General features: G+C 41.8%; 1 protein-coding gene, 1 non-coding gene and 2 pseudogenes across 4 annotated transcripts; 3 read left to right on the top strand and 1 right to left on the bottom strand.

Annotated features, from left to right (window-relative positions):
• Nucleotides 1–8,420: 8,420 nt before the first annotated feature.
• LOC134371918 (eukaryotic translation initiation factor 4E type 2-like) lies at nt 8,421–10,871 on the bottom strand (annotated as a pseudogene).
• Nucleotides 10,872–18,351: 7,480 nt separating this feature from the next.
• On the top strand, nt 18,352–57,949 carry NLRP12 (NLR family pyrin domain containing 12). 3 transcript variants are annotated; one of them, XM_063091876.1, is made up of 11 exons: nt 18,352–18,640; nt 26,515–26,595; nt 31,800–33,501; nt 35,984–35,986; nt 37,247–37,417; nt 42,873–43,043; nt 44,133–44,303; nt 47,234–47,404; nt 53,737–53,907; nt 56,953–57,123; nt 57,862–57,949. In XM_063091876.1, exons 1-11 carry the CDS (start codon nt 18,352–18,354, stop codon nt 57,947–57,949), a joined length of 3,189 nt encoding a protein of 1,062 aa, XP_062947946.1. The 3 variants fall into 3 exon arrangements, with proteins under 3 accessions (XP_062947946.1, XP_062947945.1, XP_062947947.1); XM_063091875.1 differs by lacking the exon at nt 35,984–35,986; XM_063091877.1 differs by lacking the exons at nt 35,984–35,986; nt 53,737–53,907.
• A 1,057-nt stretch (nt 57,950–59,006) lies between these two features.
• LOC134374358 (small nucleolar RNA SNORA70) lies at nt 59,007–59,138 on the top strand. The gene has a single exon (XR_010023213.1). It is a non-coding gene; the product is annotated as a small nucleolar RNA SNORA70 (small nucleolar RNA).
• A 4,803-nt stretch (nt 59,139–63,941) lies between these two features.
• LOC134374119 (U2 spliceosomal RNA) lies at nt 63,942–64,119 on the top strand (annotated as a pseudogene).
• Nucleotides 64,120–72,089: the final 7,970 nt, after the last annotated feature.

Below are 72,089 nucleotides of genomic sequence, written 5' to 3'. Positions count from 1 at the left end.
AGGAAAGCCTCTTTTTCCACCCCAGGTGTTTCTGAAATAACTAGAATGGGGCTAAGTCTCCCACAACCCAATGTAGTTGGAGACCCAAGTAAAAAAATTTTTTAACTATTAAAGCTAAGGAGCATTTGGGGACAAATAAATTACACTATTAAAGAACAAATGCATGTTTCAAAGAGGGAGTGATGTTTAGGCTGGCTCTGCAAGGGCAATTAGTTTTCTAGGCGAGGAAGAAGAAAAATATAGAATTAAATAAGCCTATAAGAATCACAGTATTTTTCATTTTTGTTTTTGTTTTCTTGGTGGGTTTTGTTGGTGGCTGGCTGGTACGGGGATCCAAACTCTTGACCTTGATGTTATCAGCATGAGTGAGCTAAATGGCCAGCCCCAAGAATCATAATCTTTATGCATATAATAAGTAGTTGATATTTGCTCACTTTCAATCAGGTGTGGAATGTAGAGTTTTCAAATGTTCTGTGATTGTTGTCTTGTAGATTGTCATGTAACCAAACCTCTCTAGAAGTGTCATTATAAAATAATATTCTGTTTTCTACTCTAAAAACTTGTAAAGTATTGAAAGCCAAAAGAAAGGAAATAAGTCACCTCTAGTTGGACAACTTAAAAGCTGCTTTTACATTCTGCTGTGTTTCCTTACAGTATCCTAAGCATAAGAATTTGCATTTTTTTTACACAATTGTGCTTACATATTATATATAATTACTTATATACTTTCACTTGACATCACATCATAAACAATTTTCATATGAGTGTTTCATCTGTAACTAAAACTTTAAGTGTGTTACCTTCTGCCAAGTGAATATGCAGTAATTTAGTTAATCAGTTCCCTCTTTGGGACTTTTTTCTATTAGAAATAATACTATTTTGAATAGCTTGATTTAGCCACTCCACAGTGTAAACATATATCAAAACATCATGTTGGACACTGTTGTGGATTGAATTGTTCCCCACAAAGGCCATATATTAGAAACTTAATCCCCACTGTGACAGCATTAAGGTGGGAAATCCTATTATGGAAATTGAAAGGTGGAACCTTGAAGAGGTGAATAGATCGTGAGGACCATGCCCAAGGAAATGGATTAATCCATGGATAGTTTAATGGTGGTCATGGGCATGGTTCTGAGGGCTTTAGAAGGAGAAGGGGTGAGGAGTTAGCTCTCTCTGCTTCCAGCTTCCACCACGCGACACCTTGTTTTGCTGTGAAGAGTCACTATCCACCGACAAGGCTCTCATCAGATATGTTACCTGGACTTTGGACTTCCCAGCCTCTGAAACTGCAAGCAATAAATTTTGTTTTCTTACAAATTTCCCAGTTTCAGGTATTTTGTTATAAGCGACAGAAACGGACTAATACAGAAAGTTGTTACCAGAGAAGAAGGGTGTTGCTTATAACAAATACTTGAAAAGGTGGAAGTGGCTTTGGAACTCGGTATTGGGCAGAGGTTGGAAGAATCTAGAGGAATAGGCCAGGAAAAGCCTAGATGTTGGTGAGGAGAGTTTGGAAAGTTTTAGACTGGTTAAATCATGATGACCAAGTACTTACAGAGATGTGGACTATAAAGACCATTCTAAGGAGGTCTCAGATAGAAATGAGAAGAACTTATTGGAAACTGGGGCATAGATCACCTTTGCTATGAACTTGCAAGGAACCTGGCTGCATTCTGTTCATGGCCAAAAGGTTTTTGTTTTGTTTTGTATTGTTTTGTTTTGTTTTAAAAGATGACCGGTAAAGGGATCTCAACCCTTGGCTTGGTGTTGTCAGCAACACGCTCAGCCAGTGAGTGAACCGGCCATCCCTATATAGGATCCTAACCCATGGCCTTGGTGTTATCAGCACCGCACTCTCCCTAATGAGCCATGGACAGGCCCTATGGCCAAAAGTTTTATGGAATATGAAACTTCAATGTACTGACCCCAGGGTATTCGGTGGAAGAAATTTCTAAGAAGCAAAGCATTAAGGAAGCTGTGTGGATATGTGTAACAGTTATGTTCAGTTATGGCAGAAAAGGCATGAAGTAAAGGTAGAATCTATAATTAAAAAGAAAGCAGAAGACGAAAAATTGGAAAATTCTCAGCCTGGCCACATAAAGAGTGAGAAAGTCAGTTCAAAACAGGAAAATGGAGTAGCTCAGCAACCTTTTGCTAAGGAGATTAGTAGAGAAGAAAGGCATTATCAAGAGAAGGGAAAAAAGACCTTGAAGGCATTTCAGAGATCTTCAAGGCCACGCCTTCCATCGCAGGCCCAGAGGCCGAGGGAGACAGAATGGTCTTGGGAAACAGGGCCAATGCACCTTCCATGGTCTCTCTGCTCATGGCCACCTCAGGATGCTACTCCCCACACCAGCACCCCGGCTGCTTTGTCTACTCTAGCTATGGCTAAGCTGGACCCAGGTGTGGCTGGATCCACAGCTTCAGAAGACACAAGCCAGAAGTCTTGGCAGCATCCACATGGTATTAAGTCTGCAGGCTGGCAGAATGTCAGAGCCATGAAGGCCTGGGAGCCTCCACCCCAATTACAAAAAATATATAGAAAAGCCTGGGGGCCTAGGAAGAGATTTGTCATAGTGTTAGGGTGATCAGGACTGAAGTCATATTGGGACTCCAAAATGCATAGGCTCTAAAAGATTTTAAAAAGACACAGTTTTTTTTTTTTTTTTTGGCATGCATTTCCCTTAGTTCCATCGTTTCCCATGGTTATTTAATATTTTGAACCTTGGTTGGTTATGGAGCAAGATGACATTATGTACATGAATGCGAAGCTGTTTTCTAGCCAGCATGAAGCTGCAGACTTGCCAGGAGGCTCGTACTATCCAGACCCTGAAATAACGTCGAAGATGAGAACAAACACCAGACAGAAGCTTGGGGAGACCTTGCACCTGGCTCCTTGCACAGAGCTCCCACAGCTCACGTCGACTTCTCCTGCTTTTCACTTCCCATGCTTCATTCCTCAAAAACCCCTCAGTAAATCTGACTCTTGGAGATGGCTTTAGTCTGGCCTGTGCTCTGTAACAGCAGGGACAGAGTCACTGCGTAGATCCTCCACTAAAGCCATGATAAGTGGAAATGTGGGGCTGGCATTGCAGCAGCAAAACCCCACCAGGGCCATGCCTAGTGGAGCCATAAAAGTGGGACCATCATGCAGACTCCAGAACTGTAGAGCTACCAGTGTGCAATGCCACCTAAGGCATGGGCTGAGACCAGGAGAGCCATAGGAGTGGAGCTGCCCAAAGACTTGGGGACCCAACCCCCACAGCAGGGTGTGGACAATGCCCAGTGAAGAGTCAAGGTATATGATTGGCCAGCTTTGAGATTTGATGCCTGCCCTACTAGGTTTCAGACTTGTTTAGGACTTGTCACCCCTTTCTTTTGGCCTATTTCTCCTTTTTGAATGGGAATATGTACCCTATACTTGTATCCATTGTATCTTGGAAGTAGATAACTTGTTTTGATTTTACAGATGGGACTTTGGACTTTTGAGTTAAACAAGTTAAGACTTTGGGGATGGAAAGAATGTATTTACCTGTGAGAAGGACATGAACTTTGGAGGCCAGGAATGGAAAGCTCTGCATAGAGTTATGTCCCCCAAAGTCTATGTATTAGAAATTTAACTCCCACTGTGACAGTGTTAAGAGGGTGGGAAATCCTATTATAATAATTGAAAGGTGGGGCCTCAAAGAGGTGATTAGATTGTGAGGACCATGCCCAAGGAAATGGATTAATCCATGGATGGTTTAATGGTGGTCATGGAGTGGTTCTGAGGGCTTTAGAAGGAGGAGTGAGAAGTTAGCTCTCTCTCTCTGCTTCTGCCATCCACCATGTGACACTTTGCTTTGCTATGAAGAGTCACTATCCACCTAAAAGGCTCTTACCAGATATGTTCCCTAAACTTTGGACTTCCCAGCCTCTGAAAATGTAAGCAATAGATATTGTTTCTTTATAAATTACCCAGTTTCAGGTATTTTGTTATAAGCAACAGAAACAGACTGATATATATGCCATAAATATATATCATTTTTACTTGTCAATTAAAGGTAATTAATTTTAAAAAGAAATAATATTATTTTATATATTATTGTAAATAGAAACTTTTCCCCATTTAAGATCATTCCCTCATGACTTATTGCTTGAAATGGAATTATTAAGTAAAAAGTTTCAATGTTTTCAAGTCATGATTTACACTGACAATTGTTTTCTCAAAGAGTTTTTATCATTTTGTGTTTTGACCAGCAGTAGTTGAGAAAGTTTTTTCTTTTTACATTGGTTAAACTTTTTCTGGTAGTAAATGAAAAAGAGAAGAAAAGGAGACGGGAGTAAAAGAAGTATGTAATAAGAAGACAAATGGTTAAACACCCATGACTACATTTTTTGTAAAATCTTTTTCCGTGTCTATTGAAATGATCATCTGTGTTTTTTCCGCTATATTTTGTTAATATGGTGCATTACATTAATTAATTTTTGTATGTTGCAAGTATGTATCTTAGAAGTAGATAACTTGTTTTGATTTCACAGATGGGACTTTGGACTTTTGCATTCCCAGGATAAATCATAATTGGTCATGGTATATAATCTTTTTTTTATATGCTTTTGGATTTGGCTTCTTAGTATTTTGTTGAGGGTTTTTATGTGTGTATGGATAAAGGATATTGGTCTGTATTTTTCTTGTGATGTCTTTGTATCAATGTTATACTGGCTTCAGAAAATGAGTGTTCTACTTTAAATAAATAAATAAATTTAAAAAAATATATATATATATATATTAGTTTGTTTCATCTGCTGGATGTAACTTCCCTACAGGCAAAAACTGAAGCTGTCCTTCACTCTTCTTTCTCTTTTACCCCCACACCTAATTGGTCACTTAATCCTTCTATTTCTACTTTATAAATCCCTTTCAATTTAATCTCTTCCTTTCCATACCCAGAGCCCTTGCCCCAACTCAGGCCTCATCTTCTTTCTCCTGGAATAAACCTAACTTTGTCAGCTTATAAGTTCGTTCCTGGTCACAGGCTAATTGAAAAAAAGACGATACGTAACTCCAGATCATAACAACTTTGGGATTCTAGAAGAGCCTGTAATGGTGCGGGGTGGGGGGGGGGGAGCGGTGATAGTTAATTTTATGAGTCAACTTGACTGGGGTAAGAAATGCCCAGATAGCTGGTAAAACATTATTTCTGAATGCTGTGTGAGGGTGCTTCTGGAAGAGATCAGCATTTGAATCGGCAGAGTGAGCAAAAAAGATCTGTCCTCATGATGCCCAGTGTGAGTGGGCATCATGCCACTTATTGAAGGCCTGAAGAGAATAAAAAGGCAGAGAAGAGCAAATTTTTTTTTTTTTTTTTTTTTCTTTTTGGTAGCTGGCTGGTACAGGGATCCAAACCCTTGACCTTGGTGTTATGACCTTGGTGTTATAACAACTGGCTCTAACCAACTGAGCTAACCGGCCAGCTCTTGCTCTCTCTTTTCTTGAGCTGGGACATCCATCTTCTCCCACCCTTGAACATCAGAATGCTGGTCCCCAGTCTTTTGGACTTTGGACTTGAACTGAATTATACCACAGACGTTCCTGGTTCTACAGTTTGCAGGTGATGTATGGCGGGACTTCTACGCCTCCATAATCGTATGAGCCAACTCACATAATAAATCTCTCTCTCTCTCTCTCTCTCTCTCTCTCTCTAACTCCGTGTGTGTGTGTGTGTGTGTGTGTGTGTGTGTGTAAATCTCCTAATGGTTCTATGTCTCTGAAGAACCCCAACTAATTCAGGAGACTATTACTGGTCTGAGAAGTTAGTTACATAAAAAATTTTCTTTAACTATCTCCCACTTTTCCCTGAAGTTAAGTTTTTTTGTTGTTGTTTTTGTTTTTAAAGATGACCGGTAAGGGGATCTTAACCCTTGACTTGGTGTTGTCAGCACCACGCTCTCCCAAGTGAGCCACGGGCCGGCCCTCCTGATGTTAAGTTTTAATGTCATTGGCAAGTGGCCAAATCTTCCTGATTGATCAGGGCAGGGGTGGTGAACCTTGGGGGCTGGACTTTGTTTTACTGTCCCTAAAACCCATGGGGGAGGGAAAGCCAGGCCAGGAGCTTCCTGTCAGGGTCTGTGGTCAGAGAGTGAGGACACAGCCCACAGGAGAGGAAGTTTCACAATCCCTGCGATCAGGCCCTGGTGAAGGTCTGATTGTGACCATGACAGAGTGGAGCCTTGGTCGGTGGGGGCAGCATGGGCTGCAGCCGACAGCTCTGGGTGCTGTAGGGTAGTCTGCAGGAGACTTTACTTCTTTGGGCCTCAGCCTACTCCTCTTCTGAACTGGAGGAGTGCGCTAGTGGGTGTTTAAGTGTTCTTCTAGCTGAAAGGGTTTAAGAGTTTGAACTTTGAAGCCAGACAGACTTTAGTTTGAATTTCAGCTCACACTATCTAGGTCACATTCTCTGGGCCTCTTTCCGGGCCTCGGTTTCCAAATCTGTAAGTTAGGAATAATGATTTCCATTTTCTGGTGAGTTGGCTATACACTGGTGATACTGGTGGTGGTGATGGTGATGGTGTCTTTGAAAGGGGATAGCACTCAGTATTCTCTCTGGGTGACAGTAAAAGGGTGTTTGGAAACCTTAGAATCTCCCATAGGGCAGTCTTTGGTCTCACCCGACACCACCTAAGGATTCAGCATTTTATCACATCCCCTGTAAAACCAAGTCCATGTTCACAATATGGTAGTGAGTAGTGTAGATTTTACTGATGATGGATTTGGTTTGAGAAGGAAAGAGCTTTCATCATACACTGTGTAGTAAAGCTATTTAAATTCCTATTACAATTTTATCTTTATAAACCCACCAAAGGTTCTCTCCAGGCACCTGACACATCCTATTTTTTTTTCCTTCTGCTTTCTTCCACGTGGCTTCTAAAATTCTTTCTTATGCTGAATGACTTAGCTCTACCTGCAGACAAGAGCGCCTCACCCTGCTAAATCCCTTAAGTTAACCAAGGTCTCATCCTCAAATTGACTTTTCAAAGTATTTTCTCAACAGAAATAGGTGTCTTCTGGAATGGGAAAAGGGGAATTCTGCTGCTAAAATAGTAATAATTTCTCTGTTATTCCTCTATTATATTAACATAGAGAAGTATTTCTCAGCAGAACCATTTGGGGAGCTTTATGAAAATATGTATTTGAAGGTCTCACATCCACAGTCCTTGTTCCACCAGGCATCTGATTCAGGAGGTCTAGGGAGAAACCAATCTCATATACATATTACATGTATGTATTTATAAATTATAGTTATAATGTTTACACATTAATAAATTAGAGTTATAATTTATACATATAAGTATAAAATATTTCATCTCTTTATAATTTGTTCTTATTTTCCTGATGATGATCATTTTCACCCCTAGCTGAAAAGCAAGGAGGTGACTAATAGCACCAGCTTTGGAGCGGTTTAGACTTGTATCCGCCTCTTACTATATCTGTCATGTGACATCGAGCAAATGACTTCTTTTTTTTTTTTTTTTTTTTTTTAAAAAGATGACCGGTAAGGGGATCTCAACCCTTGGCTTGGTGTTGTCAGCACCACACTCAGCCAGTGAGCAAACCAGCCATCCCTATATAGGATCCAAACCCATGGCCTTGGTGTTATCAGCACCGCACTCTACCCAGTGAGCCACGGGCTGGCCTCATTTTTTTTTAATTGACATAATAATCGTACATATAGATGGGGTACAAGATGATCTTTCAATACCTGTGTACATTGTGTAATCATCAAATCAGAGTACTTAGCATATCCATCATCTCAAACATTTTGTGGTGAGAACATTCAAAATTCTCTCTACTAACTACTTTGAAATATACATTATTAACTATAGCCACCCTACCGCACAATAGAAGACCAGAACTTACTCCTCCTATCTAATCGTAACTTTTTATCTGTTGACCGACTCCTCCTTATCCTCCCGCTGTCCCCTGCAGTCTCTGATAAGCACTGCTCTACTCTCTACTTCTATGAGACCAACCTTTTTAGGTTCCAGATATGAGTGAGATAATATGGTATTTGTCTTTCTGCATTTGTCTTACTTCACTTAACACAATATTCTCCAGGTTCATCCATGTTGTCACAAATGATAGGTTTTATTCTTTTTTTATGGCTAAATAGCATTCCATTGTGTATATATACCACATTTTCTTTATTTATCTGTTGTTGGAATAGGTTGATTCCTTTTTTTTTTTTTCAGTTTAGCACCATTTATTAAGTGATCTCAGCTGTTGTTGTAGCTGATGTGTGTCAGACTGTTCTTAAACATAAAATGCTCTTCCAATTGCTCCTGTCCAGACAGAAGGATCTTCCAGGTAGCATGCCAACAGAACAAGAGACTCCAATGATGCCAGCTTCAATGATGGTGCTATCTAGAGAGGGAGACGGTCATGGCACATTCAACTGTGGCTTCCAGAGGTTTTGAAAAAGGAGCCTTTGGGGGCCCAACCTGCCTGGCATTTTGATGCTGTGGATGTGAGTTTTGTATTCCATAATGGTATTGGGAGGTAGGTTAAGAGCTCGCCAAAATATATCCTGGATTTGGGCTGCGGTTGCACATGTGACTAAACTGGCAGTCTTATTCCATATTGAAATAATGTCCTCCTGAAAGCAGACAGAGACCACAGATCTCCTCTCCAACCATGAACTGTTCCCCCAACATGGCCAGGATGAGGTTCTCCCGGCACCAGGAGGCCAAGCCCTTCCACAGCTGAATAATCCACCTGCCACCATTTTTATTTGCATCATCCTCTCACATGGGTTTAATTTCTTCTATGAAGAGATGGAAGTTACTGTAGTTTGTCAGGCCCTTGAGATGTGCCATACGGCTATAAAATCTCCAGAACTGCTCCACAGAGGCAAAGGTGCAAATCTTGTTTGCTATTCTGTTCATAGCTCTGTGAGCTGGTGGGACGGCCAGGAGTTCTCCTGGAATACCAGAAAGTGTAGTTGTACTGCATGGGGTGCTCTGCTGGCCCAGGGACAACAGCCTTCCTCTTGTTGCTGTTCTGACTCATCTCTTTCTGGTTTTCACTTCTCACCATCTTTCCGTGTGCTATTTTCTTCATTCTGATCATGGTCCCCACTGCCATCATCTTTTAAGGCATCAAACTTCTTGTTTATCCTCTCACTGCCACTGTCACCACTGCCTCATGGAGTGACTTCCACTCAGCCCTGTCTTTTTGATGATAGCCATTCTAACAGGAATGAGGTAATATCTCATTGTGTTTTGATTTGCATTTCCTTGATAATTAGTAATGTTAAGCATTTTTCATATACATGTTGGCCATTTGTATGTCTTCTTTTGAGAAATGTCTATTGAGGTCTTTTGCCCATTTTTTAATCAAATTTTTTTGTGTGTGATTGAATTGTTTGAGTTTCTTATGTATTCTGTATATTAATTACTTGTCCGATGTATAGTTTGCAAATATTTCCTCCTAGTCTGTAGGTTGTCTTTTCACTCTGTTGATTGTTTCCTTTGCTTTGCAGAACATTTTTAGTTTGATGTAATTCGATTTGTCTATTTTTGCTTTTGTTGCCTGTGCTTTTGAGGTCTTATCCAAAAAAATCCTTGCCAAGCCAGTATCATAAAGTGTTTACCCTATGTTTTCTTCTGGTAGTTTTTTTTTTCTTCTAGTAGTTTTATAGTGTCAGGTCTTACATTTAGGTCTTGAATTCATTTTGAGTTGACTTTTGTGTATGTGAGAAAGTGATTTCCATGAATCCATTTTCTCACGTGCACAATGAGTACATGACTGTTCTTTCCTTAAGGTTTTCAGTGAAGATTCAGTATAATAAAGTACCCCATGCATGAATTCATACACTCGTTCATTTATTCACCCACTCATCTATTTATTAACTCATTTATTCAAACATTGATTGAGCATCTTTTATGTGCCAGGTACGGGGAACACACTGGTAAAACAGGCACCACTCTGCTCTCGTCTCATACTGATAATGGTAAGTCTGTGTCACATCTGAGCCTACAGCCAGCCAGCACCCTCTGTCCATTGGCTCCCACTAGGACTCAGCCACAGCAAAAAATAACACCTGCCAATTCTTGAGGATCGATTGCATTAGTTCATTCAATCCTCACATCTAACCTGAGAATCAAACAATGGAGAGAGCCTGGGCCTCTGAGAGCATTGTGGAACAGCTGAACAGCTTCAGATTTGTTTGTGAGAGAGAGAAAACCAGGCTGGCCCGTTAGCTCAGTGTTTAGAGTGCGGTGCTACTAACACCAAGGTCAAGAGTTCAGATCCCCTTACTTGGCCAGTCATCAAAAAAAAAAAAGAGGAAATAAAACTTATTTACTCAAACCAGAACTGAATTGATGCATGAACGCTGTAAACTTAGTTGCAGAAGTCATCAAAGTTTCTTTGGGACCCAATCAAATCAGTCATGAAATAAATTATTTTTGTCATAGTTGATGTAGTCCTACCTGCATGGTGGGTAATCTCAGGTAATTTTCTTAATCTCGTTTTTAGTCAGGAGCTTCCTTGAGACTGAAGAGCTAAGAAAATTCTCTTGAATCTCTGCCAATTATATTGCCCCCATCAAGATTTCTACAAATTTCTCAGGAATTCTAAATACCTATTCTCAGAACTTCTTTACCTACTAAGATTCCAAACCCACATGTGCTTGCTCTGTGTTGCCAAAAATGAAAATCAGCAGCTCTTTGAATTCCTCAAGGGAAATCCACTCACACAAAACATTCCTGAGAACAGTGGACTTTACTGAAGATTTCACGGGACAGTCAGAGGAGAGATTATATCATAGAAATGACAAAGTGTTTGCAGAATATGCATCACTGTTAAAAATGTTTGGGAGATACCCCATCGCTGGACTCCTACGGTTACCTTAACTTGCTCCAACCTCTTTTTCTCTTCTCATTCCCTTTTCTCCCTCTCATATCACCTTTTGCTGTTTATGTCTTCTCACCTTCTATATCCCACTTTTTTGGTTACAAAAATGCCTTCTTCTTGGGGAACCAACCCTCTCTCTTTTATAAATCCTGTGCTTTGCGTGAAGTAGAGTGTTTGGCTCTAGACTTTAGCTGACCAATCAGAGGCATAGAAATGGGCACATGACTGAATCTGGCCAATAATAGCTCAAGGAGAGTGGCGCGCTCTTCCCTGAACTGTTTTGCATATAGAGTTTAAGCCTAGAGATGCTAATGGCCGTTACTACCATCACGTGGGGACAGCCTGTAGGAAATAAAACAAATGCAGAAGATGAGCAACGAGATTCTGGATGGCCCAGGTTATTTACCTAGTCAGCTGTACCCGTACTAAGGACAACATCCAGACTTTTCTTTCTCCCATATAATTTTTTTTTTATTGAGATAGAACTCGTGTACCAGAAGTTTACCCTTTTAAGGTGTATGACTTAACGTGTGGGGGGGGGGTTGTATGTTTGCAAAGTTGTGCCTCTATCACTCCTATTTAATTCCAGAAGATTTTCATTTCCCTAAAAGAGATCCCATACTCATTAGCATTTACCTCCCATCCCCTCCTACCCCCAGGCCCTGGCAAACACTGATCTGCTTTCTGTCTCTGTGCTCCCTGTCTCTTCTGGATCTTTTACACCAATGAAATAATACAATATGCGGCCTTCTGTGTCTGGTTCCTTTAACTAAGCATAATGTTTTTAAGGTTCACCCATGTTATGTCATGTATCTCATTCCTTTTTACGGCTGAATAAAATTCCCTGTGTGAGTAGACTACATTTTGTTTAACTATTCAACAGTTGATGGACATTTGGTTTGTTTTCACTTATTAACTATTATGAATATTGCTGCTATGGCTTCTGGCCAAAATGGTGGAATAGACAGTCCCCAGTGTCACTCTCTCCCTCAAATCAACCAATTTACAACTATTAAAAAGCAACGACAGCCAAGCTGGGGCTGCTAGAGCTCCAGGGCATAGGAGGAGAGACCTATGGAGTTCATGAAGGCAGGAGAAGCCATGATGAGAGAAAGGAAAGACCTCTCCCACCATGTCAAGCCCCAGCCACTTAAAGGCTGGAGCTGGTGAGCACATGGAGCAAGAGCTGACAAAAGCCACAGCTGTGCCCTTTGGATGGAGTGCTTGGAGGCAGCGGGGGAGAAGAGGGCCTTGGTGGCCCCCAGGCCAGCGAGACCACTAACAGGGTTCCTGTGTACCCACATAGGAGTGAGGAGCCACAGACAACTGAAAAAAGGAGCCACTCAGAGGCTGGTGAGTCACTGCAAGGGACGGACACACAGCCCGTCCTATAGTAAGTGTTTGGAGTACAGGCAGTGGGGGAGACAGGACCACTGGGGGACCACTGGAGCACAGCATGGACAGCTGACCTGCACCCCAATCAGTGCAGACTCCAATCACTCAGTGGAGACTGGTCAGGAGTATAGAACTGCAGGGGCTGCAGTTTGATGCAAAGACTCAGGCCCAGACCAGAGTTTCCACACAACCCAGGTGCACCAGACCTCACGAGAGCTGGAAGTACGTACAAGGTCAACCATTAAAACTTGAGCTGCACAAAAACCTTTCCCTAGGGAATCAGCAGCAAAGCAGCAGTTTAGCTCAACCACAGAGTTCAAGTGCTGGTCCCCACAGGAAGTTCCTCTATTTTAGAAGTAAGCAAAGGACAACAAATTAGTTCCAGTGCAGAGTTTAAACTGTGGGAACAGGGAATAATACAACACAGAATGGAAAGAAAAAACAAAATACCCACAGATCAGAGACAAAGTTTGATATTAACTAGTAAAGGTCTAACCCCACCAAAGAACACCCATAACACCTAGAAGGACACAAAGCCCCCTGGGTTCCCAAGCCAGGGAGAGGGGAGGACCGGGGGCCTCAGCCACAACCCCCCAACGTCGGCAACTAGCCCAGCAATGACCCAGCTGATGCCGGAAGCCCCCTGGTCTCCCTTACTGGAATGAGGGGGGCCGCAAGCCTCAATCCCTACGCCCCTCCTTCCCCCTCTTCCTACCCTATTTCCCCTCCCTCTTCCCTTCTTCCTCCCAACTGCTCCACAACAACATCTTAGAACGAGGCATGGAGCCAGAGGAAGCTGAACCCAGCCACAACCAGGTAAAGAGCACACCAAAAACACCATTTCCATGTGGATAGCCCACCCTAGCCACCACCATTGCCATGGCTGCCACAAAAGTGGCTAGTCTGTATAGCAGCAGCCACAGCCACTGTGCAGATGGCACGCCAGACTCTCAACTGCATTGACACAAGGAGAGGCATCAGCGGAGACCAAAAAAAAAGAAAAGAAAAGAAAAGTTCTGATGGAGTTTGGATGTGTTGTCCCCTCCAAAACTCATGTGGAAATTTGATCCCCAATGTGGCAGAGCTGGAAACTGATTGAGTCATGGGTGCAGATCCCTCATGAATGGATTCATGCTCTCCCTAGGTGGGGGGAGTAATGAGTGAGTTCTCGCTCTATTAGTTCCTGCAAGAGCTGGTTGTTCACAGGACCCTGGCACCTCCTCTCTCTCTCTTGCTTCCTCTCTTTTGCTTCCTCTGGCCATGTGATCTGCTCATACCCACTGTCCTCGCTTTCTGCCCTGAGTAGGAGCAGGCTGAGGCCCTGCCAGATGCAGCTGTCCCAGAGTTGTAAGCCAAATAAACCTCTGTTCTTCACAAATCACCCAGTTGCAGGTATTTTGTTATAAGCAATAAAAATGGACTAATACAAGATCCTCTCTCTTCACAAAGCACTCTACAGAGTAATAGAAAAAGCATCTGACTTACAGTGATGGGGAGGACTTGACTACACCTGTCTCAGCACTGGACAGATCAACTGGCAGCAAACCAAGAGAGGAGCAGTTAATCTATCAGATGGAGAGAATGAATCTATGGTTATTATGGGGGGGAGGGAGAGGGGAAGGGAATAAGGGGCATAAAGAATAAGTATGACTTGAAACAATGAATATACTAATAAAAAATTTAAGAAAGAGGGCCGGCCCATGACTCACTTGGGAGAGTGTGGTGCTGATAACACCAAGGCCACGGGTTCGGATCCCATATAGAGATGGCCGGTTCACTCATTGGGTGAGCGTGTTGCTGACAACACCAAGTCAAGGGTTAAGATCCCCTTACTGGTCATCTTAAAAAAAAAAAAAAATATATATATATATATATATATATATATATATTAAAAAAGAAAAAAGATGCTGTTATGAACATACAAGTTTTCGTGTGGTCATATGTTTTAAGTTCTTTTGTGTATATACCTAGGAGTGGAATTGTTGGGTCATATGCTAACTGTATGCTTAACTTTTTGAGAAACTGCCAAACCGTTCTCCTAAAGGCTGCACTATTTCACATTAATCCCTAGATTCTTTGGATCGAGTTGAGTTTTATGTTCCTTTCAACAGTAAGAACTTGCAGGAGCAAAATGATATGTTCTTTTTTTTTTTTTTTTCTTACCCTTATCAGCTTTTTCTCTTTTTTGAACTCTTAATGCTCGCCTTCTTCTAACCTACTCAGCAAGATTCTTTTCCAAACACACGCAGCCCTGATTAACATAAATCCCAGTGCCAGTCATCCCAATAATAAAAATTCTTCTATCTACTTAGGTTTCTTTCCACATTTTTTTTGGGGGGGGGGTGGCTTACTGGTATGGGAATCTGAACCCTTGACCTTAGTGTTATCAACCCATGCTCCAACCATCTTTACACATATTAACACAGTGGAATACTGTACAATAATCATGTGGACTTTTTACAATCAGAAAATTACATTTTATTGGTGAGAAAAAGATTTTTCAAAACCTTTTGGGAAAAGCATTTTCAGTTTTTCCTGAATTGGTCCTCATAAAAAAATTGTTGTTCCTTGTCTTTAGACCTTGAGCACCTTGAAGGCAGAGACTGGAATGGTTTCATTTTTGTGTTTCCAGAAATGACATTTAGCCCAGAAATGGCTCCAGAAGTGACCGATTCTCTTTCTTCCCTGGAGAAAGAAAGGCTTTTTTGAAAGAGGATGTATGAAATACATAGATGCTGATTCAACTTCCCTCCACCTTTCCTTCTGAATTGCTAGAAATTTGTTTTTCCGCCCCCTGTGACAGTGATGTAAAAGGAGCTTGGGCAATGAGTCATTTCAGGAAGCTCAGATCAAACCTATAGAGGATCCAGGTTAGCAGCGTCTCCTTCCTCTCCCTCTGCCTTGTAACTTTTGCTGCTCATCCCTATGTCCCTCAAATATACTCACGACCCCCAGTTGGGCTTCATCCTCTATCTCCTGTGCCGTGGTTCCAGCCTTCTTGTTCTGCTGGTCTCCAGGCATCCTCCTGTTGCTCTTTCTTCCACAACGGCCTCAAAGGATCTTTCTTAACCCAGAGCTGACTCCATCCCTCCCCTGCTCAAAACCAGTCCATGACATACAGTAAAATATTATCCAGTAATAAATTCAGTAATAAAGCACTGATGCATGCTACAACGTGAATAAAACTTGAAGAAGCCAGACATGATGTTGCACTTATTATGTGATTCCATTTATATGAAATATTCAGAATAGGTAAATCCATAGATCGGTGGTTGCCAGGGACTGGAGCAGGAGAAAATGGGGAGGGATTGCTTAGTGGGTTTGGGGTGATCACCCACTTGGGGTGATGAAAATGTTCTAGAGATGGATAGTGGTGATGGTTGTACAACATGGTCAGTGTATTTAATGTCACTGAATTGTACACTGTGAAATAGTTAAAATGGTGAATTTTATGTCCTGTGTATTCTCCCTCATTTAAAAGAAAAAAACCCACTCCTTGGCTCCCCATCTTGCTCAGAATAAAGTGCAAGCTTCATTCAAAGTGTTTCTGATCAGTTTTTTGATACCTCTCCTACTTCATCTCCTGATATTTTCCTGCTCTCCCTGTGTACTCCAGACCCATCTGACCACCCAGCAATTTCCCACCCTCCTGCCATGTCAATCCACTGCCTTGACTTGCAAAGACTGTTTCCCTCCTCTGTCAAAACACTCTCATACTTTAAGACTCACTTTACAGGTCCTCTGGAAATCTTCCTCAATTCTTCAACCCCTTATTTTTTTCCTCCATAGTATTTTTCGTGATCTGAATTTATCTTGTTTTTGTGCTTATTTATTTGTGCTCTGTCATCTCTACTAGATAGTAAATCCTATAAAGACAGAGGTCTTGTTCATCTTTCATGGTCTCCAGCACCTCCAACAGCAGCATGCAGTGGGTGCTTAATTAAAAAAATCAGTGAATGTCACCTAGACAGCAGCTGGGGCATTTTTTCCATCTAAATCACTCAACTCCACGGCTTTGGGAAACCCAGTGATTCAACATTTTAAAAATTTATCGCCTTTTATTCATTTATTCACATTTGATCTACACTAAGACCTTCTGAAGATATTTTCCAGAGATTTGCCCTTTAGCAAAGTCCGGCTCCTTACAAATGTGAACTTGAACCAGCGGCATCAGCACCAACTGGGAGCTCCTTAGAAATGCATCATCTACAGCAAGGTTAAGGGTTCAAATGCCCTTACTGGCCAGCAGCCCCCCAGCCCCCCAAAAGAAACACAGAGTCTCAGATCCCACCCAGACCAACCATATCAAAATATTTATTTTAATAAGATCCCCAGTGACTCATATGCACATTAAAGTTTGAGAAACATTAGGGACATGATTTTGCAATTTACCCAGAAATAGTCACCAACCCCAATTCCATTCCTTAAATAACCCCTACAGTGCTATTCTTTAAATGTTCTGAATCAGCCGTATTCTGAGTTCAGAAAACGCGATCGGCCCTCAAAAATCCCTATCCTTTCTCAATATTTTCCCTGAAGTGCATCTGCCCCATCCCTGCTTCCAGGAGCAATGGCATTTGAATAGGCAGGTAACAGTAGTTCCACTGGTAACAGTAGTTGAAGAAAAAGTAGAAAAATTAAAATACATCCCATTTGAGGGTCAGAGACAAATGCCTCACCGCTGAAACTTCCATCTTCATAGGCTGTGTGTATCCGGTGTCCTGTTTCTTCATCCCTGTGCCAGGCCTTTAGAGGTTTAGAGTGAAGGTGAGTTTGCTTGTCCAGATTCACACAGCTAGTAGAGAGGCAAGGCATGAGGTAGGGAGTCGGAGAAACATGTAAAGCCCAGACAACCTCCATGTTGCACCACTGTCCCTGGAAAGACAGTAGAAACTCAATCATCTCCCAAGAGTAAAAGATGCCTTCTTCTTGTTGCTGCCTTGAGCAAAAAACATTCATGGACTCTTTACAACCTATGGTATTCAATTGTTTTTGGGAATTCTGATGGAAAAACCAGTTCATGATTCTCTTCTTCTTCACGCCAACTCTGTTTTATCACCCTAATCAATTCAAACAAACCTTCACAACATTCCATGAGTTTCCAACCCCTACATCAAGTATCTCATGATTTTCATATGGATGTGAGAAGTCTGGTCGAGAGACAACATTACCACAGGGTCTCTGGGCCTGTGTCAGCAGGCTACATTGCTTTTGGAGGCTGTAGGCAAGAATTAATTTCCTTGACTTTTCCAGATTCTAGAAGCTTCCTTCATTCCCTGAATTGTGGCTCCAGCCAGCAATTATATCACTCCAACCTCTGCTTCCACCATCACATCTCCCTCTCTTACAAAAAACCTCCTGCTTCCCTCTCATAGGACTCTTGTGTGACAACATTGGCCCACCCAGATAATTGAGGATAACCTTCCCATCTCAAGAGCTTTCATTTAATGACAATTGAAAAGTCCCTTTTTCTAGGTAGAGTCACATTTAACAGGTTCTGGGGATTAGGATGTGAACATCTTTGCAGACCATTATTCTGCCTACCGCAGAGTCCCTACCTGGGATATGGCATCTTACAGCCTAGAGAAAAGAGAAAATAACAGATCCATGCAAGGTTTTTCTAATGCTTCTCCCTGGAAAAGGTACAGTAACTGTTTTGATAGTATAATCTATCACAGACACTAGCAAAACAAGGAAAACAGGAGGAAGGATCCAAAAAAATGACTTTTTTGTCAAGGGATCCAGGAAGAGAGAGCAGAAGTGAAAGACTTTCTCATGAGTCAAATGGCTCCTGAGATTTCCTAACTTCCCCCAACTTCCTTTTCTTCACAGTGGACACCCATTGGTGACTGAGGGCAGGAGGGAACCGAAGAGTGAGAAAGCACTATTTTGGCAAAAGATCTCTCCTTTGTCTCATTCCCACAACCGCTGGCGGCAGCCTCTCCTTTCTGCCTGCACGTGATCCAATGGTGGGCATGTTGGAATTGCCGCTTGTCCTGTATAGAGAAAGGGCCTAGTCTCTTGCTCCTCTCTGCTCCTTCCGGACTCACAGTGCCTCAATGCTACGAACCACAGCCAGCAATGGCCTCTGCCGCCTGTCCACCTACTTGGAAGAACTCGAGGCTGTGGAACTGAAGAAGTTCAAGTTATACCTAAGAACAGCGGCAGAGCTGGGGGAAGACAGGATCCCCTGGGGACGTATGGAAAAGGCTGGTCCCCTAGAAATGGCCCAGCTGCTGGTGGCCCATTGCGGAACAGGAGAGGCCTGGCTGCTGACTCTAAGCATCTTTGAGAGGATCAACAGGAAGGACCTGTGGCAAAGAGGACAGAGAGAGGACCTGGAGAGGGGTAAGGAGGTGGTGGGAGAGTCGAGGCTGGAATCCATCAATTCCCTTTTGTTCCATGACAATCCCTGAGCCTGGAGGACCTGGGATTCTAATTTCCTTCCTTTGGTCTTTGTCAAATGCTGTCTTCTGCTTGGAACACCCTCCTTCTATCTTCTTTGCCTAGAAAATTCTTATTTATCTATCAGAACCTTCAAGGTGCAACCTTCTCTGTGAATTCTTTACTCCCCTTCCTCCCTCCTTGTGTTCCTGACCTCCAACCACCTGGCTGGCTAGAACCCCCCTTCTGCTACTTTAGCACTCTTAGGTTTCTTTTCATACATCTTCTACCTAATGAAATAATCACAATGGTACTAACATTTACCCAACTGCAGGCTTATGTAACTGTTCTGAGCACACTTAAGGTAAGCTAGGCTAAGCTATGATGTTTGGTAGGTTAGGCTACTAAATGCACTTTTTTTTTTTTTAATATGACTGGTAAGGGAATCTTAACCCTTGACTTGGTGTTGTCAGCACCACGCTCACCCAGTGAGCTAACCGGCCATGCCTATATGGGATCCGAACCTGTGGCCTTGGTGTTATCAGCACCGCACTCTCCCGAGTGAGCCACGGGCCGGCCCTAAATGCACTTTTGAATTACAATATTTTCAACTTACAATGTGTTTATCTGGACATAACCCTATCGTAAATAGAGGAGCAACTGTAAGTATATTTAATTATACAAGTTTTACATAGTTATTGTAAGAAATTGAAATAATGTACAAGTATAGAATAAAGAATAAAGCCCTTCTCTTCTCCCTCTTCTGCCTAAATCTCTCTCAGCATTAAGAACTGATAACCTTTGTTGAGCACCTGTATTAGTCCATTTCCTGTCGTTTATAACAGAATATCTGAAGTTGGGTAATTTATAAGAAAATTAAATTTATTTCTTACACTTTTGGAGGCTGGAAAGTCCAAAGTTGAGAAGGCCCATCTGGTGAGGGTTTTCTTCTTGGTGGGGACTGTCTACAGAGTCCTGTACCAGAACAGGGTATCACATGGCAAGGCTGAGCAAGAGTGTACTAATGTGCTTCTTCCTCTCCTTATAAAGCCCCTAGTGCCACTCCCATAATAACCCATTCATTCGTTATCCCAAAAACCCATAAATGGATTAATCCATTCATAAGTGTATAACTGTCATGGTCCAATTGCCTCTTAAATGCCTCACCTTTCAAATACAATATTGAGGATTAAGCTCCAACATGTACTTGGGGACATATTCAAACCATAGCAGGATCCTTCTCCTGACTGTATACTTTTAATTCGTCAGGAGGCAGCCCAGTGTTCTGAAGGAGACCAGATGTGTAGCTTTGCTCTTTTGCAGCTGTGTGATGCTAAAGATTCTTTGTATTTCTCTGAGCTTCTGTCTCCTCGTCTGTAAAACAGGGGGTTTCGGACTGGATCAGCAGTTCTCACGCATTAATGTGAATAAGAATTACCTGGGCACCTTGTTGGAAATGTGGAATCCAAGACCCCACACTAGAGGTTCTGATTCTGCAGGTCTGGGGCACCAGGAATCTGCATTTGATGTGAGTGGTTCTCATGGCATGTTTTGGGAAACACGGAGGTAGAACATCTCTGAGGTCTTTTTCAGCTGTAACATTCAATGACTACCTTTAAAAAAAAAAAACAACTGAGGTAAAGTACACATAACATGAAATTTACCATCTTAACCATTTTAAGTGTGCAGTTCAGCAATGTTAACTACATTCACATTGTTCTACACCCAATCTCCAGAACTCTTTATCTTGCAAAACTGCAACTCTATACCCATTGAACAACTTGCCATTTCCTATTCTTCCTCAGTGATGATCATTTTTAGTTAAATTTTTTGTATCGTCCTTGTGTGCTGAGCAATGCTAGAGACATGCAGATGCGTCGGACCTTACCTCTCTCCTTTGGGGAGGTGATTCTTGACTCAGATCTTTATAGTCTAGGGTGTGAGGCAGGCACAGAGAAAGGGAGGAGGACTATGGACCTCCCTAAGGATAGTTTTGGAAAAGTATTTCTAAGCAGTGAGTTATTTCTTTCATCTCATTAGAACTCAGGGAGCTGCAAGAACTTGCCTAAAGCCACACAGCAGGGATAGGCACAAGGGCATGTAAACCCTCAGGTAAGTCAGTGATGTGGCCGCACAGTCCACAGACCTACTAGAATGCGAGCTGCTGCTGTAGTCCCAGTACCTAGAATAGTATTTGGCACATAGTAAGTACTCAATAACTATTTGTGGAATAAAGAAATGGATGTGGACCCATTGATTGACAAACACACAAACTCCCAGATATAACCCAATATGTATACATGATTCACAAACACATTGATTTATACACCTTGCATTAGTTTCCCAGAACCACAAACATGGCGGCTTAAAACAATGAAAACATATTCTCTCATAGTTCTGGAGGCTAGAAGCCCAAAATCAAAGTGTCAGCAGGGCCACGCTATCTTTGAAGGATCTAGGAAGGATCCTTCCTTGCCTCTTCTTGGTTTCTGGGGTTGCTGGCAATCCTTGGTTTTCCTTGGCTTGTAGGTATAGTGCTCCAATCTCTGCCTCTCCTTTTTCAAGAGTTTTTCTTTGTTTTTAGTCTTCAGAAGTTTCATTATAATGTGTCTTTGCATGAGTTTCTTTGGGTCTATACTTTTGAAGGTTTACAAATGCCTTTCACCAAATCTGGAAAATTTTCAGCCATTCACATATTCCCTCTGTGTATGTTTCTCTGTGTCTGTTTTCTCTTCTTATAAGAACACCAGCCATTGGATTGGGGTCCACTCAAATTCAGTGAGAACCTCATCTGTGAAGGCCCTATTTCAAAATAAGATCATGTTCGGATGTTCTGGGTAGATATGAATTTTTGGAGGACATTATTTGCTGTAGATTGATGGAGCTGTGTCCACCAAAGTCCATATATTAGAAGCTTAATTCCCACTGTAACTGTTGAGGGTGGGAAATCCTATTATGACAATTGAAAGATGCGGCCTTGAAGAAGTGATTAAGTTGATGGTTTAATGATGGTTGAGAGTGTGGTTTTGAAGGCTTTAAAAGGAGAGCATATGAGAGTCTCTCTCTCTCTGCTCTGCCATTTTCTGCCATGTGAGACCCCTGCATTGCTATAAAGCCACCACCAAAGAAGGCCCACACCAGATGTGTTCCCTGGACTTTGGACTTCCCAGCCTCTCAAACTGTCAGCAATAAATTGTGTTTTCTTACAAATTACCCTGATGGAGTTTGGATGTGTTGTCTCTTCCAAAACTCATGTGGAAATTTGATGTCCAATGTGGCAGTATTGGAAACTGATCCCTCATGAATGGATTAATGCTCTCCCTGGGGGAGGAGGGGTAGTGAGTGAGTTCTCACTCTGTTAGTTCCCATGAGAGCTGATTGTTTAAATGACCCTGGCACCTCCTCTCTCTCTCTCTCTCTTGCTTCCTCTCGGCATGTGATTTGCTTATACCCACCAGCTGCCTGACACTTTCTGCCATGAGTAGAAGCAGCCTGAGGCCTGTGCCAGATGCAGCTGTCCCAGAATTGTAAGCCAAATAAACCTCTGTTCTTTATATATTACCCAGTTTCAGGTAATTCTGTTGTAACAACACAAAATGGACTAATACATACCCAGTTCCAGATATTTTGTTATAAGCAACAAAAGTGAACTAATGCACTATTTGAACCAGTACAGACCTCCATCAACATGCAGATCAAAGGAATCTCTGTCATAGACACATCAAATAACAGATGCAAGGATCCATTTACAGACTCAGAGACCCACTACATCCATTTATTTAGCTGGTTTATTCATCATATCATCTGAGGCTTCTGGTGGGATAAGATTATTGTGGGTAATGCTGGGCTCTTGTTCTTGTAGACTTTCCAGTCAGGAGAAGATATGCCCATGAATTGAGAGTACAATCTGCTGTGATAAGATCCTTGACAGAGGGAGGTGTTGGAGGATGTGAAGGTCCAGGAGCAACTCTGTGCCAATGAGCGATTGAGGGTTGCTTCAAGCAGGATATAACTATGGGCTTCATCCTGGAGGAATCACTAGGACTCTGATAGGAATGAGGAAGGGAATCCCAAGTAGAAGAAACAGTGTAAGCAAAGGCCCAGAGGCCATGAGGAATGTTTAGCAGATTCTGAGTTCTCCTTAGGAGCTGGACCTTTGGATTGTTCTTCAGGGAGGGACAAGAAATGTGGCAGAGAAATAGACAAAGACAGGCTCATTCGATTGGTTATCTTCTCTTGTCCACGGGAAACAATCACAAGGTCTCAAGCGAGCCTGTAAATAACATGGTCACTGAAAGAAAGTGAGCCGAGATGCCGGGTACCATTCAAGCTTTATTAAAGAAAGAAATCTGCTGGGCTGTACTCAAAATAGAGGACAGCCCGGGGCTGCCCTGAAAATGGTGGACAGCACCGGGTGTGGGGGTGGTAGAGCTTATATCCGTATGTTGGCACCAAGAGCTGGGTGATGTAATTCCAGGGTGGGGATTGAGTTAGGTCATGGGGATGGAGAGTTCTGCACATGCGACATTTTCTCCGAAACCATGAGGCTTCTTGTAAAAAAGAACGGGGGAGGGGAAGGGAGGAGGTGGACGGTGCCATTTTGTACTTGGGCTTGTCTAAAATGGTGCTGGTTGTGTTGCAGATTTATTAGTCACATCCCTGTATAAGAAGAAATCCTCTGGAGAGGGTGAGATAGAGGCAGGCAGGCCAGTGAGGAGGCTGCTTGACAATCCGGGAAGAAAATAGACCCTTTCTCTTTCTTGTGTGTCTGACAGACTCGAACTCCATCATCGCGCGTTGGTTCTGAGATCATATCCTTACAGAAGATCTAGGTCTGGGCTGAGTGCTCCTCATCTGCTCTTTCACAGCATCTGGGCCTACCTCCCTCGCAAGAGCAAAGTTGAAAGAATTTTACAGTGAACACCCAGTGGTCCACCACCTAGATTCTTTTTCTTTTTTTTTTTTTTCCACCACCTAGATTCCACCATGAATATTTTACTTTACTCCACCTGGTTTATCACAAGTTTATCCATCTATTCATCCCTGTATTCATAAATCAATCTCATTATTTTTATTTATTTATTTATTTTTTTAAAAGATGACCAGTAAGGGGATCTCAACCCTTGACTTGGTGTTGTCAGCACCACGCTCAGCCAGTGAGCAAACCGGCCATCCCTATATAGGATCCGAACCCGTGGCCTTGGTGTTATCAGCACCGCACTCTACCGAGTGAGCCACGGGCTGGCCTGAATCTCATTATTTTTGATGCTTTTGAAAGTTCATTGCATGGAGAAACCTTGAAAATTTTATGCCAAGTGAAATAAGCCAGACACAAAAGGACAAATATTGTATGATTCCACATATCTGAGGTACCTAGAATAGACAAATTCATAGAGACAGAAAGTAAAATCGTGTTTATCAGGGGCCTGGCAGAGGGGAGAAAAGGAAGTTATTGTTTAACGGGTATAGAGTTTCTGTTTGGGATAATGAAAAAGTTCTGGAAGTGCATAGTGGTGATTATGGTATGACAGTACGAATGAACTTAATGCCACTGAACTGTACACTTAAAATGTTTAAAATGGCAAATAAAATTGTTCAGAAATTACATTGCAAATATCTTTATTCTTCCACCTGAATAGTTCAGCATGCAAATCATTACCTAGAGTTCAATGTTTGCTTAGGTTTTCTTTCTTTTGAAATAAAATTTACATGCCATTAAATGAATAAATCTTAAAGTATACATTTTCTGAATTTTGAGAAATACATACACCTGTGTTTCCCAAACCCCCAACAATATATAAAACATTACCACCATGCCAGAAAGTCCCTTCATGCGTCTTCCCAGCCAATTCTCCCACCAGGCAATCAGAGTTTCTTCCATCATAGATTAGATTTGCTTGTTCTAGAACTTCATATAAATGAAATCATACAATATAGTATCCTGCATTTTAATTGTCTGTTTACCTGTCTATCTCTCTCACAATTCTGTGGGGCTCTTCATAACAAGCATGCTTTCGTTGTGTTATCTCTGTTTTATTTATCATGAAATTTTCAATGAGCAGAAAAGCTTGACCAATGAAGGAATTAAGATGTGAGGTCCTGAACCAAGATGTGAGGACGGAGAAGGAGGGTTTAATTTAAGAGGAGGTAAAGTATAATTAACAGGATTATTGATCGATGTAGAGTATAAACCATCTTCTTTTCCCTATTTATATATCCTCTTTCTAGGTGAGGTTTCCTGATATTGAGGGTTTAACTGCAATCTCTAGGCTAATGACACCTGCATGTACATTTCTGACCTTGAACTCAAGAGGTGTCTTTCTATCTGCCTACTCATTTGCTTGTATGTCTCAGAGTCATCTCAAACATGGCAAAAATTTAACTCCCTGTTTTCTTTCTGTAGCTTCACCAAGTAAGCAGAGTAATCTTTAAAATTATTAGTTAAATCATTTCTCTCCCTAGTTACAAATCCTCCAATGGCTTCCTACTATGAATAGAATGTAATACAAACTCTTTGACATGTCTTACATGATCTAGCTGTGCCTGTCTCTCAAAACTCAACCCCTAACACTGAACCCTGAAGTTCACTCCACTCCAACTTTATTTCTTCCATTATGTCAAGATTGTTTCTTCCCCAGGACCTTTGCACTTGCTGTTTTCTCTGCTTAGCATGCCTCTGCTCACATACCTGGCCCTTTGCCATTTAGGTCTCAGATGAAATGTGTCATCCACTGTTCTGATCACCTCCTATTTACCCCACTGGTGAAGGAGGGATCTCTTGTCCTAAGTATGAGATGACCAAACAAATGACACCCAATACTGTACAGTTGAGACCGACAAATTTCTTAGTCACATATACTCGCAGCCTGGGGGAGGGGTTTCTATACACCATGAAGGATCACACAAGGATTGCACATGGACACAGAGTGAACAACAGGGGTTATGGGAGGCAGGCTTTGTAGTAACAAGGAGGTGGGTTGCTTCCTGGTTCCTGCAAGAGAATGTGATTAGTTTGTGTGAATAATTTTGTGGGCCTGCAGGGAGGTGAAACTTGTCTTTAATCCAGCCGATAGGAGAACTAGCCAGCCTGGGGCGTCATATCTGATTACAACACAGAAATTCACACTTAAGCCTTTGAGGCCCCTTGAAACTCAAAGGTGTCAAGAAGCACTTAAAATTGTAGGTCTTACAGTACATCTATAGAAAAGCCTTTTTGTCAGGGATTTGGATCCCCATATTGGCCAGCCACCAAAAAAGAAAAAAGAAAAGAAAAGCCTTTTCTAGCCACTCAGAAGAAAATATTACTTCCAGACACTGTCTGTCATTTCATCTTGTTTTTAGACACGACTTCCAACATTATCTGAAATTTTATTGGGTGTTTATTTTTTATGTGATGAGCTCCTCACAGCATTAGAATATAAGGTCCATGGAGTAAGAACCTCATGTCTTGTTTATTGCTATGTATTCAGTGCCTAGAAAAATGCCTGGGTAGCATTGGTGCACAGTGTATGTATATTTGTTGAATGGATGAACAGTGGATGGAATATGGCCGAGGGCTAAAGGAGAGGGAATAATCCAAGTTGACTCAGAGTTTCCTAGCTGAGGGGACTAGTTGGATGGTTGGAGGTATCAAGCATTATGATGGGGACCCAGGAAGGAGAGCAGGTGATGAGGAACAAGTGATGAATTTAGTTTTCAACATATTGCATGTGAGGTGACTACCGAACATTCTGGGGTGTGATGGGTAGAGAGTTATGTAGATGTTTTGATGTAATAGTAGCTAATATTGAGTGCTAGCCAGATATGTGCTAGCTGATCTCCCAAAATCTCTCTTCCAGATACTCCAGCTAGTGGTCCATCCTCGCTTAGCAGCCAGTCAGCGTCCCTTCTGGAAGTCTCTCCTGGCACTCCAAGAAAAGGTGAGCCAGAAGGCACATACCCATTAGAATGTATTAAACTGCATGTAACAGACTAACCAAATGAGGGTAGGTCAAGCAAAATGATTATTTATTTAATGTTTGCATATAACAAGAATTCTTAGGGTGGGTGGTTGCAGAATTCATTTGGTTGATTAATGATACTTTCAAAGTCCCAACTTCTTCCTATGTTTCTGTTAAATCAACCTCCATAAGTCAGCATTTTGTCCTGGGACTTGTTACCTCATGGTTGAAAGATGACTACCAAACCATCTCCCATAAGTGAATCACAAGCAAGAACAGAAAGGGAAGCAAAAGGCTTTCTTCCTCAAGAGATTCAGGAGTCTCTGTCATTTTATCCAGGAATAAAATCCTTCCAATAAGCTTTCTAGCCCTTAATGATTGTACCTGTGTAACTCGGGACCGGGGCACATTGCTTGTTCACAGACCAGACACTGGTAAAGGGGAATGAGATTGCTTATGACTGGTTTAACAAAACCATAATTCATCCCCCCGGGACTTGTGAAGAGGTAACATTGACTGGAATCATGGATCAACACCCATTACCTGAACAGAATCAGGATTGTTGGCAGGGAAGAAACAGGGTATGGGCTTTTGGGTACACAGCAACACTGTCAACAATAACACAAATATTTATGGCCACTCTCTCAAGGATAGCATAAAATGCACTGAATCTGTACTCCAATCCCATGGATTCTAATGTCTACCCTGCCATTAGTTTCATTACGTGTTCTTAGACAAGTCATTGAACCTAGGTCTGGGTCTCAGTTTCCCCATCTATAAAATGTACCTCTTCCTGCCTCCTTCCCTGAGGAGTTTGGAAACATCCAATCAAATGATGTAGAACCAGCCTTCTGTACTCTTGGGTTCCACATCCATGGATTCAACCAACAACCACAGATCAAAAATATTGGGGGAAAAAATTGCATCTGTCCTGAACATGCATGGACTTCTCTTTTTCCTTGTTATTATTCCCTAAACAATAATGTAACTATTTTACATAGCATTTATATTGTATAAAGTATTATAAGAGAACTTTGTGATGGGAAGCAGTCCTAGGGTAGGCAGATTTAGCAAATTAAAATACAGGACATGTAGACATGTTTGAATTTCAGATAAACAGTTGACAACTTACAATGGTTTGACTTAATGACTTTTTTTTTTTTTTAAGATGACCGGTAAGGGGATCTTAACCCTTGACTTGGTGTTGTCAGCACCACACTCTTCCAAGTGAGCGAACCGGTCATCCCTATATAGGGATCTGAACCCGTGGCCTTGGTGTTATCATCACCACACTCTCCCAAGTGAGCCACGGGCCAGCCCTGTGATTTTCTGACTTTATGATGGTGCAAAAGTGATATGCATTCAGTAGAAGCTGTACTTCTAGTACCCATATGTATTAGTCCATTTTTGTTGCTTATACCAAAGTACACTGAACTGGGTGATTTATAAAGAAAATGAAATTTATTGCTTACAGTTTTCTGAGGCTGGGAAGTCCAAAGTCCATCTGATGGTGGCAACAGTGACCCAGCAGTCTCACATTGCAAGATGGTGGAAGCAGAGAGAGCAGAGAGAGAGCAAGACAGACTGTCTTCTTCTTTTAAAGCCCTCAGAAAAACACCCTTGACTACCATTTTTAATCCATTCACTACTGCATGGTTCCTACAATCCAATCACCTCCTCAAGGCTCCACCTTTCAATTACCATAGTAGGATTTCCCACCCTCTGAACAGTCACAGTGGGGGCTAAGTTTCTAATACATAAAATGTGAGGGATCCAATTCAAGCTTCAATGAGTTTTGCTGGGACATAATTCAATCTTCTACACCATACAACCATTCTGTGTTCCACTTTCAGTACAGTATCAATAAATTACATAAGATATCCAACACCTTATTATAAAATAAGCTTTGAGCTGGTTTCGCCCAACTGTAGGCTAATGTGTATTATGAGCATTTTTGAGGTGGGCCAGACTATATGATGTTCAATAGATTAGGTATATTAAAATGCATTTTTGACTTACGATATTTTCACCTTATGATGGGTTTATCAGGACATAACCCCATTGTAAGTCAAAGAACATCTCTATATATGTATATATATGCAATATTTGAGTTGTACTTATACCAAAAATTTATTCATTGTTTATATTTTCAACTTTTCTGCTCCTTGAGGTAGGACAGTATGAATTTCTCTCTGAATCTCCAGGGCTCACACTTGACCTGGCGTAATTATCTTTCAGGGCCTGCCTTTGCCAGAATCTACTTTGATTCTTTTCACGGTAGGCAGATGGAAATTTCAGAACATCAAGAAATAGCTGGTCAGAGGATTTCATTATTCCTCTTTGTTCTCTATCAAATAGAGTATCAAGACCACCCAGATATTATCATCCCTCCTTCACTCCTCTGTCAAAAGTGGGTTTCTTCGATGGTGGGAGCAACCTGGCCCCCTAGCTAACAGGGCTTTACATGGTTGTGGGATGAACATATGGGTTTTGTTCACAGTGCACAGTGTCTACAACTGGACAATTGCTTCAGCAAAGTCAGAGAGGGAGGTTCAGATCCTTTTATTTATATTTTTACTTTCTTAAAAAATCAATTTTATTTCACTAAAAAAAAAAAAAAATTGATATTATAGAGGCAGGGAGTAGAACAGTGGTTACCAGACTGGGGAAGGCAGGAAAACGGAGAGATTGGCCAATGGGTTCAAAATTACAATTAGATAAGAGAGATAGGTTCTGGTGTTGCATGGTAGGGTGACTATGGTTAACAGTTAAGTTTTGTAAATTACATAATAGCTAGAAAAGAGGCTTTTGAATGTTTCACCACAAAGAAATGATAAGTGCATGAGATAATAGATACAGTAACTACCCTGACCCGATCATTATACAACACATATATATGGACCAAAACAACAGATAGTACCCCATAAATATGTATAATTACAATGTGTCAATTAAATCATTTTTTTAAATGAATTTTATTTCATGACACTCTCCATTGTCATTAAATATTCACCAGAATTTTGGTGGCTATACATAATTTCATTCCTTCATCTTTAGTTCTTAATTTGGAAAGAAATCACAGATCTCTTTGACTATCTAATGAAAGGAATGAACTCTCTTTCTAGAAAAATGCAAAGACACCTTAATGGAATAACATTTTGGGGATGTTCAAATGCCCCCTGAAGATCACGGACATCAGGTTAAAAAGCTCTGGTTTGAAAGAGACTGCTCCATGTTAACTTTCCGATTTATAGTTAGTGCAACATGGAATCACATTTGCTTCTAAGTTCTACTAAGGTAGATTAAGAGTGAGTTCAGGAAATTCGCTCTGTTTCCCTTGTGCATGGCACATGGTCAATACATGGTAGCTCTTTGTTTTTGTTCTCATCATTATTTAAAACTTTTCTATTTTCCTAGTATTACTTATGTCTCAAAATAAAAACCCTTTATCTAAAAAAAAAAGAAAAGAAAAAAGACTACAAGACCTTTACAAAATTTAAACATTTCTGTCACAATTATCTTTGTTTAATTCAAAAATACTTTCTACAGGAAACAGTATCATCATTACCAGAAAAAAAGTACAATTGGTGAACTTTATAAACCTAGAAGTTTTAATAATGCTTAGGAATAGACATTAAGGGAGCTAATAAAATAACTTTATTCATTAACAGATGAGTGGATAAGCAAAATGTGGTTATAGATATAGTGGAATACTGTTTATCTTTAAGAAAGAAATTCTAACACATGATAAAGCATGAATGTGCTAAGTGAAATAAACCAAAAGGACAAATATTGTATAATTCCACTTATATAGATACCTAGAGTAGTCAATTCATAGAAACAGAAAATAGAACAGTGTTTGCCAGGGGAGAAATTATGAGTTAGTGTTTAATGGGTATGGAGTTCCTGTTTAGGGCAATGAAAAAGTTCTGAAAATTGATGGTTGTGTAACATTGAGAATTTACTTAATACCACAGAGTTCTGAAGTTAAAAATGGTTAAAATGGGGCTAAACAATTAGCTTGCTTGGTTAGAGCGTGGTTCTGATAACACCAAGGTTATGGATTTGGAACCCTGTACTAGCTAGCTGCCAAAAAGGTTAAAATGGTAAATGTTATGTTATATATATTTTATCACAATTAAAAATAAAAGAGAAGGCCGGCCCGTGGCTCGCTTGGGAGAGTGTGGTGCTGATAACACCAAGGCCACGGGTTCAGATCCCTATATAGGGAAGGCCGGTTAGCTCACTTGGGAGAGTGTGGTGCTGACAACACCAAGCCAAGGGTTAAGATCCCCTTACTGGTCATCTTATTAAATAAATAAATAAATAAATAAAATAAAAGAGTACATGCATTAGTTTTGAAAAGATCCTGGTATCAAACTCAAATCCCCTTTTTATAAACCTTCTCTTGGTCAGATATTATGAGTGTCTGGTGACATCCAAATACAAAAGAATACTTTTTTGTCTAGATCTAGGATTTCTCTACATTGGCTTATTGGTATTTGGGGGTCAGAGCATTCTTTTTTATGGGGAACTGTCCTGGGCATTGTGGGATGTTTAGCAGCATCTCTGGCAGTAGCAATCACCCATTTGTAACAAATATCCCCATACAGTTGCCAAATGTCCCCTGGGGGACACAATCACCCCTGTTGAGAACCATTGTTCTAGATTATTCATAGGCATCTATACCAAGCAGGCTTTTGTAAAGAGCTTAAGCAAAGGAGTTATAGAACTGATAAATTTTCCTCCACCAGCGCAGATATGCATCTGCCTTTTTTTCAAAGGGGCATAGATAGCTTGGAAGCACTTCTCAAACTTTAAGGTGCATACAAATCATGCAATAATCTTGTTAGGAATGCAGTCTCTAATTTAGTATGTGAGGAGCGGGGCCCAAGATCCGGCATTTCTAACCAGCTCCATGGTAGTGGCGCTGGTCCATGGACCACCATTTGAGTAGAGGGCATAGAGTGCTGTACACAAGAACACTTCAGCATTAATGCCTTAGCTTCCCATGAGAAGGAAAGCTCTTCATGAGAAGCACCAGTGTTCTTAAACGCCACCTAGGAAACTGTTCCAAGAATATTGCAGAACAAGTAGGCAGTAGACCGTGGTTTGCTTTAACTCGTGAATTCATTAAAGGTTACTGATGAACCTTCCACGCACCCTTCATTCCTCTCCCTTAGATCCCCAGGACACCTACCGGGACTATGTCCGCAGGAAATTCCGGCTCATGGAAGACCGCAACGCGCGCCTAGGGGAATGCGTCAACCTCAGCCACAGGTACACCCGGCCCCTCCTAGTGAAAGAACACTCAAATCCCATGAGGGCCCAGCAGAAGCTTTTGGACACAAGCTGGGGACATGCGAGAACCGTGGGACACCAAGCCAGCCCCATCCAGATAGAGACCCTCTTTGAGCCCGATGAGGAGCGCCCTGAGCCGCCGCGCACCGTGGTCTTGCAGGGAGCAGCAGGGATCGGGAAGTCCATGTTGGCCCACAAGGTGATGCTGGACTGGGCCGACGGGAGGCTCTTCCAAGGCAGGTTTGATTATCTTTTCTACATCAACTGCAGGGAGATGAACCAGAGCGCCACCGAGCGGAGTGCACAGGACCTTCTCTCCAGCTGCTGGCCTGAGCCCAGCGCACCCCTGCAGGAGCTCGTCCGGGTTCCTGAGCGCCTCCTTTTCATCATTGACGGCTTTGATGAGCTCAAACCATCTTTCCACGATCCTCAGGGTCCCTGGTGCCTCTGCTGGGAGGAGAAACGGCCCACGGAGCTTCTCCTGAGCAGCCTGATTCGGAAGAAATTGCTTCCTGAACTGTCTTTGCTCATCACCACCCGGCCCACGGCTTTGGACAAGCTCCACCGCTTGCTCGAGCACCCCAGGCACGTCGAGATCCTGGGTTTCTCTGAGGCAGAAAGGAAGGAGTACTTCTACAAGTATTTCCACAACGCAGAGCAGGCGGGCCAAGTCTTCGACTTCGTGAGGGAGAACGAGGCCCTCTTTACTATGTGCTTTGTCCCCCTGGTGTGCTGGATAGTTTGCACCTGCCTCCAGCAGCAACTGGAAGGTGGGGGCCTTTTAAGACAGACCTCCAGGACCACCACAGCAGTGTACATGCTCTACCTTCTGAGTCTGATGCAACCCAAGCCAGGGACCCCCTCCTTCCAGCCCCCGCCCAACCAGAGAGGACTGTGCTCTCTGGCGGCAGATGGCCTATGGAATCAGAAAATCCTATTTGAGGAGCAAGACCTCCGGAAACACGGACTGGATGGCGCAGATGTCTCTGCCTTCCTCAACATGAACATCTTCCAAAAGGACATTAACTGCGAAAAGTTCTATAGCTTCATCCACTTGAGCTTCCAGGAATTCTTTGCAGCCATGTACTATGTCCTGGGGGGTGGGGACAGTGGGTCAGGCCCAGACCAGAATGTGGCTAGACTGTTGGCTGAATATGGGTTTTCAGAAAGGAGCTTCCTGGCACTCACCGTACGCTTTCTGTTTGGACTCCTGAATGAGGAGACGAGAAGCTACCTGGAGAAGAGTCTTTGCTGGAAGGTCTCACCTCACATCAAGGTGGAACTGCTGGAGTGGATTCAAAGCAAAGCGCAGAGTGAGGGCTCCACCCTGCAGAAGGGCTCCTTGGAGTTCTTCAGCTGTTTGTATGAGATCCAGGAGGAGGAATTTATCCGACAGGCCCTGAGCCACTTCCAGGTGATTGTGGTCAGCAACATTACCACCAACATGGAGTACATGGTCTCCTCGTTTTGTGTGCAGAACTGCAGGAATGTCCTGGTGCTGCACTTGTACGGGGCTGCCTACAGTGCAGATGAAGAAGATGAGATGAGATGGACTTCAGAAACCCAGATGCTGTTGGCGGAATCGTAAGTACCTGCTGAGGCTGCCTGTCCAAGTTCATGCTCTTTAACTAGGGGTTCTCAAGCAGGGGTGATTTTGCCCCCTCTTCCCACGTGGCAATATCTGGAGACGTCGTTGGTTGTCACAACTGGGAAACAGGGGGCTGCTACTGACATCTAGTGGATAGAAGCCCGGGAAGCTATAAAACATCCTATAATACACAGGACACTCCCCCACAGCAAAGAATGATGTGGCCCCAGAATGTCAATAGCGGCACAGTTGAAGACCTTGCTCTTCAACGATACTCATTCGGACTAAATTGGGGTTTATGTCAAGGAGAGTTTATTCAATCAACAAATATTATTAAGGGCCTGATATATGTGGACCGGGCACGCCTCTGTAGTCTGCAGACAGTGTGAATAAGCTAACCAATGCCAGAGCAAGCACGTTAACGAGAAAGGAGATAGATAATCAAGAAATGAATAGGCAAACAAGCAAACAGTGATTAGAGCGTTTCAGATAGAAGTAACTACTATGAGGAAAATCAGACAAGGTAATGTAATAGTGACTTGGAGGGGGATGGGCAACATTAAAAGTGGAGGTGCTGAGGAAGTGATATTTGAACTAAGACTGTTCGGGTTTGGGTCCCCAAGGAGTAGTCTCAGGAGCAAGGATTCGAGGGTTTATTTGAGAGATGGTCTCAGGAAGCATGAGCAAGAAAGTGGAGAAGTAACACAAGGAAAGGACAACAGCCCACAAAGAAGTATCGTCAAGCTGATAGCTACCCCTTCTTGTCTGGAGCACAAGGTTGCTCCACATCAGTTACTGAATAAATACAGCAGTCCCCTTTTTCTGAGATTTTGCTTTCTGAGTGTTTAGTTACCCGCGATCGACTTGAACAATTCACAAGTTTTAAATTGCACACTGTTCGGAGCATCATGATGAAATCTTGCACCATCCTGCCCAGGATGGGATTCCTCACCTTGTCCTGTCTGCTGTGTCCATGCTGTTTATGCTACCCGCCCATCAGGCATTTAGTAGTCGTCTTGGTTATCAGGGGGACTGTCAAGGTACCCCAGTGCTTGCGTTCAGGTAACTCTTAGTTTACTTCATCATCGTGGCTCTCGGTGATTCAGGATCACCCGAAGCATGTGATCCTCCTTTTGACATATGTCAGGTCAGTAGTAGCCTAACGCTACCTGGCAGTGTCTCTATCATCTCACATCAGCACAGAAAGAAGGGTGAATACAGTACACTGAGATATTTTGAAAGAAAGAGAGACCACATTCATATAACTTTTATTAAGGTATATTGTTATGGGCCGAGCCCGTGGCGCACTCAGGAGAGTGCGGCGCTGGAAGTGCAGCGACGCTCCCGCCGCGGGTTCGGATCCTATATAGGACTGGCCGGTGCACTCACTGGCTGAGTGCCGGTCATGTAAAAGACAAAAAAAAAAAAAAGGTATATTGTTATAATTGTTCTATTTTATCATTAGTCATTGTTGTTAATCTTTTATGGTGCCTAACTTATAAATTTAACTTTATCATAGGTATGTATGTATAGGAAAAAACAGCATATGTAGAGTTGATACTATCCACAGTTTCAGGAATCCACAGTGGGTCATGAACATATCCCCTGTGAACAAGGGGGAACCACTGTCCTGCTGAAATTGGGATACTAATTCCCAGGCCCTCCCAGGCAGCCCAGTGAATGTCTGCTGCTGCCTTCAGTGAAGAGGTGGAGCCAGCCATATGAAAATTGAGGAAGGAGGGGGTTTTAGGAAAAGAGAAAAGCAAGTGCAAAGACCCTAAGGATACAGGTAAAAGCACTGATGTATCAATATCCCACTCTGATTTGGGGCTTATTTTCAGTTATCAGACTCTGCCTGATTTTTCTTAACTCTGCATCCCACATGGAATCATAGTTGAGGTAACCAGATTCCTCACTAACAGATGCCATTTACGTGTGTGTCGACTACAGTTGGGAGCAATTCCATGTTCATCTAGAAGAGACTCCAGAGAGCAAATGTTGCTTTGCTTAATCATTAAAATCCTCCCAACAGGTTAGAATTAAAGATGCCAGGTAATAATTGCAGCTGATACTTACTGAAAGATTGCCTTGTGCTCATTAAGCACTCTTTATTAAATAAATACTTATTTTTTTTAACCCCAACACCAATGCTATGAGGTAGTTCCATAGTTTTATTCATTTTTCACCAAAGGAAACTGAAGTTCAGAGTAGCAGGATAACTCACGGAAGTTTCCACAGCTAATAAGTAATCAGAACTGGAAAAATAGAATGTCTTATTCTCCTCAGTCTTTGGAATCAAGTTGAAGATTATAAGTCTTGGCCCCTTTTCTTGTATAATGTATGACCATGAAAATGATGTTTTGTTCTGAGTATTATTTTCTTCATCTGAGCCATGAAAATGTTGCTCTGTTATGGGAAATTGCACAGATTAAATGACATAACATAAGCAAAGTGGCTCACACAGAATCTGGCAGGCAGGAGGTGCTCCAGGATATTAGCTTTTGTTAGTCTCTCTTTGTTTTACAGATGAGGAAACAGGAGTGGAGAAGGTAAATAACTGTGAGCTCAAGCTCACAGAAGAGGATTTGAACTCGGGTGTATCTGTTCAAAGCTTATCTCTTTCTCATAGGAATATAGCCAATTTTATCTTGTGAAACCCTGCTCCCTCTGTTCTTAAACAGCTTTACTGTATTAATGTTTACAGTTTTAGTGTGTGACTATACCATGTAGCTGTGGTATAGTGGAGAGAAGCATAACAAAAACAAATCAAAACGAAAACACCGAATTTGAAGTCAGGAGATGTGCGGTAGAAACCTGATCTTGGTACATCTAGGGGCAAGATCCCACTTGGGCAAGTTATCAGATCTTCTGAGTCTTTGCTTCCTCATCTTATCAGGATCTCGGGTTTGTGGTTGGACTTAAATGAGAGGAGTATAGGTGGAAAAAATGGATTCCAATTAAAGGATTGATAAATGGTAGCTGATAGAGTTTACAATATAATGCAAAGGTCACCCACTTGGGCTGGAAGTGGGGGGCATGTCCTCTATCTCAGTGCTACCTAATGTATGGCTTCTGGACTAGCATCATCAGCCTCACCCGGGAGTTTGTTATAAATGCAGAAACCTGGGTCCCACTCCAGACCTCCTGAAACAGAACCTGGCATTTTTTTTTTTTTTTTCCTTTTTAAAAAATCATGTCATCTGGGCCGACCCGTGGCTCACTTGGGAGAGCGTGCTGCTGACAACACCAAGTCAAGGGTTAAGATCCCCTTACCAGTCATCTTTTTAAAAAATCAATCAATAAATAAAAATAAAGAAGTTTCCCAGGTGATTCCTATATACATTAAAGTGAATAATTACTGGTGTGGAAGGGAGGGCAGCAGCCAGGCACACCTACTTGTATTTCCTCCTCCTGAGCCTGGGGCAGACATCACTAACCGATCCTAACACTCTTTCCTGATGAGCCCAGATGTGCTCCATCCTTTTAACATAGAGCTCTGAGCAGCATCTAGCAAATAATCAGAGTGTGTCTGTGAGGTGAAACCTGTGCTCCTTCCCTGATCCAAGGATTCAAGTCTGGTTTGCATCACTCACTAGCTATGGGGACTTGGGCAAATAACGCAGGGCAAGTAATTAGAAGCTACATTAAAATGAAGATAGTAAAGTAGCATACAAATGCCAAACATAATCATCATAAAGCAACCGGTAAAACTAGACTTTGGCCTTGCTTTCCTTCATGCAGACCTGAGAGGAACATTCTGCCAGACGCCTACAGTGAGCATCTTGCTGCAGCTCTATGCACCAATCCTAATCTGATAGAGCTAGCTTTGTACCGCAATGCCCTGGGAAGCCGAGGGGTGAAGTTGCTCTGTCAAGGACTCAGGCACCCCAACTGCAAACTTCAGAACCTGAGGTGAGTCTGTGAGTTTCTGATGATTCCTACCACTGCCTTTCATGGGGCTCAGTCAGAAAGGACATAGCACAGAATGATGGATTCATTTGCTAAGGCTGCTATAACAAAGCACCACAGACTGGGTGGCTTCAACAACAGAAATCTTTCTTCTCACAATTTGGGGAGCTAGAAGTCTGAGATCAAGGTTTCAGCAAAGTTGATTTTTTTCTGAAGCCTCTCATTGGCTTGCAGAAGGCTGCCTTCTCCCTTTATCTTCATGTAGTCTTCCCTCTGAGCATGTCTGTGTTCAAATTTCCTCTTCTTATTCTTTTTTTTTTTTTTTTTTTTTTTGGCATCTGACCAGTTCAGGGATTGAACCCTGGACCTTGGTGTTGTCAGCATCCTTTAAACAACTGAGCTAACCAGACTGCAAATTGCCTCTTCTTATAAGGCCAACAGTCATATTGACTTAAGGCTCACTCTAATGACCTCATTTTAATTTAATTACCTCTTTAAAGACACTATCTCCGGATACAGTCACACTCAGAGGTTCTGGGGATTAGGATTTCAACATATGAATTTCGGGGAGGACACAATTCAGGGATCAATAGAAGTTCAAGCATAATTATCTCTCACTTTTCTTATTTTTATCTCCTCCTTCCCAGTCTTCCCCTCTCCAATCTAGTCTCCTCCCATCTGATGAAGATTCCGGATTTAAAAAGTTTTATGTCTGCTTTAAACCCTTGCTAAGTGGGTTCAGATCCCGGTACCAACCAGCCACCAGAAATAAATTGATAAATAAGCCCTTGCTAAAGTGTTATTTTCCCCGGAAATTTAAAATGTGGTTCAAGTCAAGAAGACATTAAAAAATATATGTATTATATAAAAACAAAACAAAGCAAAAATAGTTGGTTTGAGCAGTGTTATAACACCAAGACCAAAGGGTTCAGATCCCCAGACTGGCCAGCCACCAAAAAAAATAAATAATAAATAAATAATAAAAGCAATTCAAGGTGACATAGACCCCCCACCTATCAAGGTAGGAGTCAAAAACATGTGTGGACATGTTTGAAAACCACCACACTCCTGAAACCCAGTTTCCTCCTTTACAAAATGGGGTTGAACTTTTCCCCCTGTGAGATGAGGTGAAAAAGACCTTGTATAAAATTCAAGAAGTTCTCCAAAACGTTCATGGAGAGACTCACATTACCTTCCAATTCCATTTTTTCATGAACTTTTTGAAGTATCCTCGTATATAATGGTGCCTAATGTATGGCAGTCACCCAGGAGCATGCACTGAAAGGATATGAATTTACTGCATGTGAAAGAGTGAGAAAGACAGGCAAAGAGGTTGGAGAAAGAGGAGGGAAAGACAGAAAAAGAAAATAAAGAGGAGAGGAAGAAGAGGGGAGAAGAGAGGAGAGGACAATTGATGCAATGTGACAAATTCTCTCTGTCAGTCCGTTCAATGAATGCATGTTTCAGAGTGACATGAGAAAAAGAAGCAAGTCTGTGCTGTTCCCTCAATCTCTCTCAATTCCCTCATGGGTTTTGGAGCATGAACATCCTACTAGGCTGAAAGGAATGTGAGTGTTTAAAGACATATATTCATGGGCTGGTCAGTTAGCTCAGTTGCTTAGAGTGTAGAGCTGACAACACCAAGATCCAGGGTTCGATCCCTGTACCAGACACCTGCCAAAAAAATACACACACACACACACACACACACACACACACACACACACACATTCATATAACATAACTTCAAAATCTAGCATGATCCCAATTACTTCTGTGGATCCCCATCAAAGAAACAGCAATCTATTCCCTCAGACCATCCCCCGGCCTCCCAAGAGAAAAGTCTGCCTGTGTTAAAATTATTTAGACCACATCTGTTGTGGGAGCGTCCTAAGGGACTTTCAAGGGGAATGTTTGTCTTACACACTATTTTTAGGACATTAGCTCTGTTTAAGATAGAATGCTATTGAATTTTAGAACACATGTATGTTTCTTCTGGCCATTTATCTCAGTCTGGATGTAATTACTTTTATTTGTCCCTCCCCTCCCACTGGAACAGGAGCCTTACCAAACAGTTACCAGCTCAGAATCCCTAGAGCCCAGCGAACATGTATTAGCTATTCAATAAGCATTTGATGAATGAACGAGTTGGTGAATATCTCTGAGGGTGCATGCTGGGAATCAGTTACTCTGAGTCAAGGTTTCTCAGTCTTGGAATTATTGACATTCTAGGCTGGATAATTCCTTGTTGTGGGTGGCTGTGCTGTGTGCTGGAAGATGTTTAGCCCTATCCTTGGTCTCTATCCATGATGAAAATGCCAATAAATGCTAGCTGCTATTATTACTTTATTTTTTGCATGGAACAGGTTTCTAGAAGAGGAATTACAAGGTCAGAGGAATGAACATGTTTAAAGCTGTGAATAAATTTTGGTACCAAGAATGTATGCCCTCAGGAGATTACTCACAGTTCCCAGAAGAAAAAATGGAGGCTCTGAGATTTTACTGTCTGAGGGCACTTCAAGAGTGCGTGTTTTCTCATGGATGAATGGATAAACAAAATGTGGTACATACATGCAATGAAACAGTATTCAGCCTTAAAAAGGAAGGAAATTCTAAAATGATACAACATGGATGAGCCTTGAGGACATTATGCTGAGTGAAATTGGATGAGCCTTGAGGACATTATGCTGAGTGAAATAAGTCAGTCATCAAAGGACAAGTTCTTTGTAACTCCACTTATATGACATAACTAGAGAGGTCGAATTCATAGAAACAGAAAGTAGAATAGTGGTTGCGAGGGGCTGGAGTGAGAGGGGCATGGGGAGTTGTTCTTTAATGGGTATAGAGTTCCAGTTATGCAAGATGAAAACAGTTCTCAGGGTAGTTGATTAACTCAGTTGGTTAGAGTGTGGTGCTGATAACACCAAGGTCCAGGGTTCCATCCCTGTACTGGTCGGCCACCAAAAAATAATACATATGTGTGTGTGTGTGTGTATAGGCTTGTGTGTGTATAGGCTTGTGTGTGTGTGTGTGTGTGTGTGTGTGTGTGTATAAAGTATATAGGGGTGTGTGTGTGTGTATATATATATATATATATACATAAAGAGTGCATGTTATTATCAATTATGGTAATATTAAGGCATGGCTTAGAGGAATTAAGAGGACACTTGACTAAAGAAACCAGACGCATTTGAATCCTATCCCAGGACATTGCCCTGCTCCCTTAGTGTATCAAAAAGGAAAAATCAATGGTATTGGAAAGCCAAGCACCATCTTGTGAGCAGGACATAGGCTGAATTCCAAAGAAAGCATAATAACAAAAGTAATGATGATGATGGTGATGCTATCATTTCTTGAGTATTATATTAAGTATGTTATCAAATGCTTTCACCAACTCAATAAGGTCAGCCCCATTTCAATACAGTTTAGAGAGAGGTTGCTATGGGTTGAAAGTGCCCCCCAAAAGTTCATGTGTTGGAAAATTGATCCCCAATGCAGCAGTGTTAAGACAGTGGGAAATCTGATAAAGGTATTTGAAATGTGGTGCCTTTAGGAGGTGACTGGACCATGAGGACTGAGCCCTCATGAATTAATTAACCCATTCATAGAGTAATGGGTTAATGGGCATTTTTTTGTTTTGTTTTGTTTTTGGAGGCTGGCCTGTGCAGGGATCGAAACCTGAAACTTGGTGGGATAATGGTTTAATGGGTTGTCAGGAAGTAAACTGGTAGCTCTATAAGGAAAGCAAACGAGCACATTAAAGTGCTTTGCCATCCTCACCATGTCATTGCCTGCCACCATTGGACTCTGCACAGAATCCCCACCAAGAAGGCTCTCACCAGATATAACCCCTGGGCCTTGGACTTCCCACCCTCCAAAACTGTAAGAAATTTTGTTAGAACACAGCCTTGTAACACCAGGGTCAAAGGTTTGATTCCCCAGAACTGGCCAGCTGCCAAAAAAAAAAAAAAAAAATTATAAGAAATACGTTTCATTTCTTTCTTTTTTTTTTTTTTTAAAGATGACCAGTAAGGGGATCTTAACCCTTGACTTGGTGTTGTCAGCACCACGCTCACCCAGTGAGCTAACCGGCCATCCCTATATGGGATCCAAATGCATGGCCTTGGTGTTATCAGCACCACACTCTCCCAAGTGAGACACAGGCCGGCCCTTATTTCTTTATAAATAACCCAGTTTCAGGTATTATATTATAAGCAACAGAAAATGGACTAGAACAGAAGTGAAGTGACTTGAACAAGGTTCCACAACAATTGCTCCACAGCACAACTGGTTTTCAATTCAAATCCATCTGAGGCTAGAGCCCACATGCATATCTTCTTTTTTTTTCTTTTGGTGCCACGATTCAATTGTGTATCATTCTTTTGCTGGACTACCACCTAAAGATGTTCCAGTAAAGCAGGTCAGAACAACTAGCCAAGATAGAGAGGACCTCCTCCCCTCAGCAATCGCCAAATCTCACATTTTTGTGTGGTGGGGGGCAGGGGGGGGTCTTGTTTGTTTGGCTTTTGTTTGGCTTTTGTTTTTTCCAAATTTCACGTTCTATCCCACTCCAGCTGACTTTATGGAAGGAAGTCAGAAAGGAAATTAAAAGTACCTTTATACTCCAGGTACCTGTAGGAAAGAAAAGGAGTAAAAATACTTACACATTCTCTGGTGACGAGCTTTTAAGGCATGGTGGCCCTGCCCGCCAGTAGATGTGGCCCAGTGAACACCTTAGAATCTGCTCAGGACATGGTGCCTCCTTCTTCTTGCAGTGATGGCGAACAAGAGGACATGGAAAAAAGAGAAAGTGAGGGGTCTTGAATTTCTCTCTTAAGAGCAACTTCTCTCTTTGTAGTCAATGGACACATTTCACTGACTGCAAAGCACCAAAACATGTTGTATTGTGCTTGTTGCTTTTTAAAATTTCTTTTTTTAATTAATTTGACAGATAAAATTGCATGTATTTATCATGTTCAACATGAGGTTTTAAAATATGTATACATTGTGAAATGGCTAAATCTAACTAATCAACATATGCATTACCTCACAAACTTATTTTTGTGTTAAGAATATTTAGAATATACTCTCTTAGCATTTTTCAAGAATACAATATATTATGTTGTTGCTTTTAAAAAATTAGAATATAATTTATATACCAGAAAATGTATCATTTTATTTTATTTATTTATTTTTTTTTTAAGATGACCAGTAAGGGGATCTTAACCCTTGACTTGGTGTTGTCAGCACCACGCTCAGCCAGTGAGCAACCGGCCATCCCAATATGGGATCCGAACCCGTGGCCTTGGTGTTATCAGCACCGCACTCTCCCGAGTGAGCCACGGGCCGGCCCTATAGGCATAGCTTAAAAAAGAGAGAGAGAAAGGAAATACAAGGGAAAGAATCCACAAAACTACCAGGAAGGAAATGACCTGGTTCTTTTCTCCTTTCGTGCCAGGCTGAAGAGGTGCTGTGTCTCCAGTTCTGTCTGCCCTGACCTTGCAGCGGCTCTTACAGCCAATAAGCATTTAATCAGGATGGATCTAAGTGGCAACGGCCTCGGCCTTCCAGGCATGAAACTACTTTGTGAGGGACTCCGGCATCCCAAATGCAGGCTGCAGATGATTCAGTGAGTCTCCATCTCTGCGGATAAGTTCTTAATCTGCGTGACCTCTTCAGGCAAGCTCATTGTCTGCTGGGATATGAAGTATCCCCAAAGGCTGATGATCCCCAAATCTCTACCTCTAAATCAGGGCTTGCCATCAAACCCATGATCTTAGACCCCTGCCCTGGATTCTGCGCACTTCAGAGGGCCTCCTCCGACCCCACCCAATCCCACATTCCACGTGGGGAGGAGTCCTGGTGCTGCCCACCCAGAACCCTTACCTTCCTTATTAAATCTGCCCTGAGTAGTCAGAACCCCAGAGCTCCCTGATGAAAGAGGCTTTCTTTAGTTGTGCAATCTCCTTTGCCTGCAATGCTACTCTCATCCCATTTCTCCAAGCAAACTCCTACTTAGCCTTTGAGAACCAGGTTAACGTATCCCAGAGAGTTTTCCCTAGCTGTACACACTGTTTCCCAAAGCCGAGTGAGGTGGCCCCTCAGCCTTTTATTTTTTCTTTAATTATTATTATTATTATTATTTGGTGGCTGGCTGGCATGGGGATCTGAACCTTTGACTCTGTTATCAGCCCCACATTCTGTTGAGCGAGCTAACTGGCCACTCCTAAACGTGATGGTTTTAGTAATCATAGTTCACGTTTACTGAGCATTTACTAGGTGCTGAGCCCAGTTCTACATCTTTTAAGTTTAGCAGATTATTTAATTCTTGCAACAACCTTATGAGGTGGGTACTATTATTATCCTTATTTTATAGGCAATGAACTTGAGACATGCCAGCACATGAAACATAAAACTGGGAGATCTGATAAAAACTTGCTTGACATGGTAGGGTCAGTGGGTGATAGAGAAGGATACAAATGCAACTGTTGAATTCTAGAGCCCCCACTCTGAACTATTGCACCGTGATTATAATTGCTCACCTGTACGATTTATTGGACAGGATGCTCCTTGCTGGAAATGACAATGTCCTGTTCATCTCTGTAGCTTTAGTGACATGTACAGGTTCATGTGGGTTGATTAAAGAGACCAGGGCATGAGAAAGCAAGATACAGAAAAGCAAGATGGTGACTTCCTCAACATCTTTTTTCTGCCTTAGGTTAAGGAAGTGTCAGCTGGAGGCTGGGGCTTGTCAGGAGATCGCTTCTGTACTCAGCAACAGCCGACATCTGGTAGAGTTGGACCTAACAGGAAATGCCCTGGAGGACCTGGGCTTGTGGTTGGTGTGTCAAGGTTTGAGGCACCCAGTCTGCAGGCTGCAGACCTTGTGGTGAGTTCATGGAGACAACCTAAATGGCAAATCGCTTCATACTGAATGATGGTAAATTACCAGCCAGCCACCAAAAAAGAAAGAAGAAGAAATGAATTGTGGTATCGAAATGCATCTACTATTTGTACACTAATATTCATAGCAACATTGTTCACAGTAGCCAAATGATGGAAACAACCCAAATGTCTGTCAATGGATGACTAAATAAACAAAATGTGGTATAGACATACTAAAATATTATTCAGCCTTAAAAAGGAATGAAATGCTGATACATGCTACAACATGAATGAAGACATTATGCTAAGTGAGATAAGTCAGACGTAGAAGGATAAAGATCGTATGACTCCACTCACATGGGGTATCGAGAACAGCCAAATTCATGGAGACCGAAAGTGGCATGGTGGCTGCCAGAGCCTGGAGGGAGAAGGGAATGGGGAATTATCATTTAACAGGTACAAAGTTTCTGTTTGGGAAAATGGAAAAGGTCTAGAGATGGATACTGGTGATGACTGAAAAACAGTGTGAGTGTACGTAATGCTGCTGAACTACACATTGAAAATTTGTTTAAGCGGTAAATTTTCTGTTACGTGTGTATATTTTACCACAGTAAAAATAAAGAAAGAAACATCAAGATGAGAGTAACGTCAGTGATGAGTCATAGAATCCTTCCCCTCCCCCCTCCAAAATAAAGACAACCACAAAAACTTCCATGGTTGACAGTGACAGACACCCTTGTCCGTGTGGTTAAAGAAGACAGTGAATTTGTCGGCTTAGGTAACTGAGAAGTCCAGAGAAAAACACTGGCTTCAAGCACAGCTGAATCCAAGAACTCACGTGGTCAAGTCAGGGCTCCATCTCCCTGTCTTCGCTTTAGGTAAATAGGAAGATAGTCTGCTAAATGTCAACAGAGGTTATTTCTGAAGAGTGAGATTGATTACAGGTGATAGTTTTTCTCTGCTTTGTGCTTGTTTGTATCAGTCAAGATGCTCCTAATGGTATGTAATAGAGACCCAACTCTAAACTGTCTGAAACGGTAAGGAATTGCATAGGCTCACAAACGTGGAAATACAAGGTCAGGAGGGCTTCAGGAAATATTCTTTGTCTTCCTGGGTCTCAAACTCTGTCCTCAGATCCCTTTCACTTGTAACCCTGAGGTGGCAGCCAGAAATCACCATCACCTAAGACTTCATTCACCTTCACCAAGGCTGGCGAGACTGACTTCCCATGGCTCTCAATCAAGAGTAGAAAGAGCTTACTCAAAAGTCTTCAAAAAACTTTTTTTGTGTGTGTCTCATTGACAAGCATTGGGTCATGGGTCCATTCATAAAGCAAAGAAGATGGGTCTACTGTTGTTATACCCATCAGTTCACGCTTTGGGCTGAGGTGAACTCCCCAACACACATTATTGCTAATTTATGGGGACAGCATCAAAGGGCGGTTCGGGAGTCACACGTAATGACCGCAAAAGTGTTTTTCTGTGTTTCCTGATTTTTTACTGGGGAGGGGGGCAGCTGGCCAGTACAAGGATCTGAACCCTTGACTTTGGTGTTATAACACTGCCCTCTAACCCCCTGACTTTTTTAATCCAGAAAATGAATTACTTTAAAAGAGAAATTCATTGTGGTAAAATACATGTAACATAAAATTTACCATCTTGACTGTTTTGAAGAGTGCAGCTCAGTGGCATTAGTACATTCGCACTGTTGGGCAACCACCACTACCATCTATTTCCAGAACTCTTTTCATCTTGCAAAACTAAAATTCTGTACCCATTAAACGATAACTTCCCATTTTCCTCTTCCACCAGCTCCTGGCAACCACCATTCTACTTTCTGTCTCTATGATTTTGATTATTCTAGGTTCCTCATGTAAATAGAATTATTATAGCATTTGTCTTTGAATGACTCACTTATTTTACTTATTATAATATCCTCAAGGTTGATTCATAATGCGAGGGGCCTTCAAAAGGTTCATGGAAAATTCGTATTATCTTTTACTTCCATTTTTCCACAAGCCTTTTGAATGTTATCAAGGTTATCGCACGTGTCAGAGTTTTTTTTCTTCTTAAGGATGAATACTATTCTATTGTATGAATACAACACGTTCTGTTTATCTATTTATTCATCCATCCATCAATAGACCCTTCACTTGTTTTCGCCTCTTGGCTATTACAAATAATGCTGCTATGAAATTGTTGTACAATTATTTCTTCAAGACCCTGCTTTTGATTTTAGGGGGTATATATCCAGAAGTGGAATTGTTGGATCATATGATAATTCTATTTTAATTTTTTAAAGTGCAGACATACTGTTTTTCACAGCAGTTACACCTTTTTGCATTCCAGCCAAAAGTGCATAAGTGTTCCAGTATCTCCTCATCCTCACCAACACTTGTTATTGCTATTATTATTTTTTTTTGATAACAACCATCCTAATGGATGTGAGGTGGTATCTCATTGTGTTTTGATTTTGCATTTCCCCAATGATTAGTTATGTTCACCATCTTTTTATGTACTTGTTGGCCATTTGTATATCTTTGGAGAAATGTCTATCCAAGTTCTTTGCCTATTTTTTAATCAAGTTTTTTATTTGATAATGCATTACTTTTTTCTTTTAATGTGCTGTCCTGATTTTATTTTCTCTCTCTCTTTTTTTATTGATTATATATATTTGTGGGGTGCAGAATCAAATATCAATGCATCTGTACAATATGTGGTGATCTAATCAGGATAATTAGTATACTCATGTTTACATAATCAGTCTTTATGACCCTTAACTAGTTTCTCACCAACCCTCCTCCGCTTCCCCCTTTACCACTCTAATAATCAAAGTTCTGTTCTCTCTTTTGATAATGCATTACTTTGAAGATTGAGAATAAAGTTAGTATCACGTAGGAAACACTCCATATTTGTTGAACTGGATTTTGGGCAGGTTGAAGATTTGCCATCTCACTGCTGCTGCCTGTGAAGCCCTGGCCTCCACCCTCAGTGTGAACGAGAGCCTGGTGGAGCTGGACCTGAGTCTAAATGACCTGGGGGACCCCGGAGTGCTGCTGCTGTGCAAGGGCCTGAAGCAACCCAAGTGCAAACTCCAGACCCTCCGGTGAGTATCACTATTTTTTGCCATCTTACAAGCCCAAATCCATAATCCTTGCCCTCTTGTTTGCATTAATTGAAGCTATGTTGCCTCCCTCTTCTCCTGAACTCTAGTTACATCAGCCTCCTTTCAGAGATCTTTCTGCCACAGGACCTTTGCACAAGCAGTTCTTGCTTCTTAGAATGTCCTTCCACTCTGCTGTCTTCTTTTTGCCCGGAGAAGGTTGGCTCATTTTTTAGGACTCAGAATAAATGCCACTTCCCCATGGAGGCCTTCTTTAATCCCTAGATAAGGTCTAGGTTCCTAGTTTGTTTGTTTGTTTTTTTAACTTTAAAACTTCTTAATTGACACATAATAATTGTACATATTTATGGGGCACAATGATATTTCAATACATGCACACAATTGGTCTGGCTGGTTAGTTCACTTGGAAGAGTGTGGTGCTGATAACACTAAGGACAAGGGTTTGGATCCCCATGCTGGTCAGCCACACACACACACAAAAAGATATTTCAATATATGTACACAATGTATAATAGTCAAATCAGGGATTAAATGGCATATCCATCACCTCAGATATATATTGTTTCTTAATGATGAGAATATTCAAAATCCTCTCTTCTTGCTATTGTAAAATATGACCTTATACTTCCTTTTGGCATCACTTATCAGATTTTGTAATTTGCATATGTGTGTGTGGCCCTCTAAACGTGTAGGAGCTGTGTCGACTCTATCTTGCGGTGGCTGCTGTAAGACCTGGTTCAGAGGTGCTTAAAATTACATACATTTTGTAATGAGTGAACAGACGGATGAACAAACAAGCTCTCTGTGGTAGGGAAAGAAAATGCAGCAGGCCAGTTGTAGGGGAAAAAATAGGCTGTTAACTTTCAGAATATTTTTTCTCTTTGTCATCTCAACGGAGAGTCTATTTTTTGTTCTACTGTAGCTTCGTCAATCATCTCATGTCATTTACTCTGGAAGACTTGCCATTTGTTTGTTTTTTGTTTTTTTGTGGGTTTTTTTTTTTTTTCTTTTGAGACATTAAGCTGTATTGTGGCTTTTATTGCTTTTCTTATGTTTGGAGAATTAGGATCCATCTGTACCCCATTTCTTCATGCACACTTCTCCCCGCCACACCCTTTAAACATTTTTGGGGGGACTGTAGATAAATATAATTAGAATATTCATAATCCTCAGTTGGTACCACAATATCATGACTGACTGACACAGATTCTTTTATTTTTGTCCCCTCATTGCCTTTTCAAATCCCATCTGTAGACACTCATGTATTTATTTCACACAAAAGATACATCTCACCAATCTTTTTTTTTTTTTTTCCTGCTGACTGGTGATCAACCTCTCTTTTTCTCCATTCACCTTTATACTTTTAAGATCTGTTCATATTGATATATAGCATATCTAATTCATTTCTTTTAATGACCTCTAGTCCATCATGTGCATATAGAAAATGTTATTTATCCATATCCCTATTGAGATATTTGTGTTGTTCCCAGTTCTTTGCTGTTACCTGCAATGTTATGATGGACATTCCTGTATATGTCTCTTTCTGAACCCTTATAAAATTCTGCCTTCAAAAAAAAACACGAAGATCTCTTCTCATGTAGGGGTGGAATTGCAGGTTCACACTGAATTTACATATTTGATATCTCAAAATAATGGCAAATTGCTCTCCAAAAAGATGCAGCAGTTTGCACTGCAACCAGCAATTTTAAAAGTTTTTATTTCCGTATATCTTTATGGTTATTCAGCTTTCTATTTTTGAAACTGTGGTGGGTGTAAATGTTCTTAAATTGCCTTTTTTCTCATAATAGTGAGGTTGAGCATCTCTTCATGTGCTTCTCAGCTTTTTGACATCCCTATTTTGTGAATTGCCTGTTCATATAATGTATTTATTTCTACAGTATGTGTTCTGTATTTATCTTGTTGGTTTGCAGACGTCACCTACGTAGACATTTTAGATATTACTCCTTCACTGGCTACATATTTAGGAACTGTCTTACCAGCAGGTCATCAATCTGTCAACTTACCCATGGATCAAACTGAAATCTTTATATTTTGAGGACAAATCCATAAATATTTCTCTGATTTATGTTTTTGTGACATATCTAAGCAATCCTGTCTCAACACTGTGTCAAAGATTTGCTCAACTTCTTAGTTTTTGTGTGTATAGTTAGGTGAGGTCCGATTTATTTTTCTCCAATTTTTGCAACACTATTTAATAAGGAATCCATTCTTTCCTTGCTGATTTGTAATGTCAAATGTATTGTAAATCCATTCTCTATACATGTGTTTCTTGATTCTCTATCCTTTCCATTTATCTCTTTTTTTCTGTTCTAATTTCTCACTGCATTAATTGCTGTAACTTGTAATGTGCCCTACTGTCTGCGAGAATCATTCTGTCTCTTATACACTCTTATGCAAATTTTCATAGCTGTTGGTGGATATTTATTCTTCTATGCAAATGAGCTGGTTCAGTTACCCCAATTTGGCTCTTGTTGGCCGAGTCTGGCCCTTTCCCCCTGTCATGAGGAGGTCAGCCAGATATTCTGATTTACAGAGATCTTTATGTCAGTGGAGAAAAGTGACTCTCAAAAAAGGAATCCTGGTTTTCACTCTATGAGTAGCTATATCTCAGGACATGTAGGAATCCTATAAAATGAGAAAACAAAAATGCTATATTATGCAATAGCGCTTTTGATTCTCTTAAGCCCCCAAATACTCTTCTAATTGCAAATGTCTCCACAATAACTGCATAGACAATGGTTAAGTGTGACACTTACATCAAATTACACATCCTTGCTCTGTGACCTTGAGTGATGCATGACACTTCTCAGAGCCTCAGTCCTCACACCTGTAACAATAGTGGATAATGTTAGTGTTTTCCTTCTAGAGTTGTTAGAGGAGAAAATGAAGTGAGAAGGGGCTGGCTGGTTAGCTCAATTGGTTAGAGTGTGGTACTGATAACGCCAAGGTCCAGGTCTCAATCCCTGTACCAGCCAGCTGCCAAAAAAGAAAAGAGAATCGAGTGATGTTTTAAAATCACTTGGTGTTATGGGTTGCAGCTCCCCAAAATTCACATGTCGAAGTCCTAACCCCAGTCTGTACCTCAGAATGTGATCGTATTTGGAAATAGGGTCCATGTTAGTTTCCCAGGGTTGCCACGACAAAATATCACAGACTAGATGACTTCAACAGCAGAAATTTACTGTCTCACAGTTCTGAAGACTGGAAGTTCAAGATCAACATGTTGCCAGATTTTATTTCTCTTGAGGCCTCTCTCCTTAGCTTGCAAATGGTCACCATCTCACTGTGTCTTCCTATCATATTCCCTCTGTGTACGCCTCTGTCCAAATTTCCTCTTCTTTTTTTTAAAAAAAGAATGACTGGTAAGGGGATCTTAACCCTTGACTTGGTGGTGTCAGCACCACGCTCTCCCAGGTGAGCTAACCAGCCATCCCTATATAGGGATCCGAACCTGTGGCCTTGGTGTTATCAGCACCACACATCCCAAGTGAGCCACGGGCCAGCCCTCAAACTTCCTCTTCTTATGAGGAGACCAGTCATATTGGATTAGGGTCTACCCTAAAGACCTCATTTTAACTTAACTAACTCTTTAAAGACCCTATCTCCAAAGACAGTCACATTCTGAGGTACTTGAGATCAGGACTTACATATGAATTTGAGGTGGCACAACTGAGCCCATGTCAGGGTCACTGCAGATGTAATTAGGTAAGATGAGGTCATACTAGAGTTGAGGGAGACCTCTAATCCAATATGACTGGTGTCTTTAGAAAAATGAAGAATTTGGAGACACATAAACACCCCCCCACCAATACACACACACAAAATGCCATGTGAAGATGAAGGCAGAGGTCGGGGTGATGCTGCTACAAGCCAGAGAGCCAAAGACTGCCAGCAAACCCCCAGAAGCTAGGTGTATTAGTCCATTTCTGTTGCTTATAACAAAGTACTTGAAACTGGGTGATTTATTAAAAAAAAAAAAATTTATTGCTTACAGTTTCTGAGGCTGAGAAGTCCAAAGTTCATCTGGTGGTGGTGACAGTGACCCAGGGGTCTCATATTGCAAGATGGTGGAAGCAGAGAGAGCAGAGAGACAGACAGACAGACTCTCCTCTTCTTTTAAAGCCCTCAGAACCTTGCCCCTGACCACCATTTTTAATCCATTCACTGCTACATGGTCCTACAATCCAATCACCTCTTCAAAGCTCCACTTTTCAATTGCCATAATAGGATTTCCCACCTTTTTAACAGTCACAGTGGGGGCCAAATTTCTAGTACATAAGACTTGGGGAACACAATTCAAGCTTCAGTGAGTTTAGGGGGGGGAAGCAATTCAATCCACTACACTAGGAGAGGGCATGGAACAGATTCTCCCTCACAGCCTCAGAAAGAACCAATCCTGGGCCGACCCGTGGTGCACTCGGGAGAGTGCGGCGCTGGGAGCACAGCATTGCTCCCACCGCGGGTTCGGATCCTATATAAGGATGGTCGGTGCTCTCACTGGCTGAGCGCAGTACGGGCCGGTCACAAAAAGACAAAAAAAAAAGAAAGAAAGAAAGAACCAATCCTGCTGACACCTTGATCTCAGACTTCTGGCCTCCATAACTATGAGAAAATAAATTTCTGATACTGCGTGATCTCACTTATGTGTGGAACCTAAAATAGTCAAACTCATAGAAGCAGAGAGTAGAATGGGGGTTACCAGGGGCTGGGTAGGGGTGGGGGGATTGGGGAGATGTTGATACAAGGGCACAAAATTTCAGCCAGACAGGAGGAATAAGTTCTAATGATCAATTGTACAACGTGGTGTCTATAGTTAACAACAATGTCTTGTATACTAGTAAATTGCTAAGAGAGTAAATCTTAAGTGTTCTCATCACCAAAAAATATGAGGTAATAATGCACATGTTAATTAGCTTGATTTAGCCATTCCACTATGCACACAGATTTCAAAACACCATGTGGTACACCTTTGAAATCAGTATGTGGAAGAGATGTCTGCACTCCCATGTTTATTGCAGTTATTCACAATAGCCAAGATAAAGAATCAACCTAAGTGTCCATCCTCAGATGAATGGATAAAGAAAAGGTGGTATGTATACCAAATGGAAGACTCTTCTGCCTCAAAAAAGAAAGAAATCCTCTTACTTGTAACAACATGAATGGAATTGGAGAACATTACGCTAAGTGAAATTAGCCAAACCCAGAAAGACAAATACCCATTGTCTCACTTATGTCTGAAATTTAAAACAATTGAGCTCATAGAAGCAGAGGGTAGAGTGGTGGTTACCAGAGGCTGGGAGTTGGAGGGTATAAGGATATGATAGTCAAAGGGTGCAAAGCGTCAGTTAGAGAGGAGGAGTAAGTTTTTATTTTTTTTCTTTTTTGAGATAATTGCATAGCATGCTAAATAGAGCTAATAATTTACAACTGTAGATTTAAGTTTCTCTAAGAGAGGGTTGGCCGGTTAGCTCAGTTGGTTAGAGCTTAATGCTGATAACACCAAGATTAAGGGCTCGGATCCCCGTACAAGCCAGCTGCCAAACAAACAAATGAATAATAAGTAAATAAATGCCTCTAAGAGTAAATTTCAAATGTTCTCATCACAAAAAATGTTAAATACTTGAGGTAATGAGTAAGTTAGCTTTATTTAACCATTCTGCATTGTATTCAAAAATCCACTACTTTATACCCCATAAATGTATACAACTATAATTTGCCAATAAAAAATTGTTTTAATTTTTTTATATAAATAAGAAAAAAAATAGGGCTGGCTGGTTAGTTCAATTGGTTAGAGTGTGGTACTAATAACACCAAAGTCCACGGTTTGATCCCTGTACCAGCCAGCTGCCAAATATACACATATGCAAAAATTAAAAAATAATTTTTACTTTTGTTTAAGTCTTGCAGTCTGTGGTACAGCAGCCCTAGGAAAGTAATACACTCGGCAGGGACCAAGTGCTCACTACCTATTAAGTATTTTCTTTTTTCCTTTTTCTTTTTAAGTTTTATTTTACTTTTGATTGACACATAATTTGTAGATATTTATGGGGTGTATTAAATATTATGTTTTATTCTTTCTTATGCTGTTCTTCCCCAGTTGCCTTCTTCTTTCTGCCCTTTCTTTTTCTTTCCTCCCTTCCTCTCATCTTCCTACCTGCTTGCTTCTGTCTTCCTCTCTCAAGGGTAGAGAGGGTGAGTGTGACTGTCATTCTCTCTGCCTGGCACATAAACCCTCCCAGAAGGTGTCTGTGGAAGGAATGAGTCACACTCTGCTCGGGGCATCCTCTCTCCAGGTTGGGCATTTGCCGACTGGGCTCTGCCGCCTGTGAGAGTCTCTCTGACGTGCTCCAGGTCAACCACCACCTCCGGGAGCTGGATCTGAGTTTCAATGACCTGGGAGACTGGGGCATGTGGTTACTGAGTGAGGGGCTGCAACATCCCACCTGCAGACTCCAGAAACTGTGGTGAGTGTCTGGGAGTCAGGAGGTGATGGTGGTCATTGGGGTGGGAGCATTTTCTTGTCCTTCGTTTTTCTATTTAAGGGCTATCCTTCTGTCACTTTGGAAGATCCAAGGAGAGAGACTAGAGGTGAAAACAGGACATACTATGCTAGCTGTTCTCGTAATAAACTGTACTCGTGGGGATGCAGACATAAATTTCTTCCTTTCTTCAAGCGTTCCCTCTAAACATGGTTTTGGAAAATCTGTTCTTCCGTTGACATTTACTTGAGCAGATTCATAGCTTCGCAGTAACTTTTATTTATTTATTTTCATTTTTAAAATTTTTTAATTTTTTTAAAAGATGACTGGTAAGGGGACCTTAACCCTTGACCTGGTGGTGTCAGCACCACGCTCTCCCAAGTGAGCCACAGTCTGGTGCATTCAGTAACTTTTAGATAATAAAAAATTCAATATAGGGTTGGTCGGTTAGCTCAGTTGGTTAGAGAGTAGTATTGTAAAACTAAGGTCGAATTTAGGATCCCCCATACCAGCCGGCCACAAAAAAATAAATAAATAAATCAAAGTGGTCCAGTGTAAATTCCAATCAAATGTTAATTGACTTCCTCCTTCCTTTTTTCTCCCAACCTGAAGGACTTAGAATGCTGTATTAGTCCGTTTAGTTTGCTTATAACAAAATACCTGCAACTGGGTGATTCATAAAGAAAACAACATTTATTGCTTAGTTTCTAGGGCTGGGAAGTCCAAAGTCCATCTGGTGGTGGTGACAGAGACCCAGGGGTCTCACATTGCAAGATGGTGGAAGCAGAAAAAGCTGAGAGAGTGAGAGAATCTCCTCTCCTTTTAAAGCTCTCAGAATCACTCCCCTGACCACCATTTTTAATCCATTCACTACAGCACTGGCCTACAATCCAATCACCTCTTCAAGACTCTGCCTTTCAATTACCTTAATAAGATTTGCCATCCTCTTAACAGTCACAGTGGGGACTAAGTTTCTAATACATAAAACTCGGGGGACACAATTCAAGCTTTGGTGAGTTTTGGGGGGGTATAATTCAATCCACTACAAATGGGATGAGGCATCACCTACTTTTTAAAAATTGCCTTGCATTTCTGGATCTCTTGTTTGTCTGGGGCATTAGGTAACTTAAGAGTTAATATGGGGGCTTCAGGACAACATCTCCCCCTTAGTTGGTGCTGCTGGTGCCTCTGGGCTGTTAATATCCCCCACCCGGCAGACAGCTAAATGCTAGTTCTTATGGGGACCCCACGGGAGGTGTCTCCACTCCCCAGTCCCCTGATGTGGTTAATCTTTATTAACTTCTTTGCACAATCTCTCCCCAGATCTCATCATAATCTCCCACTCCTGATTATTTTGCACCTGTGACCCGAATGTTTTTAATCACCAACCTGTCTTTTTCTCTTCCTTTGCAAGTCCTGAGTTGTTGTCCTGTACCTCATTTTGGAAGGGGGCATCTATTGCCTTGGGGGTCTCAGCCAAACCAAGATTATAGTCTTTCCTTTTAAAATCCCAGCTAAGATAGTACATATATTTCCATTTAAAAGATTGCTGTGCGGAATAAATGATAAAATAAACGTAAGGCCTTTAGCAAAGTGCTCAGCACAGTCAGTCCTCAATAAATCTACCTATTCTTATTTTATCGTATCCCCAGAGAATACAGGAAAGAAACACAATTGGAGGCAGAATAGAAATCAAAGAAAATCAGATGGCATATTGTCAGGGCAGGTGGCAACCCAATTGGTACTGGCTTCTTAAAAAAAAGGGGGGGGAGTACTTATTGACTTGTGTAATTGAAAGGGCCAGGCTTTGGGCATGGCTTGATTTGGGCATTTGGAGTCTTTTATTGTCATTACCTTCCATCCTTATTGCTGTATTGGCTCCTTTATTAGAGAGACTCACCCTACTCGGTGGCACAATGCCTGCAACTCTAGGTTACTCTTTCCCAAACCCAAGCCCTTGTAGGGGGTGGAAAGGGGGTGAGTGATTCCCTTCCTCCCTATCATAAAGGTTACAGCCGACTCCCATATAACAAAAGAGAGGTTAACAGGAGAAAAGCATAATAAATATTTTTGATCATAATTTTATGAGACACAGGAACCTTCAGGATGAAGACCCAAAGATACAGGTTAGGTTCAATGAAGCGGGCACAGTGTGTAGAAACATGATTGGGCAAAAAGAGTACGATCTAATGCTAATAGTAGGGAAACCCAGCAAGGCCTGTCTGTTCAGATTGTTCTGGGCCTCTCTGCGCAGCATTCCTTCCTCCCAGACGTAGGGCAGGGCTCTCTGGAATGAGGGTCTTAATTTCTTTATGGCCAGCTGTCACACAGAAAGGCAGGAGGGAGAACGTTACAGTATATTTTTAGTCTTTATGGCTGTCTTTGGGGGAAAAGGGTCCTAGTTTCTATGGCCCGCCTTGGGGAAGAGAGATTCTAATTTCTATAACCTGCTTGCAGGGTGTGTGCGTGTGTGTGAATGAACAGGAGAGACAGGAAGGCAGGAGTAATTCAGAGAGAAATTTTGCTTCTGAGGCCTTCACTATGGTTAATTATTTTCTGAGCCCCAACACCCTGAAAGAAAAAGCTCCAGGAAAATTATGGTTTTGGAGTCATTGGGTCTGGGTAGATCTTATGCCTAATTCAAACCATTTATGGTGGCTGGGGACATGGAAACCAACTGACTTACACCTGGAGCCTTATTCATCTGTAGAGCTTAATGACAAAGTTAACTCCAGATGGACCGAAACTAGGGTTTCAATGCGAAATTGGTGTGGAATTACCAGAAGGGGAAATGGGTACTTGACTTGAAAATCAGCAGATATCTGTTACAGATGGAGCTGTGAGTTCAGAAGCACCCCTTAAATGCCTTTCTAGCTTTCCATCACTCCATGGGCCTTAACTTGGACTGGTTCTGGACTACTCTGCTCTCTTAAATTCGTCCCCTAAAATCTTTAACCCATTCATTCCCTTTGAAGATGAGGCTTTCCAAAAGTAGCACCTGCTGTTTTAACCAGTCCTGCTCTTCAACAGGCTGGATAGCTGCGGCCTCACAGCCAAAGCTTGTAAGGATCTTTCTTCTACCTTGGGGATCAACCAGACCTTGACTGAGCTTTATCTGACCAACAACGCCCTGGGGGACACAGGTGTCCGGCTGCTATGCAAAAGGCTGAGCCATCCCAGCTGCAAACTTCGAGTCCTCTGGTGAGAAATGGTTCCTGGCTCTCTCGGGTGGAGGCAGGGTATGGGGCTTGGAGTTGGGAGTGTCAAAATAAATAATGGAGACATAGCTTGGATGGACAAATAATCTAGAAAATTTACAAATATTTTCTTCATTCACTCATGCATGCAATTGTGTAGAATACAGATGAGGTCTTAACATACCACTTGGAGACACCTACATGCTGTCTACTGGCTGTGTGACTTCTGATAATTACTGAGCATCTATTTCTTAATCTGTCAAGTGGGGCCATTGTAATTGAGAATCTGGAATTACTCTGCCTGGATTCAAATTCTAATTTCATCACTTATCAATTTGGTGATGTATGTTTTTGCAAGTTATTCGACTTCTTAGCACTTCCGTCTCCCTGTCTGTAAAATGAAAAGAGGCTGGCCAGCTAACTCAGTTGGGTAGAGCCTGTTGTTGATAACACCAAGGTCCAAAGTTTGATCCCCGTACCAGTCAGCTACCCCCCCAAAACAGGAAGAGTTGCTTCTTCATAAGGTTATTATAAATTAAATGAGTTAACACAGGTTAAGGACTTGAAATTGTATGTAGCGTAAAGTAAGCCTATTCCCTGGTAGGGTTGGGTTAAAGTACTGTAGAATAATGGAATTATTTTATCAGGAAAAGAGATATAATAGATCCTTAAGATTTAACAATTGAATGCCACAATAGTGGGCTGAAATAATACTTAATATTTCCCATTCTTGTGTCCTCAGGTTATTTGGAATGGACCTGAATATAATGACCCACAATAGGTTGGCAGCACTTCGAGTAAAGAAACCTTACTTAGATATTGGCTGCTGAATGGTTCTGCTGGTCTTGACATCAGGAAAGAGAAAGATGATAGTTGAATGTACTCATCATCCCGCAACATAATTGTCAGCCTCTTTATTTCCATAAGAGACACTCATATGCAGATTGAGACAAAAAAAAAAAAATGTCCTCTTAGGGCCAGCTCGTGGCTCACTTGGGAGAGTGCGGTGCTGATAACACCAAGGCCACGGGATCGGATCCTATATAGGGATGGCCGGTTAGCTCACTGGTTGAGCGTGGTGCTGACACCAAGTCAAGGGTTAAGATCCCCTTACCGGTCATATTAAAAAAAAAAAAAAATCCTTTCTGCTTGGGATCTAAGTAATCTGCATATGACAGAGCTTTTTAGATCTGATGTTGGTGTTCTGGAGAGAACATGGGGCAAGGAATGACTACAAGAGAGATTTGAAGGCCCCCGACAGGAGATAGCCCAGATAACACAGGGGCATTTTGCCCTCTAGGGGATACTTGGCAGTGTCGGGAGACATTTTTACCACTGGAGCAGGTTTGACTGCCATCTAGTGGGTAGAGGCCGGAAATGCTGCTCAACCTCCTACAATGCCCAGGACCCCTCACCAAGGTAGTTGGCTCAGAATCTCAATTGCGCCCCAAGTTGAGGAAACGTTAGTTCTCAAAAAGGAGGTCAATGTCGTAAGATGCCAACAAGACATGAGCATTTAGGAAAAGACTAGTACGCACGTCAACTCTTAGAATGCTCGTTATGCCAACAGCCCTATCAGTAATCCTTGCTCAAGGGCATAAAGCATGAAAGCTTGTTCTGTAGCATAATTGCTCCTGCCTGGAGCTCCAAGGACCATGATTGGATACCTGCCAAGGTCCCAATGCTGAAAAACCAATCTACAGGCTGGTCAATAACCTACAGCATCAGATTTGCCATGCGCCTGGCTGAAGGTGCAGGCAAGTGCTTTCCCCATCTAACGGGTGCTGTGGCCACCTTACCTGTCAAGGGTAGTGTGAGCTATCAGGCAAAACAGTAAATTAAAAAGAACCTACACCACACATTAAAAAAAACAATTTGAAAAAAGGTTTTCTCTATAGAACTCTCCGTTTTTCTCTTGAGTGGGGCCCGGTGTGGCAATGGCTATAAACCAGCAGCCTCCTCGGTAGTGAACACAGCCTGCTGCTTAAATGTGCTACCCTGAGGGACCTTCAGACAGCACTTTCCAAGGGACATTCATGACTGACCTTGTACCCCGATCTACACTACGTATGCCTTTGTAAAGGCCCAGGGCAGTGGCGGGGGCTCACACTGACCAGGTGGGGTTACATACATTGCAGACTGGGAGGGGCAGGCCCTGCACTGGGGGGGGGGGGGGGCTTCCACTGAGCTAACTGCTCCTCAGTCACAGCCAATAAATACTTCCCGTCCACTTTTAAAAAAAAAAAAAAATCCCTATTTTTAATGGAGATTTGGTTCAAGCCACTTGTCAGCTAGCTGGAGCTGAGATTGAAACCCTTGACCTTACTGTTAATTTGAATTATACTTGAAAACCTTCTCCCCAGATGCTATCTTAAGGCCAGAACTGAAGACCCAAATCAGGGAGCAGAAGAAACTCGGAATGGTGGCTGTCACTCATGGACACCTTGTGAACATCAACTGTTCCGGATCCATAATTGTGCATTGGAATTAAGCTCTCGCATTACTGAGCCCCCTCAGATCTGTACGCCAACTTCCCATATCTCCACAGCTGCCTCCAGAGAAAATTGCCCTTATTAACTCCCAGTGATTACATGGCCCAGGTCCTCCCAACCCAACTGGAAGAACCTGACCCATTGCCCCCCAATCCCAGGCTACCTTACAAAAATGACAAGGTTGGCTCCTTCACCCCAGCCAGTGGTATATGTTGTGTAGGCTGGGATGAATTTGTTCTAGAAACTGAAGGAGGGAGACAGCAAGCCCTTTGGGCTTGAGGGCTTACTATGGTATGGGAGTAGGGACAGTACCCGCAGTGGGGGTATGGGGAGGCACACAGGACTGACAGGATGTCATGAGTTAGGAAATTAAACAAGCAACCAAGAGTTAAGATACATTTATTAAAGGATAAATTTATTAGAAGCGATAATTTTAACAAGGGTGCAAGAAAAAAAAAACACAATTCAGTTAATTGTAAATGGCATAATCATGTGTGCATTCCTAAAAGATTGACATTTACCGATAGCTTGAGATCTGGTGGACTGCCAGCCCAGACCTGGTTTCTAGCTCAGCTACTAACACCAGGCAAATACAGGAATGGTGTGCTGTTGGAAAAACCTCCCCCCTTTTCTTCACAATCTGAGCTTTTTCAAATGCTAATTTAAGTGGCTGAGCTAGTTCCCAGCTTAAACACACTGCCTTTATCATCTTTGGTGCCCAGAGGCTACAACCATTGGAATACTTATTGGAGTAACAGGGGTGTTGTAAGTAAATACTGAGAATACTGCAGTGGGAGAACTCTAGGCCACCCTCGCCCAAAACAGCACTAATCAAAAGGCCCCAACAATCAACTACTCCCCTAAGGAAGTTGGGACTCCCCTTACAGATTTCCTTTCCTAGTCTGGGCGTGGGCAGGCTCAGGCTCACTCATGCCCAGGACCTCACCATTTCTCCCCCCCCCTCAATTTTTTGAAATGAAAATGAATTGGCTCACACTGCAGGGGCTGTCAGGCTTGAAATCCAAGAAATCCAGCTGATGTTGCCGAGTCCAAAATCCACAGGGTGGCTGCAGATTGTCTTGAGGCAGGCTTGAGAGTTAATTCCTCAGCTCCTAGGACGCCTCCCTCAAACAGTGACACCCAAAATGGAAGCACTTTCCAGTCAAGACCAAGGTCAAGTGCCTCTATTTTGAGGGCCACTGTCTGAGCTGTTCCCACTCAATGCCTCTAGGAAATGCCATTCACTCTATATGATTAGGTGGGGTGTATGCATGCCTGAAAGGGATTTAACTACACTACAATAGTCCAAGCATACTAAATGCCAATACATTTGATAAGACAGGTTATAGTTGATGTAACCTAAAGTACATACATAGTTGATATTGGTTTCCAGCACTTCAGCTGATCTTAGTTCATGCCAAGTGGGGTGACCTTGACCGGAATTACTTAATAGATGTGTAAGGCATCTCTTGTATTCTAAGACACCCAATTTCCCAGTGGAAATCAAGGTCCCAGTACAGCTCAGAGTTAAACACACCACAGTTCATAAGTTATCCCAGAAGCCCAGACATAACAGGACGTGGGTTCCTTTGATGGTGCCCTCCGGTGACACTCAAATATTGTAGCACTTTCTGCCCAGACATCAGAAGAGTGCTTCCACATTTGAGTATCACAGGTTGAGCAGTCGCACCTGAAGTCCTTTCGTGCAGACTAAAATCTAAACTCCGGCCTAGAGATCGATACGATTGATGTCTTTTCAGTGCTCTTTCCCAATGTGGAAGCTGGAGACTTCCCGGTCGAGTTTTTCTCAGCCGGTAATACTCAAAAAGTGGCGGCACTTCCCTTTACGGAACAGAAAGTGCCCCCACAGTTTGAGTCCCACAGGCTGAGGAGATCCCCTTTGGATGAAGCATTCAGACTCAAAAGACCAGCCTTCGTTCTTTCAGAATCTGGAAAATAGAAAATGTTAAATTTTAAACGTAGACTAAGATCTATTTCGCCCTCTACAGTTACCAGATGACATTAGATTTCAGTTTGAGAACTCAGCACAGAAATTGCCGTGACCACCTATTCACAACCAATATTCACTCCCAAGCAGAACAAATTTTGGTTCAAAATTTGCTTTTGCTAAGTTCAACATATTAGCCTTGTGCTGCAAAAGTTTAAAAAACTAATGATTGTCATTTCCAGATATACAGGGATCTAAGGGTCTCAGACTCTATTGCCCACCTAGCTTCTGGATCCAAGGAGTTAGTAGATTAAGGACATTGCAGACAGTGACAAGAGTCAGGAGGTAAAGGTGGAAGTAAGGATGGAAACGCGGAGAGATCAGAAGTGCAAAATGCAACCAATACTTACAGAAACTGAGGCCACACTCCGCCCATTCCCAGGCAATGAGGGCTTGTCTGCTGCTGGGCTCTTATATAGGCCAGGGGTGGGGGGGATTTCTCCCTAGGACTTGGATAGGATTAAAGACTCCCGCACCCCACCCTCTCACTTCACGTGGTCTCCGCCCAGACCCACCCTGATCCCTTTGATCTTAGGTCAGACACACCTTCACAGACTCTTAGCAGTGGATCCCCCCCAAAAAGACACACCTTCACATGTCTTTTAAACACTGGTTTCTTTATTGCTTACATCACCAGTACAGACTAATTGTAAATAATTTGAAAAGTCCGGAGAAGTACCCAGAAGAAAGAAATTCCACCATATTTGGGAATTCAGTTATTCACTCAACAAATATTTAAATGTAATATTTTATTCATTTATTCTATTTATTGAGCAAATAAGACATGCTAGGCACTTTGCTAGTTCTTGAGCTTAGAGAAGTGAATGAAACTTGATTTTATAGTCTAGAACAGTGGTTTTCAACAGGGAAGGAGTGATTTTTCCCCCCCAGGGGATATTTGGCAATGTCTGGAGACATTTTGGGTTGTCCCAACTGTGGGGGTGGGGGAAAGTCTACTAGAATCACTTAGTAGAGGCCAGGGCTGCTGCAGAACATCCTACAATTCACAGGACAGCCCCCTGCTCACACCAGCCCAAAGTGCCAACAGAACCAAAGCTGAAAAACCCTGGGCTAGCATTTGGGTGGTAGGCAGGAAAAAAAAAAAAAAAAAAACATGCAGACGTACAATTGCTGTTTATATAATTTTGCTTCAGTTCAATCCCTATGCATACTCATATAAACATTTATGTTGGAAACACACTTCTGAGATCTTTAAAAGGCAATAGTCTATTAAAAAGTACTTGAAATGTGTTTTCATGGCTGAATAGCAATCTGGAGCTTACCTCTACCATAATTTAGTTAATCCTACCTAATGTTGAATGTCTTCAATTTTTCTTTTCTTTTTTTTTTTTTTTAAAGATGACTGGTAAGGGGATCTTAACCCTTGACTTGGTGTTGTCAGCACCACACTCAGCCAGTGAGCGAACCGGCCATCCGTATATGGGATCCGAACCTGGGGCCTTGGTGTTATCAGCACCGCACTCTACCGAGTGAGCCACGGGCCGGCCCATGTCTTCAATTTTTCTAAATTCACTGTAATTCATTAATAGTGCTGCAGTGACAACCAGCCACCAATACAATAAAATAAAAGAAAAGAAAAGAATGCTGCTGCAGTGAACATTTTTTTCTCTTTATTTTTCTTGGATATTTTTCAGTGAACATTCTTGAGAGCATCTTTAATAACAGAATGGAAACGTTTTCGATGGAGTCCCCATAAAACCCCCAGAGTTTACATTTGACCTTGAGGCATAGAGGAGAACTCAAAAACTTGGGATAGGGGTTGGGGGGAGGAGGCATAAAGGTGGAGAAGGAGGGGTGGGGAATAATTGTTTGAAAATGGAAGTGCTCAAATTAATGAATGTCTCAAGGAAGTGAATAGACTGGAAGCCCCAGGAGGCCTGGGTTCTTTTTACATTTGAAATCTTAAGTAGCTGTGGGAGTATGCATTCAACTTTTCTGGTTGAACCTAGTTCCTTCCTGGTTGAAAAAGAGCATTTAGCACAAAAGATCACCAGAGATTTAAATGAGACCACATATAGAGTGTTCCACTGAGAATGTGTCCACCAGCACTCTTCTCCCCTGCTGAGGGTCAGAGACCCCAATGATGATGATAATGAGAAAGAAAAGCTAAACATCCAGCATTCATGAGTTAATGTACCACACATCAGGCATCCGCTTTCCAAGGACTGCCCTTGCTTGACTCCTAGGCTGCATTCTGCAGTCAGCAGCCAAGATGATGGTCTCATAACACACAAATCAGATTTCTTCCCATGAATGAATTCCCATAGCACTGAGTTCTTTAAAACAATCGCTCTATCGCTTCTCGTTTCTTGGCCTTTTGGCTAAGATCAAGTGTAGTATCTGTTCTTATCAGTTTAAAACAATCACTCTGTGTAACTCACAAGGCCCAACATGATTTAAACTCACCGGCCTCCTTCTTTTTCCAGGAATGCCCTAGGCTTGTTGCAGAAAGAAATGATCTCTCCGGAGGTCCCTCCTTCTGGTCCTCATAACACCGTGTCACTCCCTGCAATTTGCTATCCCCCCACTGTGCTTTTTTTCTTTTTCTTTTTTTCATAGCACACATTTACTTGTGAACTTGTATATTAACTGCCTCTCCCACTGAACTGAAAGCTCCTTGAGAGTGGGAAATAAAATCTCTTTCCTTGTTCCCAGCAGCCTCCAAAAAACAGCTAGAACAAAGCAGTGTTTATTAATTAGATGCCTACTTCCCAATTCAAATAAAGGATAAATGTTTGAGGTGATGAAAAAATAAATATCAGTGATTGCCAGGGTTTCAAGAGGGGAGGGATGAATAGGTGGAGAACAGAGGTTTTTTAGGGCAATGAAACTATTCTGTATGACACTGTTGGCAAAACCCATAAAACTGTACAACGGAAAGAGGGAATCCTAACATAAACTTTAGTTAATGATGCATCGATATTGTTTCATAATTGTGACAAATGAGCCACACTACTGGAAGATGTTAATAGCGGGAAAAACTGGGAGTGGGGGTGGAGTGGGAGTTGGGAGAGATTATGTAAACTGTACTTTCAGCTCAATTTGTCTGTGAAACTAAAACTGCTATAAAACTAAAGTCTATTAAAAAATAAAATAAGGAGCCGGCCTGTGGCTCACTCGGGAGAGTGTGGTGCTGATAACACCAAGGCCCCGGGTTCAGATCCCATATAGGGATGGCCGGTTAGCTCACAGGGTGAGTGTGGTGCTGACAACACCAAGTCAAGGGTTAAGATCCCCTTACCGGTCATCTTAAAAAAAAAAAAAAAAGTAATAATAATAAAATAAATAAATAAATAAATAAAATATAAAATTTTGAAAAAAGAAAAGGGCTGGCCAGTTAGTTCAGTTGGTTAGATGTGGTGTTAGAACAGCAAGGTTGGGCCGGCCTGTGGCTCACTTGGGAGAGTGCGGTGCTGATAACACCAAGGCCATGGGTTTGGATCCCATATAGGGATGGCTGGTTTGCTCACTGGGTGAGCGTGGTGCTGACAACACCAAGTCAAGGGTTAAGATCCTCTTACCGGTCATATTTAAAAAAAAAAAAAAAAAAAAGAACAGCAAGGTTAAGGGTTTGGATCCCCATATCTGCCAAATGCCAAAAAAAAGGAAAAAAATAATTAGATGCCTGCATAATCTATGGTCCAGACTAACCACTTTGAAGGCAGGGGACGTCCCACTCTTGCTTTCTCCGGTACCCCCAATACTGTCCTGGGTGCATAATAAAGTGCTCAATAAACATTGTTCATCAGGTAGATGAATTGGCTATTTTCCACCCTATGCTGTGTAGATGTCTTTGATGTCTTTTACAAATCAGTGTTAACCCTCCAAATATTATCTGCATTGGACAGATGGAGGAACTCAGATGACGTGATTTGTCCAAGGAAACATCCAGAAATAGGTAGAATTGAACCCAGGTCAGACATCCAGGCTCTGAATTCTTGCCTTGGCCTTTTGTCAAGGTTGCTGGAGGGCAGTTCATATGCCCTGCTCAGCCATCCAGATTCCAATCTAACCTCTCCACTCCTCTCCAACCGCACCTGAATCCTCTGGTATTTCTTAGCCACCTGGACAGACTGGTATTTCTCAGAACTCTGCAAGCTCTTTTTCATCACCTTATTCTCTCTTTGCAATTTTCTCAGCAGTGTTCTTGTCCTACTCTTCGCCCCTGTGAAGATGCTCATTGCTGACTCCTACACATCTTTTTACCTTGTCCTAAAACCCATTATCCAAGGACACAGTCCTCTGGTGGCACCCTGCCCCTTTGTGATCGCACACTTCATGTGCTGAGCAGCTCTCTGCTTTTCTGATGACTTGCTTAGCAGCCCTCACTTACTAGACAAATGTCTAATAACTTCTCTATCCACCAGACCAGAACTTCTGGGTGACAATGGTTTGCCCATCTTGTTCACCTGTGTCCTTCCACTCTCAGGACCCAGTCCTGGGCCTGACACATAAGAGAGACTCAAAGAGCATTCTTTCTAATGCAAAAAAAAATTTTTCCAGCTCTATCAATGCTGCTGAGGGAAAAAAAACCAAACAATTTTTATTAGTGCAATTGCATTTAAGCAACATTAAACAAGGACTATACAGATCCCCTAGGGGCCAGCTGGAAAAAAAAAAAAAAAAAAACTGTATTCAAGGATGATTTTATTTTATATTTTATTTTTCAAGGATGATTTTATTTTATTTTTAGTTTTTTGGGGGGCAGCTGGCTAGTACAATGATCCAAATCCTTGATTTTGGTGTTACCAACACCACGCTCTAACCAACTGAGCTAACCGGCCAGCCCCCAAGGACGATTTTAAGTTAAGTCTAAAGTAAAAGACCTAATTTGATATTTTTTCAAGGATTCATAATGTTTGTGGTGAGATGAGTAGAAGTTTGCTTTCTACACTTTCAGTCTTCTGTATTGACAATCATATGCTTGGTCTAGTCTTTTACTGCTTATTTTGGTAATTTAACAAGCATATTTGAAGTCTCAATTAATATTTTTATTAACTACTAATTAACATTCACTTTAAGTCAAGTTAAGTTCAAGTTAATAACTAATTAACATTCACTTTAAGTTCAAGTATATCTGTAGCTTTTAGCACCAAGGTCAAGTGTTCCAATCCCAGCACCCTCCGGGCCACCAAAAAAAAAAAAAAAAATCTTTAGTCTTAAATTAGTTTCTTTTTTTTTTTTTTTTTTATATTAAAAGAGAAGGAATCATAAATGCCAAACAAAGATTTAGGAAATGAGATTTGATGGTCTGTGGCTTTGGGGGAAGGAGGGGGAGAAACAGAAGTTTTGCCTAATCAGAAATTCTTCCTGCAGAGCTGAAAGGTCATCATTTGCAAATCATCAGACTTCCTTGTCATTATAATCACTCTGGATTCTCCACTCTCCCTACCCAACCCTTGCCATTATCTAGCTGGTCTTTCCGATACCAATAAGAATAGTTTCTTTTGTAAAGATCTCAACATTTTAAAACACCCTTTTATGTACCATATTCATTCCTGTAATCCTACCACTCTAAGTCAATGCTTATCTACAGCCTTGGGGCGGATGGGTAATGATCCTACTTATGGTATTAAAAGAAATCTACCACTTTTTAAAAAAAATTTAACATCGTCTTTTAAAAAAAATTATTTTGTGAGAGTTCAGTGTTTAAAAATTACTTTTAAGGCCGGCCCGTGGCTCACTCGGTAGAGTGCGGTGCTGATAACACCAAGGCCACAGGTTCGGATCCTATATAGGGATGGCTGGTTAGCTCACTGGCTGAGCATGGTGCTGACAACACCAAGTCAAGGGTTGAGATCCCCTTACCGGTCATCTTTAAAAAAAAAAAAAAAAAATACTTTTAAGGGCTGGCCCGTGGCTCACTTGGGATTCCTATATAGGGATGGCCGGTTAGCTCACTTGGGACAGCGTGGTGCTCCATGCTATTATTTGAAAGCCATGGGGTTGAGGTGGGAATCAGCAAGTTTTCTTTTGGAATAAGGTTTCTGTTGAGCACTGCTAAACAATGATTAAGAATTCCAACACCAGGTAGACTCCAGGACTGGTCTCCTGCTAAGAGTGCCAGAGTAAGGATCCCCTTACCAGTCATCCCCTCCCCCCACAAAAAAAATACATTGACTTCTTTTAATTTTTCTTCTATATCCTATCTTGTTGTATTGGGAGTGCGAAATAAGTGCCTTGTGCTAATTTAAGATGGAGGAACTTTGGTCAAGGGAACTTACATCATGAACTTGGCAGGCATAAGCAGGACATGCTCATGGGACATGAATGCCCTGTGTCTTAACTGATCACACTCTTTTGAGATATTACCATCTAGACGGAGGAGCTCCAGATGGCCATCAACATGACATCACCTTATCAACCCACCCAAGAAGGGTATAACTGGACTACATGACAGATTGTCTTTGCTGCATTTGTCAGCTGTGGCAGGTTGCTAGCCAGCCACTCAGATCTTTGGTCCAGTGGATGGAAATAGATTGGAATCGATACTTTGTGGTGTGGGCTACTCTCACACAGAGATGGAAGCCAGTCTTGAAGCCCACAGGACCTTTAGCCCGGGAGGTTAAGGGCCTTTGAGTGCTGCCACTGCCGCACTGAGAAGGGATACGCTCTTAAGCCATGTTCTCAAGGATCATCGGTTGTGCTCCATCAGATGTACCCAGTTCCTGGTGGATGTGAGTCAGGAGAGGACCTTGCACCAGAGATGTAAGATCCCTGACCTGTTCCTAACAGGATAAAAAAATATGATTCGTGTGCAATGTACCCTTAAGGGATCATTTAGTTTAAGTTAGAAGTGGACTATGACATAAATTAATTAAAAGTGAAAGTGTGTTGTGTGTGATGGGGGATCAATAAACCTTGTGATTCCAGCATCTAACATCTTGGTCTCAAGTGGTCCTTGCCTACCAGTACGGGTCTGTGCACAACACGCTCTTTCTTCGATCTCCCACTTATATAGTTCTACTTGAACATGTTCTACCATGGTAATTTCCATGTGACTTTTGAAGTTCACTACTACTTCTTCCAACTTCTGTTTATTTTTCTCTAGTTTTTCACATTTCTTTTGTCTTGTTTTCATAGATAATAACTCTTGTCGAAGAACTTGATTCTTTACATCCGGATGCAGATATTTTGAAGATGCAGTTCCTAGTTCTGCTGTAAGATCAATAGTTGAAAGGCTAGAAAGTCCACAGTCCAGGGGGTGAATCTGCTGAAGGCCTTGTTCCTACTGGGAATTCTACAGAATCCTGTGGGGACCAGAGTATCATATGACAAATGGTTTGAGCAAGAGAGAGACCCTAGCATCATCATTATTATTATTGTTATTATTATTATTATTTGGCAGCTGTCAAGTAACAGCGATTAACACCTCCTTTTACTCTAAAATTTGTCTTGGCGAAGACAATATGTTATAGAGCCACCCTAGTTAAGAGGGCTACAATCTTAAATTTTCTAGTATTCACATTAATATAAGTAAAAAGGAACAAGTAAAATTAATTTTAGTAATATGTATTAGTCTGGTCAGTTAGCTTAATGGTTAGAGTGTGGTGTTATAAGACCAGGGTCAAGAGTTTGGATCCTCTTACTGGCCAGCTGCCAGAAAAATAAAATAAAATAATGGTATGTTTTAGTGAGTTCAACATATCCAAAATATAATTTCAACAGGTAATCAAATATAAACATTTATTAATGAGATATTATGTGGGGTTTTTTGTGCTAAGTTTTCAAAAAGAGAAAAGCACATCTCAAGTTGGACCAGCCACTACACTGGATAGTGCCTCTCTACACACACACACATTTTTAGGTTGACTTTTTATTTTATTTATTTATTTTTTTTGCAGCTAGCCAGTACAGGCAACAAAAAGAAAAGGTTGACTTTTGAAATTGTTCACAAAGTTGAAGGAGTTGCAAAGGGTACAATAACGAACTTATTGTAAACAATGACCTTTTCAATCAAAACCATTGTCTCATTCTTCTAAATATATAGAATCTATATACTATAGCAATTATATTCTTTCATCATTTATTTGAAAAATACACAAAGTCTCCCAAGTGAGCTAACCGGCCACCCCCCAAATCATAACTTTTAATTTTGAGATCATGAAGATTTTTTGAAAACTTGCTGTCACTTCAGTAACAAATGTCATTCCACAGACATTTACTAAGCATCTGCTAAGCTCAGAACCTGTTTAGGATTTGAGGACATACATATAAACCTTTCAGTAGATATTATGTGTTTGCTTGCTCCTTTCACATCATGCCCACTACTCATGACTCAGTTTCCCCATTTGACAAAGCACTTGGGAAGTGGTAGAAAGGCGGCTGCTTCGAGCTCTGAGGTTTAGTACTAGTCTTTCATATGGGAGGCTATGTTGGAGCTCCGATTGGATGTCCAGGGAGAGTTTTTATTTATTTATTTATTTTTTAAAAAGATGACCGGTAAGGGGATCTTAACCCTTGACTTGGTGTTGTCAGCACCACACTCTCCCTAATTAAAAAAAAGAGAGAAGTATTAAACACAAATGGGTCATCTACAGGTTTCTTCCTAGTAGTGATCTTTTTTTTTTTTTTTTTTTTTAAAAAAGATGACCGGTAAGGGGATCGTAACCCTTGACTTGGTGTTGTCAGCACCACGCTCAGCCAGTGAGCTAACCGGCCATCCGTATATGGGATCCGAACCCGTGGCCTTGGTGTTCTCAGCACCGCACTCTCCCGAGTGAGCCACGGGCCGGCCCCCTAGTAGTGATCTTTGCCTGAAGGGCCTTGGCACATGTACTGAGAAATTACTACAGGCGAGGCTCAGTTCTAAAGGGTTTACGTGTGATTACACACACACTCTCCTCTTCCCATTATTTGTAAGTGGAAAAAGAGGCCGTAGAGTAAGGTTGGGCATATTGCAATCCATTTGGCCTGAGACCTTTTTAGGTTTTCGGGGGAAAAAAATTAAGTTCTTGGGAAAGCAAAAAACAAAAGGAGGGCTGGCCGGTTACTCAGCTGGTTACAGTGTGGTGCTGATAACACCAAGGTCAGGGGTTGATCCCTGTACCGGCCAGCTGCCGAAAGAAGAAAAAAAAAAAAAGAAGAAGAACAACCACTTGTGACACACGAAAATGACATGAAATTCAAATTTCAGTGCCCATAAATGAAGCTTTATTGGAACACAACCAAGCTCATTTATTTACATATCATCTGTGACTTTTTTCACTACATTCACTATCTAGCTCTTTATAGAAAATGTTTGCTGACCTCAGTATGAGGTGGTGGTGACTGAACTAGGATCACACTGTGGTCTTTCCGTAGAGCTCATGTTTTTAAGCACCATGCTAAATATAATTTATAACATTGTGTTAAGACAATGTGGCTTGTTAAAGAGAAATTATTCTGGGCTGAGCCCGTGGCGCACTTGGTAGAGTGCTGCGCTGAGAGCGCAGCGACGCTCCCGCCGCGGGTTCGGATCCTATATAGGACTGACCGGTGCACTCACTGGCTGAGTGCCCGTCACGAAAAAACGACAAAAAAAAAAAAAAAGAGAGAAATTATTCTGAATTTGTTCAAAATGGGTAACGGAGATGTTCTTCAACACTATTGCACCAGGGGTGAAGAATATCTCAATAGGGGAGACAGATTAAACTCAACTCCAAATACAAGAAAGAGAAGAGGTGGGGGGCGTGGAGGAGGAAAAATAGGAAATTGTGCCAAAGAGAAGGAAGAGGGGTCAGTGGATGGACAATTAGAAAGACATCAAGGGTGCAGGGATTTTTGCTTAAATTGCCCTAACAGGATTCTTCCTAAAGGCAGGCCAAGCCCTCATACATCAAAGGTGAGGGATGAGGAACTCGATCAGGTATCGGGAGTGATCAGCTGTTAAGAGCAGGGAGATAATTTAGCAAGATTCTTTGCTAAGACTGGGCTGGGCAGGTCACAGATAACATGCTGGCCAAGATCGGGGCCTAGTCAGAGGGCCCAGGGAGCCTGACTAAAGTTGGGTCAAGGAGTGAGTCTTTGTCGAGGTATATGCTCAAAATATGTTATTTAAAAGGATCCTAAACAAAAACATTGGAAATCTCCGGAGAGGATACGAGAGTCAAGAGCATCGGTTGGGGGCAAATGAGTGAAACCGTCTCTCTGCTGTGCTTTGATCGTCTTCCACGTGTGATCACCTTTCCTCAACTACAGAATGGACCCGGCGTGACTTGATGGAAAAACTGGGGGACCACGGCTGAGGCAATGGATGCTAAAGCAAAGGGAAATGGGGGGGCATCGAAACTGGAAACTTGAACTCTGAGGCAACAATTCCACTCTTCACTAGATTCAGGAAAAACAGTCAGACTCCCCTTTAGAGCAAAGAATAGTTTTCCATGAGTTGTTTTGAGAATATTTTGTTGTTTTTGGCCGTTGGCCGATATGGGAGAGAATATTTTCACTATCACAGAACATAAAGAGTAG

This window comes from Cynocephalus volans, chromosome 3 (genome assembly GCF_027409185.1).
Source record: "Cynocephalus volans isolate mCynVol1 chromosome 3, mCynVol1.pri, whole genome shotgun sequence".
Classification (NCBI taxonomy): Eukaryota; Metazoa; Chordata; class Mammalia; order Dermoptera; family Cynocephalidae; genus Cynocephalus; species Cynocephalus volans.
Note: the sequence above shows the minus strand (reverse complement) of the source record. Positions and strands in the feature narration are given on the sequence as shown.

Coding starts and splice junctions, on each gene's coding strand:
- NLRP12 (XM_063091876.1), top strand. CDS start 18,352: ATGCTACGAACCACAGCCAGCAATGGCCTCTGCCGCCTGTCCACCTAC. Junction 26,596..31,799: donor TCCTGGCACTCCAAGAAAAG/GTGAGCCAGAAG, acceptor CCTCTCCCTTAG/ATCCCCAGGACACCTACCGG. Junction 44,304..47,233: donor TGCAGGCTGCAGACCTTGTG/GTGAGTTCATGG, acceptor GATTTTGGGCAG/GTTGAAGATTTGCCATCTCA.